General features: G+C 38.8%; 5 protein-coding genes and 1 long non-coding RNA gene across 11 annotated transcripts in view; 3 read left to right on the top strand and 3 right to left on the bottom strand.

The window, feature by feature from the left end:
• LOC122083763 (2-methyl-6-phytyl-1,4-hydroquinone methyltransferase, chloroplastic-like) overlaps positions 1–1,300 on the top strand; it is a gene marked incomplete at its 5' end in the record, with an annotated part of 7,378 nt that extends 6,078 nt beyond the window's left edge. Inside the window, one exon of the mRNA XM_042651653.1 lies at positions 479–1,300. Coding sequence (XP_042507587.1) covers positions 479–1,300 — 822 coding nt within the window. The remainder of the gene's footprint in view (positions 1–478) is intronic.
• A 9,385-nt stretch (positions 1,301–10,685) lies between these two features.
• LOC122084583 (G-type lectin S-receptor-like serine/threonine-protein kinase At1g34300) lies at positions 10,686–17,570 on the top strand. 3 transcript variants are annotated; one of them, XR_006141946.1, is made up of 3 exons: positions 10,686–13,319; positions 16,903–17,135; positions 17,263–17,570. XR_006141946.1 is itself a non-coding variant. In XM_042652943.1 (1 exon), exon 1 carries the CDS (start codon positions 10,859–10,861, stop codon positions 13,352–13,354), a length of 2,496 nt encoding a protein of 831 aa, XP_042508877.1. In that variant the 5' UTR covers positions 10,688–10,858; the 3' UTR covers positions 13,355–13,699. The 3 variants fall into 3 exon arrangements, 1 of the variants encoding a protein (XP_042508877.1); XR_006141947.1 differs by having other exon boundaries at positions 16,872–17,135; XM_042652943.1 differs by lacking the exons at positions 16,903–17,135; positions 17,263–17,570 and having other exon boundaries at positions 10,688–13,699.
• Positions 17,571–22,109: 4,539 nt separating this feature from the next.
• On the top strand, positions 22,110–45,320 carry LOC122084341 (probable ion channel SYM8). 4 transcript variants are annotated; one of them, XR_006141876.1, is made up of 12 exons: positions 22,110–22,746; positions 22,862–22,930; positions 23,051–23,668; positions 24,433–24,615; positions 24,733–24,792; positions 24,907–25,110; positions 25,351–25,599; positions 32,400–32,498; positions 33,499–33,693; positions 33,915–33,959; positions 34,097–34,193; positions 34,624–34,695. XR_006141876.1 is itself a non-coding variant. In XM_042652511.1 (12 exons), the coding sequence occupies exons 1-12, from the start codon at positions 22,366–22,368 to the stop codon at positions 44,851–44,853; spliced, it is 2,637 nt and encodes an 878-aa protein (XP_042508445.1). In that variant the 5' UTR covers positions 22,110–22,365; the 3' UTR covers positions 44,854–45,320. The 4 variants fall into 4 exon arrangements, 3 of the variants coding, with proteins under 3 accessions (XP_042508445.1, XP_042508446.1, XP_042508447.1); XM_042652511.1 differs by lacking the exon at positions 33,915–33,959 and adding an exon at positions 44,635–45,320 and having other exon boundaries at positions 34,101–34,193; positions 34,624–34,890; XM_042652512.1 differs by lacking the exons at positions 32,400–32,498; positions 33,915–33,959 and adding an exon at positions 44,635–45,320 and having other exon boundaries at positions 34,101–34,193; positions 34,624–34,890.
• On the bottom strand, positions 27,945–30,598 carry LOC122084342. The gene is made up of 3 exons (XR_006141877.1): positions 30,079–30,598; positions 29,153–29,224; positions 27,945–28,216 (listed from the first exon to the last, which is right to left on the bottom strand). It is a non-coding gene; the product is annotated as an uncharacterized LOC122084342 (long non-coding RNA).
• A 2,852-nt stretch (positions 45,321–48,172) lies between the features above and the next one.
• Positions 48,173–50,791, bottom strand: LOC122085233. Its single transcript, XM_042653721.1, has 3 exons — positions 50,529–50,791; positions 48,538–48,887; positions 48,173–48,452 (listed from the first exon to the last, which is right to left on the bottom strand). Exons 1-3 carry the CDS (start codon positions 50,738–50,740, stop codon positions 48,361–48,363), a joined length of 654 nt encoding a protein of 217 aa, XP_042509655.1. The 5' UTR covers positions 50,741–50,791; the 3' UTR covers positions 48,173–48,360.
• A 7,760-nt stretch (positions 50,792–58,551) lies between these two features.
• Positions 58,552–62,274, bottom strand: LOC122083079 (probable magnesium transporter NIPA6). The gene is made up of 3 exons (XM_042650756.1): positions 61,063–62,274; positions 60,844–60,961; positions 58,552–59,266 (listed from the first exon to the last, which is right to left on the bottom strand). The coding sequence occupies exons 1-3, from the start codon at positions 61,105–61,107 to the stop codon at positions 59,142–59,144; spliced, it is 288 nt and encodes a 95-aa protein (XP_042506690.1). The 5' UTR covers positions 61,108–62,274; the 3' UTR covers positions 58,552–59,141.
• Between the last annotated feature and the right edge of the window lie 8,502 nt (positions 62,275–70,776).

The following is a 70,776-nucleotide window of genomic DNA, read 5'->3' as shown; positions in this document are numbered from 1 at the left end:
GACATATGAAACCATACCCTAAAATCAAAGTTGGAAAGCTAACCGATAATATTATAGTTAACTACATAGATACAGACAAGGCTCATGAATGGAGACCACCTTGGGGCTTGGGCTTGGGCTTGGGCTGGTAGATCCTGACCAACTTAGGGTATCAATTTTCTACTATTGATTATCCATAGTCCACAGCAAAGACTGGCGTGATCAACAGTGATAAGGTTTTAGTATTCAGCTGCCGCTTGTGCAACAACCTCCATTTGTCCTACGGATCCTCACTGTTGTTGTTTTCTTCTCATGCCAAGGTTTTCCAATGTTTGACTAAATGGGAAAAAAATCTGAAAACTGATCTGATCTTCACTTCAAGAGCTACATCTCTACTGTTCTTATATAAATGCAAGTGGGTTTCAACTTTCAAGTATACTCAGCCTCAATATAGTTTTTGTGTTTCCTTCCATCCATCACCCCCCTCATGGCTTTCAAGAGGTTTATTCAACACAAGAAAGAGGCACTCTGGTTCTATAGGATAGTCTCCATATTCTATGACACCCTTGCAAACCCTCAACAATATACAGAAGAGATGAGAGAGGAAGCCCTAGAGACCTTAGACCTATATGACCAAAACCTAACAGTGGTAGACATTGGTGGTGGAACTGGGTTCACTACTTGTGGTGTTGCTAAGCATGTAGATGCCAAGAATGTTACCATTCTAGACCAATCCCCTCACCAACTTGCCAAGGCAAAGGAGAAGGAACCCTTGAAGCACTGCACCATCATTGAAGGTGATGCTGAAGATCTTCCCTTCCCTACAGATTATGCTGATAGATATGTGTCTGCAGGAAGTATTGAATACTGGCCTGACCCACAAAGAGGCATCACTGAAGCATATAGGGTCTTGAAACCTAGTGGAAAGGCTTGTATGATTGGGCCTGTGTACCCAACCTATTGGTTGTCTTGTTTCTTTGCAGATATGTGGATGCTCTTTCCAAAGGAAGAAGAGTATATTGAATGGTTTGAAAGGGCTGGATTCAAAGAGATTCAATTGAAAAGGATTGGTCCAAATTGGTTTAGAGGGGTACGTCGACATGGGTTAATTATTGGATGTGCTGTAACAGGAGTGAAGCCAGTGCCAGGAGATTCTCCTCTACAGATGGGTCCGAAGGTAGAGGATTTGAAGAAGAGTGTGAGTCCTTTTCTTTTCTTTCTACGTTTTCTTGTGGGTACTATGGCAGGGATATGCTATGTTCACATATCTACCTACATGTGGATCAAAGATCTTATTGTTCCCAAAGGGATGCCTATTTGATTGAGAGAGAGAGAGAGTCTATGTTGTCATTACTAGTAGAGAGAGTCTATGTTGCAATTACCAATAAAAAGAGAGGGCAAGAGAGAGAGATGTGTTTTTCTCTTCTTCTTCTTTTTTTTTTTTTTCCGCTTTTTCTTTTGTTAAAATCCCTTTGATGTAAATTGTAATAAGAAGGCCAATAACCTAGCCCTGGATGGTAGTACTAATAAGCTTTGTAGAGGAATATATAGTCATCTACTAGGACGAGTTGTCCCAACTTGCTCATGAAGTGGTGATGGAATTGAGTCCTTTGTACTTATGTATACCATGTATGTGTCTGAAATCAACAACTATCTCTTTTAGTTCAATAAAAACTCCTTTTTATCATGTCCATGATTGAAAATATGACAAGTGTTGACTTCTAATACATACGTGTAGAAAAATGTAGATGCAGATAATCCATTCTTGATGCAATTAGTTCTCTCTCTCTCTCTCTCTCTCTCTCTCTCTCTCTCTCTCTCTCTCTCTCTCTCTCTCTTTTTAATTTTTTAAAGAAGTTGTTCTCCTACTTAATTATGAAGATGGAAAAAAAGAAAAAAAACATATATGCCCACCAACTTGCTTATTAAATGGGCTTGTAATTGGGTTAGGGAGCCAAACCCAATGGGCTCCAGCACTTGAAGCCAAATCATAACCTAAACTCCACCCGTATAGGTTGTCAAACAATAAGGCAAGGTTTTGGGGTTTCCTTGATTTAAGTGCTGCCTGACGTATGATGGGCACTGAAGAGGATGGATTATTTGTGTCAATTGCTACAAAGATTTTTATTGGAAGGAACAAGTTTAATTCGACCTTAAGGATAGAGGATTTGACCCTTTTATCCCCTATCGCCACCCTCTTCAAAAGCTTATCAAGTTTTCTATAGGATTTTCAAGAATAGTTGAGGAGACCAAACAGGGCCTTAAGGTAACATGCTTGTTGGACTAAGGTGGGGCATCTTTTCAACTATCCTGTCTCAGGACAAAACTCTATATAATACTCTCCACAGGTGAGTGTGGATGCCAAAATCGCTTGCTTCCCAAATTATTCACATATTTATCCACAAGTAACTTAAAAGGTTTGATTCATCCCCTTTGACATCTCATAGGAGAAAGCAATAGGCATGGCTCATTTAGATATGGGGAGTTTATGATGGAAACCTCTAGAAAGTGAAGTCTGGAAAAGGGTTATTACCTGGTAACGCTAGGTCTAGAGGGAAGTTAATTGTGAGCGTTATGTTCTTGTATAACTTTCATACCAAGGTTAGCACGGTTGATGATATAAGCCCAAGTGTTAATTACACGATTTTGCCTGTCAACTACGGATTGGTTGAAATTTAAACCATTTAGGTTGAAAGCCATGGTGGTCCATAGGTTTAATGTGGCTGGCTCAAGTTGCTCAACCAAGAAGGTCAATTTTGGTAGAGACATTTTTCATCCATTATTTTTATGATCAAGAAAGGCATGCAACCAACCAAGAGCTAGCCATGTATGGTTAGCCAATACTCAATATAAACGATCACAATTAAGCAACTCAGAATCAAGTTATTTGATGATTAATTGACTAGGTCAATAGTGTGAACTCAGATTCATTGTACCTCCACAAACAATAAACCTGTTAAATTCCATCCAAAAAAAATGTTGACTTACCAATGAAATTTGGGAGAAAGAACAATACTCAGTTATTGTTGTGTATGCTCATACACATGGGGAAGTAGAGTCATGGGTGTCTTTTCCCAGTCTAGTTTCACTTCCCCATTCGTCTGGGTGCACAACATTCTTTCTCAGTTAAAATTTTAGCTAAACTAAGAATACGCTAAATCCCATTTAGTTTCGTATACAATAATTCAGTCATGATCCGTTATTTAAAGCATTAGTTACTAGATCAGTGATAAGACGTTTCTCTATATTTGACAAAAAAAAAAAAAAAAAAAAAAAAAAAAAGACAAATGTTTTTTGTCAACGAGAAACCCTTGTGTCCACACAAGGATTCACACCCCTAGATAGGGGCATGATGGTCATTATATACCCTTGTGTCTGTTGCACAGGGGCTTCTCACATACATAAAACTTTGTCCTAAAATCATAATTATTTAAAATGCGAATTAAATTCTTTTTTTTTTATCAGTTTTCATTCTTATCGCATTTCTCATATTGATTCGAAAGATATGATTAAAAAAAAAAAAAAAAAAAACAACAACAACAACAAAAAAACAAGTCAGAACTTAATTTAAAACTATATAGGCGCATGGTTCATTCATCAAACATTAATTTTTCAACTAAAATAGGGCATGAATTGGTTCCACATTTTATGTGGGACTTTTTAATTTGTGCCGTATTTATAAAATTAATTAGGTATTGCTTTAGATTTTAGCAAAAGCTATTTTCTACCTGTCAGAATTTAGACATGTTTTTTTTTTTTTAGGAAAATTTTGACATGTCAAAAGCTATGTTGGGCTATTAATCCATCGGTGCTGATTGGGTGCTCATCGTAGTTGCACCTTTGCATCGGAAACAACTATTTATAATCAAGTCGGTTCAAACTGTGCAGATTTCGAGCTTGACTGATTGGGCTCAGTTAGACCCGTCGATGGTGGCTTGAAATTGACACCCCTAGTTCAATCAACCAAGTCATTTGCCCGTCTTATTGGTATATCCGTGTAAATTGGTTTAAGAGGTCTCCCAAAGCGGATGTATATTTTTCTTAGGTCCCCCTATTACTTTGGTTGTGTTCAGTTTCAATCTTAGATCCTTTAATAAGGAAATACATTTTCTTGTGGATGAGACTGCCAATAATTTGTAAACTTGTTTTTCCTTAGCAGGAATTATTCCGTAGCCGGGTTTGCTTAATAAATTTAGTATTTTATCCCAGAAAAAAAAAAAAAAAAAAAAAACTGTTAAGATCTAAGGGTATGGGAATCTTTGTATCCAAAAAAAGAATAGATGGGTAACTTATTCCTTGGATTGATTAGCAAAATCTCAAGTTGGATACGACATCTAAATCATATGATCCATCTTGTGTTGGATTTTTCGTTTTAATAGGTCTCATTTATTGAATTTTACTTCTGTATTTTTTCCACTAATAATTAGAAAAAGATTTCAAAATTGACTTTTCAACTATTGTCTTAAAGTCCATTGGCCTCAACATAGAAAAATGTTTTTTCTTTTATTAAAAGAAAAGAAAATATTAATTATTAATATTTTAACTGCCAGTGGCTAGAAAAATACTTTTAAGTTGATAGTTAGAAGTAGATGGCAATCTTTTAAGTTAATAATAATAATAATAATAATAATAATAAAATAAATAGCAATCCAGAGGAACCTTTATAGATTTAAACTAGAGAGACAAATTCTCTTTTGGCCATCCAATCGATGTTATCATATCTTTTTTTTTTTTTTTTTTTTTTTTTAACCGAGGTGTCTGGGTAACCCACCACCATGATCGTCACTTAAATCGCATATGAACAGATCCCCAGTTCACCCTAACCATCTGAGCAACCCATAAGTGGATATAGAATAAATAAGAAAACACACACACACATACACTCACACAATGCATACGACAGGGCTCAATCCCACGACTTCCTCCCCTGGGTACTAACTCCACAAGCCGAAGCTATCACCATTAGGCTATCCTAGTGTTCTTGTTCGATGTTATCATATCAAACACTTAGCATTCACACATATCTTTGTTCTTATTTCTAGGGATTGTAATGCCTTGACGAATATTATAGTTCGGGAAGTTCTATCTATTCAATGAACGACTATCTAATCTAATTCCACTATGTGGTTGACGGAATCTTGAACTTTTCCAAGCCTGTGTTCTTCACATGATTTTGAATGGATAATCCTTTACCACAAAGAAAAATAAATAAATAAATAAAACTAGAGAGACCAATTAAAAGTCATGTGGTCATGCATAATGGTGTCAATCGATTTGATTCTGATTGTTCGGTTCTGGTTATTCGGTTCGATTTTGGTTCAATTCCAAATGATGGAAAGGTAGACCATAACCGAATCGAGAACCGACTTGATTCCATATTTAAATACTCAAGCCGATTCAATTCAGCTTGTTTTGGTTTCGGTTCTAATATGCAATTTTAATTCGGTTTTGTATTTCGGTTTTAATTTGGTTATGAAAACGATTCCACTTTTGAACCATGATTGTAATGGGCCAAAGACCATAATGGGCTCAAGTTATGGGCCTTATAACCATTGCTAACTCCAAAATTGTCTTAACATGTAAATTTATGACGACAAATTGCAATAAACACTTACCACTTTTAAATAAAAATAAAAAAAGAACTTGCAAAAAACACTCTTGAATTTTCAAAATTGAATATTGAAAAAATCTTACATGAGTCTTAACGATACTACCATACTAGGGTTTTTTCCTTTTTTTGGTTTTAAGAAAATTTGGTTCGATTTTGGTCTAAACCGACGGTTCTTATACATGAAACCGAAACTAAATCGAATCAAAGAGCATACTCACATACTCAAACCGAATTTGAACTGAATTAATTTGATTTGATTTGGCTCAATATCAATTTTGGTATTCGGTTTCGATTCCCAATTGACACCCTTAGTCATGCGTGTATATTGGCATCACTTTTATTGAAGAGTTATTATGAATCACTTCTCCTATTCCCCCAAAAAAAAAAATTATGCTTCACTTCCATACATAGGGAAGTTGCAATTAGTGAAGTCATTTTCGGTTTGGGTTAGGTCATTACCAGATTCCAATTAAGGATTTAAAAATGGAAGATCACGAGACCGATCGTAAGTTGACTCGGACTATTCGACATTTCATGAGTTAAGCCAAGTCTGAAAAGGAAATAAATAAATAAAGAAATTGGGTGGCTTTGGACTTTTAACTGATTTGGCCAATCTGATCACAATACACAACCATGACACAGTCCTCCATTATTTATTTGTTGTTGTTCAATTCTAGTCTGATCAGATTTTTCTAAAGGTTGATTATGTTGATTGTATCTACTGTGGTGTGCTTCATATAGGTTAATTCAATTTTACCTCACTTCATAAAAATATATGGAATTAAAAAAGAGAACCCAAATCAGGCTTTAAAATATGAGGAACTGTGGACTAAATCAAAGCTGGAAAGCTTATTCACAAATAGATGTCTGATTTGTGATATGTGCGTACATGGCATTTAAGGGGGATTGCAGAAGACGTGTGTATGAATCATTTGATAGAGTGTAGCGGATATCGTGTGTGTTGTAATTAATTCTATGTAGTAGTTGTTTTACTTTTTTTTTTTTTGCTAACGACAGGTATCCCGGCCTTTGGCCTAACTAGTCATGCAGGTCTATGTTGACCCCACAACCGCATTGATCAGGTCATACCGAGGTTGAATGAGAATCATTCAATTTTCACTGAAAGCAGTGAAGAACATTAAACACCCCATGTAAATGGCTCAAGATATGTCTAGTGGGAGTCAAATTTACGACTTGTACCAAATTCGTTACTCACCAGCTGTGCTACCCCCTTGGATTTAGCTATTTACTTTTAATTAGAAGGATTAATGCAATAGAATATAGGTTGTTATCAGGAGTAATATATAGTCAACATGATTTCAGGAGTAGTAACCATAAAAGGCATATAAGTCTATTGATAGTTGATCACTTAGATTAATGAAAAGATAGACTTGAAGCGATCAAATTAAAGCCAACCCCCACTTTTCCCATTCTATTTCTTGTATCACCTTATTTTATCTCTTTATCTCTTATGTTTTATCTCTCTTTCGCCTATTTTATCTCATATCTCCTTCCCTTTTTCCACCCTATTTTAGCTTTCTTCCTCTCTCTACAATTTTCTCTCCCTTCTCTTGCATGCACGTATTAATTTGGAATTGTAATGTTGACTAAAGCTGTGTTTGGTAGCCAAAAGAAGGAAAGAAAAGAAAAAAAATACACTTTTTGTACTTTTTTCCTTGGGTTAAGAATTTTTCTTTGCACTCGGTATGTCTTCACCCAAGAGAAGATTCCCTTTTGCAAATTCAAAATTCTCTTTGGGAATTGTGAAATTTTCTTTTGCTTCCCCCAAAAATTTTCTTGCAAAAAACACAAGAAAACATGAGAAAAATATGAAAACATAATAAGACAAAAAATGAATGATTATACAATGATTTCCTATGTGTCTATCTCACTCTTAAAATTCAAATTTTTTTGAATTTTTTTCTTTTCTTCTCTTGGTAACCAAACATACATACTCTTTTAATTTTCTCACCATTTCTTCTCTCTTCTTTTCTTTTCTAGATTATTTTTTCTTTTCTTTTCTTTTCTTCTCTTGGCTTAGCCTAAAGGCATAAATCCAACACTCTCATGGGGTACATCATTGGTCGATGCTCTCCTTTCGCTCTTGTCAAATCAACTCTTTTGGATCAGTGGAAGCCCTTGTGTCATGTTGAGGTCAATGCCAAGAGGACAAACTCCGGGTCCTTGAAAATGGCCCCTAGTATGTGCAGAAGGAACCATTCTTCCTAGAGTCTAAGAGCCCAAAGTCTTGTTTAAAGGGTAGAAGAATGCTACCCACTTTGAGGCTAGTTTAAATAAAGCCTGAGGCTTACTAGTGACCTAGGGAACTAGCTCTTCTTCTCAACCTCATCATTTGGAGCTAGATATTAAGTGCACTTTTCCTATGCTTTATTGACTTAAATTGAAGGGTGGGCTTCCCCCTCAACAACTTTACCCTACCTACCAATAGACTTACTCATAATCAGGTCCTTCTTCGGCCACTTTCAAACAATTATGAGAGAGTTGGAAGGCCTTCTCATAGCCTTTGAATCGAAAGCCCTCGACCATACCAACTTGCTTCAGACTCACTTTCTAGCTCACAATTGAGAACGTGTTCAACTTTAAAGCTCTAGGTACATGGTCATTGTGCTAGCACCTAGACCAATGGAGGTGGTGCAGAGGTCACATGGAGGCATCTTCAGTGATGAGGCAACAGTCTTTTCACATCAACCTGTGTCTAGGTATGATGAATATACGCAAGTGGGTAGTGTTCTTTCAAATTGACTTCTTGTTGGTGGTTTCTAGACGTCCTCTCAGTTGATGACATGAAAGTAAAGAGCTAAGGATAGGCAAAGGAGAGCGCCAGAGACTGGTTGTAGGAGGGACTCTTCGATGCTGAAGTTAGTTTATAGAACAACAGAAGTGTGAGTTCTAGGGGCAGGTCATAGAGAAGAAGAAGAAGAACCTAAAATTGGATCCCTTTACTTGGATATTGTCCTGTTACAAAGGATCATGAATGTTCTTACCACATTGGAGTTCGCCTGTAAGGCTATAACTGAATGCCTCACTTTACTCTTAAATATGTGTACATGCATGGAGATTCTCTAGTTTGTGTCTAAGTAAGAAATAATATCCTAACCAACTGATAATGACTTATCTTGGCGCATTCCTAGAGTTTCCCCTGCCAGATGTCTTTCTCCCATAGGTGGGATGATGTTGGGTATATCATGACTTATCTTGGAAATAAAAAGAAATTTGATTAACCTGAGCTAATGTTAATCTGATTTAGGTACTTCAAACTCAATATGTGAAACCCCGGGAACCTAAACTACAATTTCCCAAACACATGAGTACCCTAGCTCTCATTTACCCAAACATTTATGAATAAAAAATTCTGAATTTGTCCTTAATATTTATTTTATTTTTTAAATGAGAAAGAAAATAAAGATGAATCATATCAAAAAAGAGTCCATATCTAAGTTACAATTATTCTAAGCTTTTCATTCCAAGCTTTATTGGCCAAGTTATGAGTTAGCATATGTAGTATCTATCTTGTTTCAAAACATTACATTCGGGGGAATAGCTTTTCCATAAATTTGATATCTAAAAGAAGCTGAAATAGCTCCTATGACCATTTGGATATAGAATCATCTTGCATCCAATCTCGTAGCTCTAGACATTCTACGCAAACGTCTATGATTGTAGCTTCTAAAGATCTTGCTTGTTATAGCCCCTGAAGCATCCCTCTTGCCTTTGCTTCTTAAGCATTCCCTACTTATATCCATAATCTATAGAGACAGATAAAACTTGATTTTGAGAGTTAATGTCAGATGCCCATCCAACTTGGCCAGAGTAATTTTTTAAAGTCCCATCACAGATTAATAAGAAAACCTCTTTTTCTATTGTAGCTAAGTAAATCCTTTTCCGACAGAGACCGACTGGATTTGGAAACCTCTATTAAAAATTTTTGAACAGGAAAAAACTTGAGTTAAGCTACCTATCTAGTAATATATATATTTTTTTAAATGAAGTTACCAATTGACACCACTACAGCTAAGTGTGGATTATTTTATATGCCAAGACATACAAGTAGAGATCCCACAGACACACATTCTCTCCTTCATTCTTCAAAACCCCCTATTTATGGATTCGTGACCAAAGGCTCCTACAAAATACTTCCAAGTCACGGGAAAGGGAAACCCCACCCTAGTTTCTTTTTCACATAGCTTCACTTCTCAACCATGGATTTAGTTCACAGTATATGTTGATATTCGTCACCGTTGCTACTGATATCAATACCGACAGGGGATCAATTGTTACAAACCAGATCAAACAATTTGTCCCTATTTCAAATCTACGATCAATATCAATATCAATATCGATCACTATCAATGTCAATACTCATTGAATCGTTGGGCTGTCGAGAGAAGCATCCCTGACGATTGGGAGGACCAGCCATGTATTGGAGTATCTATCCAGGTCCTCCCAGCCACTGGATGCCTCTCTAGACAACACAACCGTTGGAGAGGATCTAGATCCCATACGAGTCTGGCTTCTTTTTCTTTTTCTTATTTTTTGGTTCAAATAAGAATCGGTCAATATGACCACCCACACCGCTGACTCAAATCATGGTCTCAATGGTCCAAGCGTGTTTTCTCTTATCTTCCCTTCTATTTTCAAAGAGAGCAACCAGACTTCTCCCTTATCTATCCCACACCGCTGACTCAAACCATGGTCTCAATGGTCCAAGCGTGTTTTCTCTTTCTTCTCTTCTATTTTCAAAGAGAGCAACCAGACTTCTCCCTTATCTTCCACCACTAAAGCATCTCTCTCTCTCTCTCTCTCTCTCTCTCTCTATAGTACTACATCAAATGATTTATGGTTGGCTATGTATGACACGGTTCAACTCAATATGCTGATCTTACAGTTCGGATCAATCTGATCAAGAAATAATTATTTTTGAATTATGGCACAATGGGGTCATGAACAAATTATAAAACTCATAATAGGAAGAAATGATTGTCCCAAGACCTTTTCACTTTTTAAATTTAAGGGACTGTTTGTTTAAATATATTAAATGCGAAAAATACATTCTTGCACGAATCGCACCTAACATAGTTGTCTGTCAATCTTTCCTTCTCTCTCTCTCTCTCTAAAATTCCCTTTCTTGACCTCTCAGCCCTCACAGCAGAACTGCAGATTTTAACACAGAAACTTTTCTTTCCCATCTCTGTCTGAGCCTCTCTCTGAGCAGGAAGGAGGAGAGAGGCACAGCACAGGAATAGAGAGATGCTGGAACCAACTATTTTACTTCTAGTTTTGATTTCTTTTGTGTTTCCTCTTCTCTACACTCTTGTCTGTGCAAACATTTCACCAGGAGCAACCCTTACGCCCTCAAACTCCAACAACAAGTGGGTATCTCCAAACGGTACTTTCTCTCTGGGATTCATCTCCATCACCTCAGCCAATTCACCTTCCTTCGCCGCTGCAATCTCCTACTACGGTATTCCAGTCTGGAAAGCCGGAGGCGATTCTGGCACCGTTGACTCTAATGGAGTCTTTCAGTTCCGCCAAAACGGCGATCTTCGTCTGCTCAACGGTAACGGTAGCGTCGTCTGGGAATCCGGCACCGCTAATCGTGGGATTACAACTGCAACACTGGACGATTCAGGTAATCTCTCTCTGATGAACGTCTCTGCTACTGTTTGGTCTACTTTCGATAACCCAACAGATACGATTCTACCGACCCAGAATTTTAGTACTGCGATGGTTCTTCAATCTGGGTTGTACTCTTTTAATCTTCTTAGCTCGGGTAACCTTACTCTCAAATGGAACAACAGCATAGTGTACTGGAACCAAGGTTTAAATTCTAGTTATTCGAACTTGACTTCACCTAGTTTGACCATCCAATCTATTGGAACTGTTACGCTTTATGATCCCACGCTTTCTGCCCCTGCGATTATGGTTTATAGCAGTGATTATGGAGAGGGTACCGATGTTCTTAGGTTTCTGAAGTTGGATTCTGATGGGAATTTAAGGATTTATAGCTCTACTAGGAGTTCTGGTGTGGATGTTGAGAGATGGGCTGCTTTCGCAGATCAGTGTCGGATTTTTGGGTACTGTGGTAACATGGGCATCTGTACCTATAATGATACAACCCCTATTTGTGGTTGCCCATCTGAGAATTTTGCTCTTGTGGATCCGAATGATAGCAGAAAGGGGTGTCAGAGGAAGGTGGGGCTTGAAACTTGCCCTGATAGCGCTACCATGTTGCAATTGGACCATGCCCAGTTCCTGACTTACCCTCCTGAGATCTCTAGCCAGGTCTTCTATGTTGGGATTTTTGCTTGTTCGTTGAATTGCCTTCAGGGACCATGCACGGCATCCACCTCCCTAGCTGATGGAACGGGCGAGTGTTACATTAAAGTTTCAAACTTCATTAGTGGGTATGTTTCACCGGCGCTTCCCAGTACTTCTTTTGTAAAGGTCTGTGGTCCAGCAATCCCAAACCCGCCTCCATCCGACGGTGCAGGTGGTAGTATGGCATGGAAGTTGCCCCCATGGGTAGTCCTTCTTGTGGTTGCAGGTACTCTGCTGGGCTTGGTCCTTTTGGAGGGAGGACTGTGGTGGTGGTGCTGTAGGAACAGCCCCAAGTTTGGCAGATTGTCGACTCAGTATGCACTTCTTGAATATGCTTCTGGTGCACCAGTCCAGTTTTCATATAAGGAGCTCCAGCGCTCCACTAAGGGGTTCAAGGAGAAGCTTGGAGCAGGAGGGTTTGGGGCTGTATACAAAGGGATTCTTGCCAATAAAACCATGGTTGCAGTGAAGCAACTTGAAGGGATTGAGCAAGGAGAAAAGCAGTTCAGGATGGAGGTTGCAACCATAAGTAGTACTCACCATTTGAATTTGGTGAGGTTGATTGGGTTCTGCTCTGAAGGTCGTCACAGGCTGTTGGTTTATGAGTTCATGAAAAATGGATCCCTTGATAACTTTCTCTTCACTTCAGAAGAGCCATCGGGGAGATTGTTGGATTGGGAGGCTCGGTTCAACATCGCGCTTGGGACTGCAAGGGGAATCACCTACCTTCATGAAGAGTGTCGGGACTGCATTGTCCATTGTGACATAAAGCCAGAGAATATTCTTTTGGATGATAACTATAATGCCAAGGTCTCAGATTTTGGCCTTGCAAAGCTTATAAATCCAAAAGACCATAGGTATCGGACCATAACAAGTGTCAGAGGAACGAGAGGATATTTGGCACCAGAGTGGCTTGCCAACCTTCCAATAACTTCCAAATCTGATGTCTACAGCTACGGTATGGTGTTGTTGGAGATAGTGAGTGGGCGAAGGAATTTCGAAGTCTCTGAAGATACAGGTCGGAAGAAATTTTCTTTGTGGGCATATGAAGAGTTTGATAGGGGAAATGTAGAGAACATTGTTGATAAAAGACTGGCTGAACACGGGATGGATATGGAGCAAGCGATCAGAGCAATTCAGGTTAGCTTCTGGTGCATCCAGGAGCAGCCATCTCAGAGGCCGGTGATGGGGAAAGTGGTGCAGATGCTGGAAGGTGTTACAGCAACTGAGAAACCACCAGCGCCAAAGGCCACAACGGAAGGGTCTGTGAGTGGCAACAGCATGAATGTCAGCAGTACTGTCAGTGGCCTCTCCACTTTTGCAACTTCAGTCCCAGTTGCCTCCTCATCTTCATCATTTCAAGCCATGGGAGTTTCATCATCTCTGTCAGGTAGGAACATTGAAAGAAGTTCGTCATCCCTCTAGCAATCAAATTGAATTGAGCCTCCTTCTTCACTTCTGTAATTTGTACACTCCGACCGCCTTCTGGCCGCTAATTTTCTGAAGCTTATCTTCCTGAAGAAAATGAGGAAATGAATTTAGCTATGCTTTTGTTGTTCCATTATGATGAAATTGTAACAATTACTTGTAATTCCTGTAATTTGTATAGTGTTATGCTCTTAAATGTTTGACAGATTGCCATCATCTGTACTGTTTTACAAGTTAAGGTAAAAAAGTTTGTTTAATTATCTACTACTCAGTCTGTTCAGTGTAAAATCATTCTCTACAATTGAATTTTGGATTATGGATTGCTATTCCTGCTGCCTCTAATTGCTAATTCAATCTTTAGTCCTTATCACTGCACAACCAATCCCCAAGAAAAGAATAGTGGATAGATCAATTAGCTGCTGTAATTTTCAAAATGTTTAATACAATACACCTTGTCAATCTGCCAGGTGGCCACATGATTCTAAGCAGGGCTTGTATGTGGCTTTGATGTGCTGTACAAACCATTGTCTGGCTTATTTGTGTGTGCTATATCTCAATTTGTTGACAATGCTGGAGTGCATTCGAAGCACTTTCGTGGTTTAGTATATGTTGACAATACATGGCATAACTTCTTAAATTTTGTTGACATACAATTTCGTGGATTAGTATGTTGCCAGCCCTTATGGGCATACCATTTTCAGTGAAAAGTAGGTAAATATTGAGCAAAAAATTTCAGACATATTACAAGTTATGATTCATGTGTAAGGATTGGAAGCACAATTTTTCATTCCTACTACCTTGCTTTTTGCATTCCATTCTTTTAAATTATTTCTAAGAGATTATTTATGGTCTAATTAGTGAAGTCTTGTCTTCTTCCATTCATATTACTATAAATAAAATATATTTTATGAGTCAAATGTGTTTAAGTTTCCTATACTCACCTTCCTGTGTTCGTCCTTTGCAGGAATGGGTTTCCTCATATCTTATCTATTATCGTAGAATAAGATCTCGATTGGTTGTGTTGTCAGGGTCCAGTTCTTGAAAATATAAATTAAGTAGATTAATAGTTGTCACAATATACAATATATTGAAAGTAGAGGGTGGACCTTGGTGCAACAATAAGTTTGCTCCGTAGTGACCAAGTGGTAATAGGTTCGAGTTAGGAAACAGCCTCTCCGTGAAGCGGGGGTAAGGCTGCGTACATTATGACCCTCCCCATACCCTGCAATGGCAGGAGCCTCATGCACTAGGTAGTGGATACGCCCTTTTTCTACAATACATTGAAACTAATTAAGGTGATAATATTATTGAATATGAATTGATAATTCATTTTAAATTTTGAATTTGAAATACTTTTATCAATTATTAATTCTTACTTCATATGACACTGTGGCATAGTAATTCGAATCCGTTGCTTTAATTAGGAGAGATAGCATAGTGGACAAAAGTGGCAGATTGCTAATCCATTGTCCAGACTTGCATGTGTTAAGCTTATTGCTCCAAGCAGTGATCCTAAATGTTTTTGGAACCCTCTCCGCAAGGCTACCATCTGCTGAGCTACCCATCTTTTTGATAGAGGGGGCCATTCTCTATCTCATCGTAGTCAAAACATTAGAAGGTCCCCTGTCCTTGAGCCCTGTATGGATCCAGTAATCAAGATGGACTGTCTTTTGGTTTATAGAAATATAATCTAGCTTTTATACTATAAATTGCTTGCCACTCTGTAGCCTCTCTGGTATGTTAATCATTCTCTCAGCCTTGAGTTCTAAGGTTTAAGGCTTGGCAGGAACTAAAAATGTTAGTTGAGGTAGTCGATGTTTTAATAGGTAACACCACAAGTGTTCAGTTAGCACTGCACTTCAAATGTCATAGAATAGATGCAAGGCTTTAAATTGTACTCAAGGTTTAGAAATAATATTGGAATCATTTGAATCAGCTCAGAATTGACCAAACCTGATTCTGATTATGCCTGATTCTCAAATCCCCCTTTTTGAATTGGCCACTAGTGCACTTAGATATTTATTTTCTACTATTTTCATTCTTTTAATCAATAAATAACAGAAAATCAATAGCACCGACCTCCTGTAGCTAGATCTATAAGACTTTTGAATCAAAGACCCCAAAAAATTAAGAGGAAATATCACTTCCTCCTGTACTTGGTCGTAATGTCACTTTCCCCCAAGCTAGTTTGAAAAATATCACTCCCCTCCCCTAATCTGAAAGATTCTATCTATCGTCCCTGTCCATGAGGAATGGCTATTAAGTGATGATATCATCAATACTACATGCTTCATAATACCCAAACTATTACACTTCCTAAAGAAAGGGTAACAGCGTGCTTGAGTTTACTTTGAATTATATTTACTCTTTTTTTTTTTTTTGAAGATATTCTTATATTATATCCTATGCTTTGTTTATTATATGTTGGGTTTCTCATATTAGGCTGTTACTAGCATAATTATATCATATTGCATTGATATGGCTTCTATGTTGCATTCAAATTTAATTATATATAAAATTATCATTACTATATTACATATGTCATTAATGCACGCCTAAGTGGTGCCTTGTCGCCTAAGCTCCCTTCCAACACCTTCGGTTGTCTAGTTTCCTTGACAACTATGATTTGCTTCTTCCCATTCCATTTTCTAGGCTGATTTGCAGCCGATTACGACTGATTCCAATCCGATTAGAATTAGTGAAGGTAGATCCCATGTCTGATTCCAGTTTTTAAACCATGATTTTACTACTACTACGTTTTCTTTATCTTCCTGTTTGTGAAATTCAAACTCCGAACTTCTATACATAGCTCATAGTTTAATCCAATATGATATTTTTGGGAATCCATTCACTTTTTGTTAGAATAGCATAGGTCATAACTGCTATTGCCGGTCTCCGGTCAGACTTAAGGGAATGGTGTCCTAGTCTTTGAATATGTGTGTCTGGAAGGCTTGTTAAATAATTCTAGCCATGAATAAAATAAGTCAGAGCCATAGCTTTTATTTGTAGCCTTTATTGGTCCATCAATTTCTTTGAAAGTGATGATTTAATCCAAGAAGAATACCATTCACGTTTCCTTAGAATGTTATGGATAATCATCACCATTGCTTGTCCACTAAATGGATCAGACCTAAGTGGATGCTGTCCTAATCAAACTGGATGGCTTGTTTAATAAATGTAGCCAAGAATATAATGAATCAGAGCCATAATTCTTTGTTTCTGGTCCTTTTTCAAACTACATTTCAGAGTTCTTCTCTAAAAGATCTGCACAATCCAACAGTGATTGGTTGGTGGCTAAAGCAGTTTCTCAAAAGACGAGTAGTCAGTGTGATTAATGTAATAATTAGTGCTTTGGCTGATTATTGGATGCATTTTTCTGTATGATTTATTTGGTTTTATTATTATTATTATTATTAATTGAAAGCAGAATGAACAGCATGGATAATGGTTGTATTGGAGCAGAATGAGCAGCATGGATCATATTGATTTCTTCTTTTTTGTTAATTGTAAGCAGAATGAGCAGCTTTTTTGTTAATTGTAATCAGAATGAGCAACGGCTTGGCATGGTGGTTGTGGGTTCAAGTTTGGAAACAGCATCTCTGTGAAGTGGGGGTAAGGCTGCATACATTATGACCCTCCCTAGACCCCGCAATGGCTGAAACCTTGTGCACTGGGTACGTCCTGTAATCAGAATGAGCAGCATGGATCATGGTTGTATCGGGAGTAGAAATTAGTTCTAGCCCAAGTAGGACTATTTTTTGACCAAGTCTATGTTAAGGTATGTACTTTACACATTTTTGAGTGAATGAATTACTTCAATTTCTATTATAGCATAGAAAGATTTGAAATGTTCATATCTATTCACCTTCTCTCTCTTCTGAATGATTTCCTCTTTCGGTCTGCAGTGTAAGTAACATTGATTTCTCATGGGAGTTTGGTTTTATCCTCTCACAAGTCAGTAAGACCCCTTTGACATTTCCTCAACAAGACTAGAGCACTAAGATTTTTTTCTTCTTCATCTATCTCAGACCAGCATCAAAGAGCGATGGATCTCTGTAATTTAAACTCCCCCCACCCTAGAAACCTTTTGCTACTCTGTACATCTGGAGTTTTTTCCTTTTTGATAAAACATCTGGAGTTGCTATTGAGAATCTGGATGAGATGAAGCATATGTAACTACTAAGAAGTGAAGCCTTGGACACTTGAATGAATTTGAATAGGTCTCCCCAAGGGAAGTCTTACCTTGGCTTACCGTCATCCTTACCCATTAGAAAACTTAAAAAAGCCAGTGGTATTGCCTTTTTCTGCAGGAGTCCATGTTTCAATTTGAGTCTCTTTTGCATTAGGCACGCAGAAATAGTCTCTTTAGGAACACAGAAAAATGACCAATACTAAATCCTAGCTTTAACTACTCACAAATGGGTCATAGGATCATGGCTACTTCTGTCTTTCAGAGTATGGAAATCACTTTTTCTTGTAAGAGATAATATGTTATAACTTAATCATTAGCAAATATTTGAAACCCAAATTCTTACTTCCTATCCTTTCATCAGTCTCAGAGTTTCTCTTCAAAACTATGAAAACACTCATTGATTCTTTAGGAACCTTTTCCCAAGTAACTATCAAAGAGCTAGCTTCATACCTGAATATCTGCTGTGTAGATGTCTCTGTCTTTAAAAAATTCTCATGTCACACCTTCTGTCTACTATCCCCAAACCACAGCAAAAGGCACCCTTGACCACATAAGCTTGCCTTTATCTTGCAGAGGCAGGCACCACAGACCATGATAAAAGAATCCATCTGTTCTCTCTCACCTTGCTCCATGATCTATTTAACACTTAAGATTGGCCAAATGAGCAATTCACATGGGAGAAACAGCTGCCCACCATGAGGGAACCTTTCACTTTCTCTCTTTTTAATGGTTCACATCAATTTTATTCAAAAGAAGTGAAAGAAAACAAACAAAGGGGGAGAGCCCCAAATCTGAAACTAGAAAAGGGAGTGGGGACCCCAAAAATCAATACCAGAGGCCCTAGATTATGAGGCAAGAAGCAACAAGGACCAAAGGAAGAAGTCCAAATGAGAGACACTATGAGCAGAATTCAAAGGTAACATAGATACCCCCTCCCCCCAATGTTCCATAAGCCTACTGTTACGGATTGAAGACTTCCCTTAGAAGATGATGGATCAGAACCTAACCAAAATCTAATTTTATTTTATTTTTTAATCTCCCCGGACTCTGTGGTGGCGGAAACCTCATGCGCTGGGTATGCTCTTTTTTTACAATGACTAACCATTTTCTAGTGTTGTTGCAAAGCAATCTGTCATTAGATGAAGACCTCTAGTGTCTGATGTATATATAATATATTTTTTTAGGGGATCATTTGGCACATTGATTCTCCTATCATGGAATATAAGGAAAAAGAATTGCCATGATGCCAGTGAATAGATTCTTGTACACATCCTCTCACGTCCCACCTGTGGACTCCACACTTTCTCTCTCACATTACCTCCCTATTGGACGATTTGATTCCCCACACCCTCTTTGGTGGGAAACTGCACGGCATCGGCACTGGCGCCGTAGAGACCCTTTTCCCCATAATAAAATGTAAAGCTCAGGTCCAGAAGTTTATCCACAATACCAGGCTGGTTTGGCCAAGATTTGACCTGTCCAGCAAGAGCAAACTGGGATACAACCGACCCAAGCTAAAAACTGAACCAGATCAGTTGGATTCCAAACTGTTTCTAATATGAGATGAGTTCAGCAAAAATATTCAATAATAAAAGGAAAAATTACATGATTACCCATTTATGGGGTTGTGTTTACAAAATTACCCATATCATCTTTCCTTTAACAAATTTACACAAAAGGAGAATTGGTATTACAATTCTACCCAAAATAGTAACCGTCGTACCCATGCCTTCATATCCCTACAAGTTAGGCAAATACCTTCCTTCAATCGGTTCTAAGAAGTTCAATTTTTATTTTCACCGGTGTGTGACACGACAGTTGAAACAACTGGGAGGATAATTATGACCAATATTCTACCAAAGTCCTCGCTAGAAGAACAGTAGGAGAAAACCTGCAAGTCGCTGAAACTGTTTACACTTTACCTCCTTCGTTCACACCTCATCTGCATTATAGGCGACAAAGAAACACCATTTGAGTAACTTCTCTCCTGTATATGCTAAGCTCTAATCACTTGGGAAGAAAAGAGGAAAACTTCTTGTGAAATTAAGACAACAAATGCATTTCTAATTTATTTTCGGGCCCCACAAAATAGAAACATATGAACAACGAACAAGACCATGGTGAGAAGCGAAATAGAGCAGAAATGGGATCACAAAGATCAAAATGAATCTCCATAGTCCTAGTCGTGGATTCAACTCTGATGGTCAATTTAGATTCCAAACATAACTCATTACGACTAAACCTAGAAAGAAGGTTCAATTTTCTAACACCAGAATCTCCTATCAAGACAATCTAAAACAGACAATCGTACTTGTGATCAACCTTATGAGCCATAGCTAGGCCTCAGATGTATTCTCCAACCCACTAGATACATTCCAAATTCAGAACGAAGAAAAAAAAAAGGCCAAACTCAAAATGGTAATTCAAAATTCTAACAAAACTAAAGAGAACTCTACTTTCTACAGCCAAATCCGATCAACAAATAAACTAGAAAACCCCTAAGGGAAGTTGGAGGGAAAGGGAAAGAATCAATACCCTGAAAACATAGTCCAAAACAATGGGGGAAAATCGGAAGAGATTGTGATGATATTGTCTGCAAAGATTTCCTTTGAGTACTTCGTCTATGGAAGGCAGAGTTCGATTTCCAAACTCCCTTATCAATTATGATTTTAATCCGATTACAATGAGAGGGAAGAAAATTGGAAGACTAAAATTGAGGGAAGGGATGGTTGAGAAAACGAGTCAGGGAGGACCATGGGTTCTTTCGAGACGGACTAAGCGGCGACAAAGTGAAAGAAGAATGATCAAGAAAGGATTGAATTGCAGCCATGGAACGTCTGAAATACTTTGTATCGGGAACCATGGCTATGTGAACATGGTTTGGATAGAACTATGGTGATTCGATAAAATTAGGTACCAATACGGGACATTCGGCAACGTTTCTGTATTCAGGTGCTCCTACGAAGGTGAGCATTATCCAACCTATCTGCTATGCTCACACCTGTGAGAACGAAAATCGGACATCTTAGAACCGATTGAAGGAAGGTATTTGCCTAACCTATAGGGATACAAGGGGCATGGGTACGGATGTTACTATTTTGGGTAGAATTGTAATACCTATTCTCCTTTTGTGTAAATTTGTTAAAGTAAAAATGGTGTGGATAATTTTGTAAACACAAACCCATAAATGGGTAATCATGTAATTTCCCCATAATAAAACTAGTCTGTACATATTGTGGGATGGGTGAAGAATAAAATTGAGAGATTCCTTTGCTCGAAGATTTGTCAAGTATAAGGGGTGCATTTGTCATTTTGATGGGCTTTTGTCTCCATCCGAGATTTTGTGCGTCAAACATACACCATGCACGGTAGTACTTTTACCTTAAAAAAAAAAAAAAAATATATATATATATATATATATATATTGATTCGCCCAAAACTTGGGCGAGAGGAGGTTAAGGTTAGCATATTTCCATATTCTAGTATTTGTTTACTGGTCCCAATATTGGATATAGGTGGTAGTTGGGGTCAATTTTTGTTATGACCATATGTGATAAATAAATAAAACGGCATCAGGTTTATTCAATAATTCAATATCAATAAAGATATAATAAGCAAAATCGATTTGTTTGTTGCTTTGTTGGTAGTGTTTCAGTGAAAACCACCTGATTGAGGATAATTAATCTTTTTTTTTTTTTAATCGATTCAGCTATTTCATCTATTCAATAGATCTTTTTTCAATCCTGAATTCCTAGTATATCGTATCATATGTCTCATATCTTAGGTGTATTTCTTGGATACCTAACATGATGTAATGAGTTTTCTGTAGTAATAAGTTGCAAAGAGTTTTCTTATGGTAAGGGTTAGTTTGTGCTATGGCAAATCCATAAAAAAAGATGGAAATGAAAGTGGATACCTAGTCCTAAGTATGTATCCTAATAAATTATGTCATGTGCATGGTTGGGCCAAATTTGGGTTATAGGCGTTAGGTTTAGGTCACCTTAGTCTGAAAACACACCCTTATACCAAATAGAAGGTGGTTTTTTTAATAAAGTTAGGATAAGAGATCGTTACATAGTGGAGGGGCAGCAACATAGAAGATTAAAAGGGATTTTTTATTCCATAGGGGGTAAGGCAGTAATTTCATGCACTCCTCTTTATGAGCACATGGGGCAATGTGACAAGGTATAATTAACAATCTCTTATAGGTGAGATTAGCCAATTGGAATTTAGATAATATACCAATCCTAGAGTTCCAAATGAATTAACACAAGCCTAATTCCGGTTCTAGAGACTCCACAGACATGGCCAGTTGACCGGATTATTCACAGTGGTCTGAATATTGGACCGGGTCTAACTTTACTCCCGATAAAACAGTAACTTACCTATTATCCTATCCAAAAAGTCAAAAAAGAGACGTTGGCTGCACAGAACACACCACTGATCACGACTCACGAGAGTCCACGTCATTAACCCACGTGGGTTTTTTTAATCCTTTGAAACAGAGACTCGCTGGATCCCACGCATCCCCCACTTAAAAACACATCAATTAGTCTCTCATTCTCTCCCCGCTTTTGTCTGAGAATCTCTCTCGCTTAAAGTTTTCAGTTTTTTCACTTCACTGAAACGATTAACGATAGATAACTACAAAAACCAGTTTCAGCTTCTCCTTCTTCTCTAAAGATGAGCTTCCAACCCTAATTTTTTATCCTTTTCTTTTAATCACTCTCTCTAATGGAGTTTTCTTCTTCTTAGTTTTCAAATCAGACGCTTCTTCCAAGGTTCATCAAGCTTTGTTTTCTTACTCTTCCGCACAATGCCTAGGAGTGATGGAGATTCAAGCTCCGATGTCTCTCCTTCTGTCGGTCTCTTCTCAGACAATTCTTCTTCGGCAGATCGAATCTTTTTCTCAGGAAATTCGATTTTCGGTGATTCGTTGGATAGACGAAGGGGCAGAATTTCAGGTCGAAATGGACTGAACCTTGAATCACATACTTTGCCTGCTCATCGCGGCTGGTTTCCATGGAGCTCAGATGCGGGAAGCATCGAAGTAGCTGATCGGGTTTCAGATGAGATGAAGCCGAAGCTGGTTCAGACTCCAAAGTCGTCTTCTTCTTCTGCTTCTGCTTCTTCCCCATTTACTACATGTCTTGACAGAAGCACTCGTCATATTAACAGCTCCTTGGTCTTTCGTTTGGTAAGTTGAAAATTTGAGATAGGATGGACTTCCGCAATACTTGAACTTTGTGCATTTGATGCTCTTGTATAAGCTTAAGCTTGTTTATTGATTCGTCTATGGTTTTATGTTGCAGGTCATAGTCATTTGTATTGTGACTGTTTTATATACAGTTTCTCTGCGAATCCAAATCGCAGACCTCCAGGTATTCTCTGTACATCTACAACCAATCCGAATTTTTGCATTTCGATGGCTTTTAAGGATTTGAAGAGCTAAGGGTTCGAACCGTGTGTGACTTTGATTTTTGCCTTCAATTTTCTTGCAGGGAGAGATTAGTAGACTTTGTACTGGGAACAGTGTTGTTGGTCCTGACAACACAAGAATTTTGCAGCCTCAAGTTTGTAGCTCATTTTCATATTCTGGTAGTGGTGGCGGTAGAACTGTTGCTTTGTATACCGTTGTCTTAATGCTCATGACACCATTCATTTTTTTGAAATATATTGACCATCTTCCCCGACTAATGACTACCACAAGGAGGTCAAAGAATTGCGAGGAGGTTCCCTTGAAGAAGAGAATTGCATACAGGGTGGACGTGTTTTTCTCTGTCTATCCATATGCAAAGTTGTTAGCGCTTCTTTTTGCGATTGTACTTCTTATTGGGGTTGGGGGATTGGCATTGTATGCTGTAGGTGAATGCAGCCTTTCTGAGGCTCTTTGGCTTTCATGGACTTTTGTTGCGGACTCGGGAAGTCATGTCAATAGGGTTGGCATTGGTCCAAGGATTGTCTCTGTTTCTATTAGTTCTGGAGGCATGCTGATCTTTGCAATGATGCTCGGCCTTGTCTCTGATGCAATCTCAGCGAAGGTCGATTCACTGCGAAAGGGGAAAAGTGAAGTCATTGAGATGAACCATATATTGATCCTCGGATGGAGTGACAAGTTGGTAAATTAAGCATTATTACTTTGGACTTGCCGAACCATTTTAATTTTGTAGATGACAATAAGAGATTTGCTGTTTTTTGTTGCAAGATAATAAGGAAACCAGAGAAAATGAAAACAAATAAAGGAACATCATACTAGTATTATATGTTACTATCATTATCTCCATCATTACGACTTCTTGAATCATGACAATTGTTTCTGACTGATACCACCTTTGTTGCTATTTCCATAAATTAATCTGTTAAGTGCTGATATCCACTAATCCACCAATCGACTCCAAATCGTACTGTGCGGAAATTCTCATTGGCCATGTCTGTTTGGTTGTGCAAGAGTTAATCCTTGCACACTTTCACCCTCTTTTTATAATTTGTTCATCCACCAAAAGCACGAAATCAAAGAAAACACATTGTGAGTATTCCACTGTGCAGATTGCAGAGATTTTTTCCCCCCTTGATAGATCTGCACATTTCTTTCAATTTATGGGCAACCCAACATAAACATAAAGGACTTACATAAATATAATTAATAAAAAAATATATATACAATGGAGAGGTGGGGGAAACTAGCAGGAGCTTTGGGGCAGTTAGGTTTCCACCCACATGTTAGATTTAAGAAACATTGCACTAGTTGTTATTGTCCTTAATTTAATTCCTTTGTTGCTTCTTGTTTAAACCCAATGATTTCAATATGTCATAGTTCCTGTGAAAATTAATTGTTTATTATTTATTTTTTTTTCTCCTTTTGCTGACTTACATTATCTTTCAGGGTTCACTTCTAAAGCAACTTGCTATAGCAAACAAGAGCATAGGTGGTGGCGTAGTTGTAGTGCTTGCAGAAAGAGACAAGGAAGAAATGGAAGCGGATATAACAAAGCTAGAATTTGATTTCATGGGGACCTCTGTTATTTGCAGAAGTGGCAGTCCTCTTATCTTAGCTGACTTAAAAAAGGTATGCTGGAGCTAGGAATAGTTGTTAATTTTCTTCTATCTTATACTGCCAATTTTCATCTTGACTTGGTCAGTACAAAATTTTGACTTTCATGGACTATTCTTTGCTTATTCATAGGTATCAGTTTCTAAGGCACGTGCCATCATTGTGTTGGCAACTGATGAAAACGCAGATCAGGTTGCATTTCCATTTTCAGTATACTGACACTTCTGTGACTTATCAGAATGAATTTCTTCCAAGTTATAATTCTTATATATATATATATATATATATTTATAATTTTCTTGTTAGAGTGATGCACGTGCTTTAAGAGTTGTATTGAGCCTGACTGGAGTGAAGGAAGGTTTGAAGGGTCATATTGTTGTAGAGATGAGTGATCTTGATAATGAACCTTTAGTACAGCTTGTTGGAGGGGAGCTCATTGAAACAGTTGTTGCACATGATGTGATTGGACGTCTGATGATCCAATGTGCTCTCCAGCCAGGCCTTGCACAGGTTAGTTAAACAATTTGCTTCAACGGTAGATATCAGAAAATGGTGGTATACCCTTTTTTATTTTAAGATTTTCATACCTATTTGTAATAAAACGTAATTCTGGTGTTTCTTAGAAGTAGCCCAACACAAGACCAATTGAGGATGGTGGATGAATTTTGATTGAATCACAGTGTTATGGAGGCTTTTTTGTTATTGTACACTAATTTCTGGTTGATTGATAACTTTATTCCTTCTGCACAGATATGGGAAGATATCTTAGGATTTGAGAATGCCGAGTTCTATATCAAAAGGTGGCCTCAGTTAGATGGTCTGCGATTTGAAGAAGTACTGATTTCATTCGCTGATGCTGTACCTTGTGGTGTGAAGGTTGCTGCAAAGGGTGGCATGATCATGTTAAATCCAGATGATGATTATGTTTTAGAAGAAGGAGATGAAGTCCTTGTTATAGCGGAAGATGATGATACTTATGCACCAGGCCCTTTACCAGAGGTCAGTTTTCCCTATCTTCATATATCACATGATGTTAGTAGTATTATTTTAATTTCTTAAATGATAAAGTTGTTTCATGCAATCATGCAATTTGAATTCAAGAATCGCTACTTATCAAAAAATAAATAAGTTCAAGAAGCCGACAATAATTGCATGCACACAGACGTGCTTATGCATTCATTTCCCTGTGCCTGCTCAAGCTTTTTTTTTTTTTTCTTTCAAGATATCTATGTTCTATTATTCATAATATGGGGAAATGTTTTCTGTCCAGAAGTGTTCCCATGTGTCTAATGAAATGGCGCATGTCTCTCTCTCTCTCTCTCTCTCTCTATACCCCTTATTGGGGAAGGAGAGGGATAGACACAGGGAGCACTGGCATAGGCCACGCTCCCTGACAGAGAACAACTTGGTATCTCTGATGGGACTGGAAATAGATCAAGTATGACTTATATCGTGCTGAATATGTGCTCCATAATCCATGATGCAAGGATTAGATGAAATCCACTTCAGATCAAGTGGTGCCCTGAAAGAGACAAATCCTCAAAATATGAGTCCAATCCAATGGAAGGATTGGTTGGAACTGCAGATCAAATCTAGAACCAGAAATGAAGAGAATTCAGGAATCGTAGGACGCTGTTGTCTGTGCAGAAAAATGGAACAGAACTTGGGTATTTGACAAAAGAATTTCAGAATCAATAACAGAAGAACCCAAATCAGAAATCAAACACAAATTGAGGTTTCAAACCATGACAGGAATCATCCATGCAGGCTTGTAGGTTGCTGGAACTTGAAGGAAGTTATGCAGAAAGAAAAGAGGGATATAACCTAGAATCACCAGTAGGTAATGCAGATCAATCGTTGGATTTGCAAGTGATGGGCTTAAGAATTTAAGGAAGAAGATTCTAATTTAAAGGTTAGATTTGGATCAGATCTGCTTTCAGATCTAGTCGGCGGTTCCTTACGGCACCCTCGGCAGGGCCACCCGAGATCGCATCTTCCATCGGGAAGTAATCTTCTTCTTCCTCTTGGCCAACACTGCTTGCACCGACAGATCCGAAGGTTGGTGTGGCTGGACTCATCTACAAAACTAAATATAGAAGTATAGATCTAATGGCTAGAAAAATGGAAGGAATAATCAGATCTAATGTTAATATTTCAATAAGAATATGGACCATAGTAATATATGCTAAAATGTCAGATTTATGTTATGGATAAAACAAGGAGAATGAAGATTATATCCTAAAAAAATGGATCTTGGAGAGCATGAAAGAAAAAATAGGCAAGGAAGGTAAGGAGAGAGAAAGACGGAAGTGGTCAATGGGGGACTAATGAGAGGGAAGAGAATTTATTTCCTAGAATATATATAGGATTTGGGACTAAAAGGGGGATGCTATCAACTAAAAGGGAAAAAGAGAAATGGAAGGAGAAAAATAAGTTGATTTTAGTTGTCGCAAGACACAAGATCTGATGAAGAAGCTCGAGAGGAAGATGCAATGACAGTGTTGCCAGAAGACACTATCTCAGGATGACCATTAGACACAGTAGTATGAGCTAATGGTGCAGCTCACCCTAGTCTACCATGTTTAACCCAACATGTCTCAACTGTTAGGTTGAGCTTGCCACAAAATGAACATTGTTTGGAGGGGCAGTCAATATGCTGTCCACTTGTACTGTGACCACGTAGACCACTACCACAATCACTCCATAAGCAATGCCCTCTCCTAGAGAAGGTAGAATTGCGTCCACAGCCAGCAACAAAAGCAAAACCTTCCTTAGGCCCTAGTATTGGATAGATGCAGATTGAAGATGAGCGGGGTGTGGAATGTTTCAAGGAGGAAGCTTTCTCACTTGCCATGATTGCTTGCACAGAAAGGATGAAATTGAGGGTGTGGTTGTCACCTATAGGAGTAACACTACACTGAATATGAGCAAAGATCTAATTGAGTGAAGGCACCTTCTTCTCATCAAGTAACTGGCTCTTAACAGACTGATAATAGGTATTTTAATCTTGCCATAACTTTGCAACTTGAAATTCCTCCCTCTGAATTTTTTATTGTTCTAGATTAGTAGTAAGTGGCTGATGCATATTGAGCTCCTCCTTCATACCCTTAAAAGCACCGAAGTACTCATTCAAAGACCTGTCCCCCTGGTTGAAGTTAAAAAATTTATCATATAAATCATAAATATGGAAGATATTGTCACACCCCGCCTCCACTCACCTAAAGGCTGGTGACATGGACACCCACACGTGTCCACAATCCATCCAGGATCCACGATGCAGTACTTTAAGTTCATAAAATTATGGAATGATTCTATGATCACATAGATAATAATAAATCAAAATATACACAACTGGTGACATCTAATGATATTTAACATATTTACTCAAAGAAGGTTTTCACAACGGAAACAAAATTACAGTCATGCCCCTAGGGCTACATCTGATATGTAAATAATCAAAAGGGAAGATGATACTCTCATCCTCAGCTTGCTCCAAAAGCACAATCATCGCATACACAACCGTCCTCGTGCATGGCTAGCTCCTCTTCCCAGAGGTCACCTCCATAGAGGGTCGGCTCCTCAACCATAGTCTCTGAAGGGTTCCCTGAATCAACATCTAAAAAAAGGGACAACAACGGGGGTGAGCTTCCACGAAGCCCAGTGAGGGGTACACGCAAACAATCACAACATTTCATAAAAAGAGAGACATATAAATGCTCAACCACAACAATATTAATGAAATTAGATGAATGCAGTGACATGATCTGGTTATTAACAAACAATCCTAAGCAACAGATTCTAAGTCCAAAATGGGTATTAGTGCTACTGCAACATAAGGGATATCCCTGGTTCACCGGTCTAGAGAACCCCTTTGGCCTTCCAGCGATATACGCCAGTTGTGAGTCCAGGAGCCCGCAGGTTCTGGTCAGGAGAACCCCTTCGGCTACCCGCAAACCCCAAATGAATAATCCCACCCTACAGCCCCGGTCCGGTCCGGAGAACCCCTTCGGTTGCCCGAGCTGTAGGATAGCCAATACCTAAACCCCTATTGGCAAGGGTCGTAGCACCAGGGTGGTTATCCTAGCCCATTGTATTCTAATATGCCACAACACATTTCAATCACACTCACTCACACTCCCTAAGCATGCAGTGCCGCCAGAACCAACTTTGGCCACCCTGCACCCCAGTCACACTCACACTCACACTCATTCTAAGCATACAGTGTTGCCGGCACCAACCGTTGGTCACCTTGCACCCCAGTCACATACACACACACATACACACACTCTGAGCATGCAGTGCCATCGGCACCAACCGTTAGCCACCCTACACCCCACTGACACACACACACACCCTGAGCATGCAGTGACACCGGCACCAACCGTTGGCCACCTTGCACCCGTCACACACACATGCACAACCATAATTCACATTCTCATGTCACATCAACACTTTCCACAAGAAGTAAGATAATAATATGCAAAATGATATAATTCATCCACATATGCATTATGATACAATCAATCCATGAAAACACACAAAATCCCTTCACCTCGAGTCCTAGGTGATGATGGACAGCTGATGGCCTCGTGCCGCGTTGTCCCGTCACTTCTTGGTTCTACTCCTAGGATACATAAGATTTTTAAGAGAATAAATCATTCATAGAGAAATGAGACTCTAGGCACATGTTCTAGTTTCATTCCCTATTTCCCTTTTTCTTTGAAATGGTTCTCAAATTGGGGTTTTATGAATAAATGGCTAATTTATATGTGGGGGACGTTCACCTACCTCAATGAGCTTAGTTTAAGTTTAATTAATGGTTTAATTAAGATAGGTTTACACAATTTACTCAAATCCCCCAAAGTTCAAGTCTCAATTAAGCTAAATTAGGGAATTTCGGTTGAGGGTGTAGGTGGTGACCACTAATGGCTTATGTGGTCACCCCAATCCACTATACCTATTTTCAATTTCATTTTTCCCAACTCAATTTTGGGTTTGGATGGTGGGATATGGAGGGTTTGGGCAAAACCCATCATTTCTAGGGTTTAGTTACCCAAATTGGGGATTTCACTAGGGAGGGTTCATGGACTCGAATTGATCCATCAATCTTGCTAGGATGGGTCTCTTACACTAAACCCTTCTCCCAATTTGTAGTTTTGAAAAGTTGGTTTTAGGAAATTTCCGATTTCTAGGTTTTGTATTGCCCAAATTGGGGTTTGAAATGGGGATTTCACTAGAGAGGGTTCATGGGTTCAAATTGAACCATGGAACCATGGATCTTGCTAAGACAAGTCCCCAACATCAAATCCTCCAATCAATTTATACATTAGGTAAGTGGGTGGGTAGATTCGGTTTGGGCGATCTCCATTAGCTTTGATGGAGAGTGAAAATGGAAGGGAAAGAGAGATGACTACTTAGAAGGTAGAGAGAGAGAGAGAGAGAGAGAGAGAGAGAGAGAGAGAGAGAGAGACGGCTTACCTTAGATGGGTGCTCCCCTTGCTCCTCTCTTCTTCCTCCGCCCTTGCTCTTCTCCTCCTTCTTCTCCTTCCTCTCTTCTCTTGCTTTTAGTTTGGTAGGAATGAATAGAATGAATGGCTAAGGCTTCTATTCATAGCCACTTAAGTTTCTTGAGGACTGTTTGGAAAAATAATGAGTTTTTACTCCTTTCCGGGTTAAACCGTCATTTGACACCAACGGGCCCACCTCGAGGTGTCCGGATACATTAATCTATACCCCAATATGTTGTCCCAACTATTGGGAGTGGTTTGAGGTGCACGAGTGCAAGGGCCTAGGTCCCACGACCAAATAACCCAATTTTGGCCAGTATATCTCACTTGAGGTGTTTACCGGTGAAGGCCGAATTGGTTCCCATTATATGGGAATGGATCCTTATGTTGATTGGGGCCTTCCCAAGGTGTTTCCAATGTGTGGGCCCCACCTTCTAGTATATTTTTATTATTAAATATCGGCAAAGCCACAATTTACTAGTGGTTGTCACCCGGGGTGTATTACATTTGTCCAAAAGTTGAAATTAGCCCAGTTTTTTGGGCACGGTTATAACTGATATTCTTCTCTTTGGAGAAGCTTTGCTTCAAGTAATCCCAAATTCCTTTGGCTGTGGTGTGGAACATGATATTAGCTGCAATAGCAGGATCCATACTATTGCACAACCATATGAGTAGGGTGTCATTCTCATGCATCCACTCCTCTTTGGCTTTGGCTTTGGCTTTGGCTTTGGCTTTGGCTTTGGCTTTGGCTTTGGCTTCGGTTTCTGCTTCGGCTTCGGCTTCAGAAGGGTCTTTGGAATCAGTAGAAGGCAGTTCGGTTGGAGGTACTTCAGTTTCCCTTTAGCATTAATGTAAATCTTAGCATCCTGGGCCTATAACAGATAATAAGAAACTCTATTGAGTTCAATAATAGTAATCTGGACATCAACATTGTCAGAGGTAGATTTGGGATCAGGCATCATGCACAACACAATAAAATCTCAGAGAGGTATCGATACCACCTCTGGCCAGCAAACGTTTTTCTTCGAAAAAGAAAAAATGTATGCACCTTTGGAATACAGTCGAAGACTGGAGCTATGTAGTATAGAAATAAGCGACACAAACCACAAGATAATACAGATCTGAGAAGAACTAATTAAACAGCACCACAAAGTACCAATTCTGAAATCACAAAACCCAGAATATGGGTGATTTGTAGTCGGAGAAAATTTGGTGTCTGACGGACACCAAAATAGGTTCGAAGGACCTATTCTTTGGTGGGTGGGTGGGTGGGTGGGTGGGTGGGTAGGGGGGGAGGGGGAATGCCCTAAAACAGGATTTGGATCTCCTGGTCAGATCCAAACTAGTCACCCAAGTCGCAATTAAAAAAAGAAAAGCCAAGAAAACATAGTACCACAGGCTGGGAGGAGATTTATAACTGCAGAAAATCAGATGCACAGAGCAGCTTCAAACTTTCATCGTGTTGACATATCAATAGGTTGAATCATCTCCAGAAATATGAGAGAGAACTGTCGGCCTAATGCAAAGTAATCAAACTATAAAAAAAAATCCAGATTTGAATACCACCAGCCTTGATATCTATCGACTTGATTCCTATGGATTTATAACTCGTGGGAAAACCAGATAAAGAGATGCGGAAGGACCCTAATTCTTCTTCGTATCACAGCAACTAGGGCCTTACATAGTATAGAAGGCAGCATAGGTTGCTGCAACCACACAAGTAATCCTTGCAGAGACTCTTAAACCATATTTTTCTGTGAGGAATTGATTATAGAATGCTCTGATACCATGTAGCAGAAGAGAATTCAATAACCAGTACTTAGAACAAGAGAAGAAGACAAAGAAAAAGAGAAGAGAGAAAGATGATTGATGAGGAGCCATAGACCACAATTGGATTCTGTGAATTCCTATCATTGTCAATGACTGATATTTATAACAATAAAATCAGATCCTTAGTAGGAATCCTACTAAGAATACAACTAATTTCAGGGAAAGAGAGAAATAAATAAACTAAATAGCTAATAACTCACGACATATAACTCTAATTACCTAACTTATACCACAATAGAGACACTCCCCTATCCTCATTAGCACTAACCAACACATGACCACAGTGTTAGACCCCTGCGGTGGTACATATCTCAACAAGTTTGTTGGCTTTTGTCCCTGCATGTCTACTAGAAAAGGGAACCAAAGTGTGTTCTTTATGTTTCATGGTCTAATGAAATACGTTTCAGATTCACTCATCTATAAGTCGATCTGTGATCATCTCACGCTATGTTCTTGCTGCAGATTCACAGGGGCTTTTTCCCTAACATTTTCATCCCTCCAAAATTTCCGGAGAAGATACTATTTTGTGGCTGGCGCCGTGACATTCATGATATGATTATGGTAATTTGATTCCAAAAATGTTAGATCTTTATATGTAGTTGGGCAATAAATTTTTTGTGCACCAAGAATAATTATCTTTCAAACTATAGGTTCCTTCTGGTAATGATCTTTTCCTGCTTCCTAATATGATGGTAGTTATTTGCTACTTATCTATACTGTGCCCTTTTTAAAGCATTTTAGTTCAACATCTTAAATTGTTCCCTCATTTTAAATAGTCGGAGCTGTTCTTGCTTTAATTGTCATCAGCATGATTCTCATCGTAATGTATTAGTTTCAGAAAGTTGTGGATGTTACAGCTGGCTTTGTTGGTTTTGACATAAAATGAGTGGAAATTTTAAGAAAGAAAGTAAAATATCTAATTATATAGCTTTTTATCTCAGAAAGTACAAAAGAAGGAACAGAGTTTTACAGCAGAGCCCACTATCTTATGTCAAATTTCTATGAGATAATATAGGGGTAATAAATTCCTCTTTAATTTTACTTCCAGGCATTTGAAATAAAAAAGAAAGGAGCCCAAGGGAAATGACATTTGGTTGAATTGGTAAAATTATGATTTCCTATGATCTCACAGAAATTTTACCCTAGCTAGTGATTAAATGTGGGATAGGATCTGGTAGCCAACCCAAGTAATTAGGAAAGCTTAGTTGAGTTGCTGAAGTAATTAGTTGTGGAAACTGCCTAATTATGGAGGCTTAGTTGCATTTTCTAGTAAGCTTCCAAGCAATTAAGAATATGCCAGCTTCCCAAATTTTTAAACTTGGTTTATATATATGCTATGACCTGGGCCGGGAACTTTAACCTTCTTACCTGCTTCAGAAGAAAGTGAAAGAAAAAAGGCAGCTTCTTTATTTGCAGGTTCCCTTGGTTTACTACATAAGTTGTCATACTTTTTTTTTTTCTCTTGGGGTGGAGGGGGGTGGCGAGTTGTTTTTCGGTTAATCTGATTATGTTTTCTGGTAGAGTTTAATTTTCTGAATTTGTGATTTTTTTTGTTTTTAAGGTCCTAGAGTCATTCTTGGCTCCAGGTTCAGAACTATGGATGTTTAATGAGGTTCCAGAGGAGGAAAGAGAGAGAAAACTGACTGACGGTGGGCTTGATCTTAGAGGATTGGTGAACTTAAAGCTTGTACACAGGGAAGGAAATGCTGTCATCCGGAGGCATTTAGAGAATCTTCCAGTAGAGACATTTGATTCTGTAAGTATGCATTGCCTCTTGTAGAAGATGATGAAGTTTTGTTCCCTCTTATTATTTTAACTCCTTATTTCCATATTATGTTGTTCTTTGGTTTTAATGGCCTACTTTCCTAGGTTACTGTTTTTGTAAATTTGTATTATTCTATGTTTAGTGATTAACAATTTATATTTGCAGTAAATCATGATTTCTTTTTAATACTCATTGGTTTTATTATTTTCTAGTGGAAGCAGGTTTCTACATTAGTAATTCTAATTCTACAACATTTAGTAAGTTGCAGATTTCTGCTTTTTTTTTGGGGGGGGGGGGGTGGTCAAGGGGTTGGGGATAGCTAAGAAATTTTCACAAACTCTTGTTATTTTCGTATTAAGTGTCTCTCCACTAATTGAATACTAACCCTAAACAGACAGATTTTAATTCTTGCAGATGAATCTCTGGAGGACTCAATTGCGCATTCTGACTCACGATCTCTGTCTACTCTTCTCCTGATCCGTGATATTCAGGTAATTCTATTTTGTTCAATGTTGATCTAAATTCAGGAATTTGTTTTGTGCTTGTGTTCTTGTAAATTTCTGACTAGAAAATCATTCACGTTATAGTTTGAACTTTTTTTAATGGGCGTGGGTATTATTTCGGCTTCATAGCCTTGAGCATTTATTTTAGTAAAGATCTAAATATGCTTGGCATTAGCAGCTGGTTGTCTTGTTGACTTGCGAACATGAAGCCAACCATATATTAGAAACCCCCACATCCCCACCCCCCAAAAAAAAAATAATAATAATAAAGGAAAATTGGAAACTTGTGACTTTCAAATTCACCATCAGTTGCTTGCTCTATTAGCAAATCCTGGCAGATAAATCCTTCAGGTATTGATAATCTGTTTTAAATATTTCCTTAATCAGTGCTAATTGCCTATTACCTTTCATGATTCAGTCCAAGCGTCTTCCACATCGAGTTGCAAAATCGCCTCCTCTGCGTCATTGTGGATTCTCTCACAGCTCTTGGATCCGCGAAATGCAGCAAGCCTCAGACAAATCAATAATTATTAGTGAGATCCTGGATTCAAGGACTAGAAACCTGGTGTCTGTCTCGAGAATTAGTGATTATGTGCTGTCGAATGAGCTAGTGAGTATGGCACTAGCAATGGTAGCTGAAGACAAGCAAATCAATCGGGTACTCGAGGAACTCTTTTCTGCAAAGGTACTTCATATCCATGTGCAAACTTCTATCTATTTATTGATTTACTGAAATTGATAATGAATTTTGAGAGATTACATAATCCTGAGCTGGTTGGACCTACCCAAATTTGCTGGGCAATCACAACCACTGCAGACTTGAGCAAAAGAGAAGAACGAGAAATGAAAAGTAATTTGGGAACTAAAAGAAAAAAGAATACAAAGAAGAAGAAAAACCTGTTTACCTGCACCATGCTGGTGGAAGTTGGTACTTTACAGATGCCAATGGAATGATGATCGTGTCCAACCTAATCTGCAACTAGTTATTTTATGAGCATTCATGTTGGTGCTTTAGTGTATTTATTTTCAGGGATAATTGCAACATATTAAAAACCTGAATGGATCAGCTGGATCAAACAAGGTTTGACCGGAACTGGTTGGCCTCTGATATCCAGGTTTTTGTGGTTTCGCTGAAATAGTGGTGATGTAGAAGGGTGCCTAGACAACTAGGTTTTCTACAAGGGTTACTCCACTAGAATAAGACATACTCAATAGGTCTTGAATTGGATTGGGTTCAAAGTTGCTCAGCAAAAGTACAGATTTAGCATGCAAGATAATGGACTAATTAACAGGACAACAGTGATCAATAATAGTCTAAGCATGAAAAACACATAAGCTACTTAAGCATCAAATGGGGACATGGGGAACAACATGTATATGTTAGGTTTAGCACAAATGATCCAAGACACAAAGCAAGCTAAGCAAACCATACAGTTCTCTAAAATCAGACAGCTAGTAAAAGTAAATCAGTAGGGATTCTTTAAGGACAACAGAAAATAAAAGGCTTGAAAACAGAGAACAGTTTCAGATTTCAGTTGGGGGGGGGGGGAAGATAACAAGGAGTCAATGGAGATGGAATGGGGAGGGGATTTACCTACCTTATTGCTGTCCGGGTCTGAGGAGAAGAGAAGAGAAGTAGCCAAGGTCTTCCAAAATGCAGAGGTGCAATCCACTTTGGTTGATGAAGAAAGTCCAGCTTGCTGTGAAATGATCCTTGATGTTGCTGATGGAGCTTGTGTGGGTGATAGAGCTTTCAGCAGCTCACGAACAATGGATACAGCAGGAGCAGTAACCAAGAGACAGAGGATGAGAGAGAGAGAGAACAGAAAGAGAGAAAAGTCGAGAAAGAGGAGGCGAGAGAGAGGCGAGAGAGAGAGAGAGAGTCGTGAGAGAGAGGGACGATGGCTTTTCTTCATTCAAAATAATTTTTCATTAACTCTCATCGTGGCCAATGGCCTTACATAAATAGTGAGATAATTGTTAAAAAAGAAAAGGCAAATCCTAGGAACATAATCTTAGAATAAAAAGTTTCCTAAAAAAAAACAAGTAGGAAATAAAATAGGAGTGTTATTTAGTTTCCTACTTAATTCAAAGACGTAAATAAACAAGATACTAGGAAATAAAACTACTAAAATAAAAATTCAGCAGTGGGGTCCACAAAATCTGGTCGATAAGAGAGAGAGGAAGAGACCAGCAATAGTCTCTTTCCTCATTCTCACTATAGACCAAGGCTGGTCGACCAACAGCCTTCTTCCTCCTTTCTTCGTTCTTCTTTCTTCTAGTTTCCTTCTGTGAGACTATCTTCCAGCCAAATAGAATGCAAACGTGACTGGGTCTTGCGTCTACGTCGCTGGTACATGTGGATGTCCCCATCAATTCTCCCCAGCGTGGAAGAATTCACCTCCGGTGAATTATGGTTCATGTAGTACTCAAGCAGATCCTGGTTTAGTTGTTGGATTTCTTGCACTGTGATCCAAGTGTAGTCAATTTTCTGACGTCCATGCCATTTTGACCAAGAACTCTCTAGAACCTCCTGTATGTGTGGATACAATCCTCTCATCAAGGATTTCCTCAATCTCTTTAGTTCTCGTGACCTTAGGTACAGGTGGTGAGGAGGTTGGGGGAAGTGGTTGGGTTGTTTCAACAGTCTCATCAAGGGTGAAGGTCATCAGGGTAAAAGGGGATAATGGTAGAGGCACCATGGTATGGGACAAGATCTTCCACATTGAAAATGTTATTGATTTCCATACTAGCTGGCAGATCAAGGACATAAGCATTGGCACCTATCCTTTGAAGTATCTTGAAAGGACCTATGCTACAAGCATGCAGTTTGCTCGCTTTTCCCCTAACAAAACGTTGCGGCTTAATTCTAACCATCACCATATCTCCCTCTTGAAACTCTTGTAGCCTTCTGTGCACATGCCCTTGACTTGTATTGATCGTTGCTCATTGTTGTCTTCTTATACCTGCATGTAAATCATGTATATGCTGAGTAAAAGATTCAGCTAACAGGGAGGTCCTAAAATTGGACACAACTGGGACAAGGTCTATAGGTGCCCGGGGCTGGTATCCTAAACAAATCTCAAATAGTGACAAACCAATGGTACGGTTCTTAGAGCTATTATATGCAAACTCGGCCTGGCTAAGGACTCGATCCCAACTGGTAAGGTGTTCTCCTATGAGGCAACGCAATAAATTTCCCAGACTCCTATTGATAACCTCAGTTTAGCCATCGGTCTGAGAGTGGAAGACGGAAGAGAAACGGAGCTTGGTACCCATCATCCACCATAGGGTCCTCCAAAAATGACTGGTGAACTTAACATCCCTATCGGACACTATGGTGAGGGGCAACCCATGGTACTTGACAACCTCGTTAAAGAAAAGCTTGGCTACTATGGACGCATCAGAGGTCTTAGAGCATAGGATGCAATGGGCCATCTTTGAGAAGCGATCTACAATCACATAAACAGAATCATGGCCTCTCGAAGTTTTTGGCAGACCAAGCACAAAGTCCATGCTAAGGTCCTACCAAGGGGCATGGGGAACGGATAGGAGAGTGTACAATCCCGTGTTCTGCTTTTGTTGTTTAGCAGTTTGGCATGTTTTACACTGACTCACAACTCTAGCAACATCCCTCTTCGATCCTGTCCAAAAGAATATGTCCTCAACGATTGTGATGGTCTTATCTCGACCGAAATGGCCAATGACTCCCCCAGCATACAATTCCCAGATCAGAAAATCTCAGAGTGAGGTCCTGGGAATGCACAACTTGCTTCCTTTAAAAAGGAATCCCTCCCGGAGTAGGTAGTCTGAGCGACTGACAAGGTTACCTCCACTCAAGGAAATGAACAACTCACTAAAATCAAGACAGGTGAGGTACTGGTCCTTAACTCGCTCGAATCCTACAACCTTGACACTCATGGTCTGGAGCAACACACTAGCCCGACTCCTAGCATTTGTGCGACTGAGGAACATATTTACTCAACTTAGTGCATCTGTAGCTGTATTCTCGACACCAAGTCTATGTTTGAGTACAAAAGTGTACTCTTAGAGAAACTCAACCCACTTAGCATGTCTCTGGTTTAGTTTCTTTTGGGCGCTCAAGTATCTTAGAGCTTGGAGGTCAGAGTATAGCACGAATTCTTGCGGTAGAAGGTAATGTTACTAATAGCGCAGTGATTGGACAACCGCATAGAATTCTTTGTTGTATATGGAATATCGTTGCCTAGCTTCATTAAGCTTCTCACTAAAGTAAGCAACAGTGTGTCCTTATCCTATGACACCTCCTATTCCAATACCAGATGCATCACAGTTTACTTCGAAGGCCTTAGAAAGATTTGGGAGGCGCAGGATGGGGGCCTCAGTCATAAGCTTTTTAATCTCATTAAAGGCCTTTGTAGCACTCTTAGTCTATAGAAACTCCTTCATTTTTTTGTAATCCGTGATAGAACACATAATGGAACTAAACTGGTAAATGAACCTCCTGTAGAAAGTGGCTAAGCCATGAAAACTTCGCACTTCATGGACATTAGTTGGTTCAGGCCACTCTACAATCACTCTCACTTTCTCAGGGTCAGTAGATACTCCTTGGGTTGACACAACAAACCCTAGGAAGATGACTTGATCACTCATAAAGGTGTACTTCTTGAGGTTGACATAGAGTTTTCTTATAGAAGCATATGAAAAACCTTCTGTAAGTGATCCAAGTGGGAAGACGGAGTCATACTGTAGTAGAGGATGTCATTAAAGTAGACCACTAAGAACTTGCCAATGAATGGTTAAAGCACTTGATTCATTATTCTCATGAAGGTGCTAGGTGCATTTGACAAGCCAAAAGAAATGACTAACCATTCGAAAAGGCCATCCTTCGTCTTGAAGGTTGTCTTCCACTCATCTCCAGGCCTAACCCGAATTTGGTGGTATCCGCTCTTGAGATCAATCTTCGAAAAATTTTATGAGTAGGCCATCATATCCAACATGTCATCAAGTCTAGGGATAGGGAACCTATACTTAACAGTGATCTTATTGATGGCCCTATTATCAACACACATACGCCAAGTGCCATCTTTCTTTGGTGTGAGCAAGGCAGGTACTGCACATGGGCTAAGGCTTTCCTTAATGAATCCCTTCTGTAACAATTCATCCACTTACCGCTTGAGTTCGGCGTGCTTTTTGGGATTCATTCGGTAATGGGGTAAGTTCGGGAGAGAGGATCCAAGAACTAAGTCAATAGCGTGTTGGATATCACGTATAGGTGGTAACTCATTGAGTAGTTCCTCAAGGAATAACCTCTCAAATTTCCTCAATAAGGGTTGTACTTCTCTAGGAGCCTTAGTGAATAAGCGTGACCTATCGGTATTACTCTGTATGGAAACTAGAGCATAAATCACCCCTGACTCTTGACACTCCTTCAAATTATTGTTGATGTAAAATATTGAGTGTTTTGGTGGGGGAGTGTTTGGAGGTACTTCCCTTGTGTTCTGGAACCCTTACTTCTTTAGGGGCACTGGGGATCAGCCTAATTTTCTTCCTTTTGAACTCAAAGACATAGGTGTTAGACTTCCCATAATTGGTGACATCTCGGTCATATAACCAAGGTTTACCTAGGATGATGTGGGCAACATCCATCTCTAGGACGTCACACCACACTCGATCCTCATATCCTGCAAAGTTTAGGGGAACTAGACACCTCAGATTGACGGGAATGGTGGACTAATCTACCCAGGCAATCTTATAAGGCTTCGGGTGGGGCTCGGGCTTGAGGCCCATTCGAGCAACAACGCTCTTGGTGACCACATTCATACAACTCCCACTGTCTATGGCGACACGACAGTTCTTGCCCTGATGACGTGTAAGTGATGAAAATATTAGTTTGCTGCCAATCATCGTTACTCCTATGTTGTGAGACCATGCATCGCACGATACCGAGCTTGAGATCACCAGCCTCCTCGGCGTCCTCATCAAATATGGTCTCATCTGGCCTATGGTCCTTATACTCATGGTCTTGAAAGCCCTCTTGGTCACTTTCTTCAGGAGTCTGCTCCCCCACATAAAGATTTCTATTGGGGCATTCTCTTGGGAAGTGGCCATACCCTCAACACTTAAAGCATTGTTGTTGCCCACTACTCTTGGGTGCTTCTCTCAAGATTCCTTTACCCCTATTGTCAAATTGACGTTGTGGTGTAGCAGGGGGTTTTGGGAATCCGGTTGAACCTTGAGGTGGTTTCCTAAAGTGGGACTCTCCAACTTGAAAGCTCTTCCTCTAAGAATAAGTTCTCATGGAGGACTCCACCTCAAGGGCTACCCGGAAGGCCTGTGGAATGTCTCGCACCAGGTGGGGTGCCATACGTGACTGGATTTCAAAGTTGAGCCCAGTAAGGAATCTAGAAAGTGTCTGCTCAACATTCTCCTGAATACGGCTTCTAATTTTCAACTCATTGAACTTGCTTATGTATTCAGTCACAGTCAATTTTTCTTGCCTCAGGGTATTCATCTCATTCAACAACTGTAGCCTAAAGGTGATAGGCAGGAATTCCCTCTTGAGCCTCTCTTGCATTTCTACCCATGTTATGATTGGCTCAAGTCCTAGGTTGGCCTCTTGGTACTCTAGGTCTGCCCAGAAGTCCTGGGCAGCTCCGATAAGCTTGAACTTAGCAAATCTGAAACGGACTTCCTTGGACATATCATAAAACTCGAAGTACCTATCCATCTGCTTAATCCAATCTAAAAGGATCCTAGCATCAATCTGACCATCATAGGTAAGGGCATCTACCTTAGTCATCCGCCTGACATCAAAGCCCCTATCATAATGCTCATAACCCTCATCTTTATATTGGGTATGGTGCCTTGGAGTAGGTTGTCCTCGACCCCTACCCTGACCTCTACCATGTTCTGTGCCTAGAAAATTATCCTTTATCCGGTCATAACCATCAGTGTGGTTGTCATTGTTCTCTATCTCAGGGCTAGGGGCTGTTGTTCTAGGTCCAGTGCCTAAGGTATTGTGGCCTTGCCATCCATTTGAGTTTAGGGCATGTGTCTCAAGGGCGGCAAGCCTAGTGGTAACGGTCTGGAGATGAGTAGCCTGTGCTTCCCTATCAGCCAATAATGTTTCCCTATCAGCCAACAGTGTTTCCCTTTCAGCCCTACTGACAGTAAATTCAGCTTGGAGGTTTCTTAGGAACTCTTCGTTCCGTTGAAGGGCTCTTGGCCATTGCTCTTATAGTTTTTAAGGCACTAGTAAGGCATCACCTTGGCCCTGATGCGGTCTCGCCTTACCAGCGCCTTGGCCCTAATGCGATCTAGAGATAGTAAGGCAGTGCTCCGCCTTACGTGAAGTGGCGCTTTATGGGTTTTTTTTTTAACACATTTTAAAATTACTAGAAGAAGATTCCAAATATAGATTTTTTATTGGTAGGTGTATGGTTTTGTTAACACTTGAGATGTATGGGATCAGCTTTACTCCACCAAAAATAACCAAAACAAATAAAACAAAAACACGATTCACAAACAGGGTTTGGATTTTGTCAAGGGTTTTAAGAAAAGGCTTAGAGAAGAAATCAAGGAACAAGGAAGAACCACTGATCCAGGCAACCATTTTGCTCCGGCAGCGGTGAGCTTCATTCTTCTTTGACAGGAGTAGAAATATAGTGGATGACTTTAGGGCTTAGGCACTCATTTTGGCTTTATAGAGGTAAGTATAATAAATACTTGTATTTTTTATGTCTTCTTTTCTTTATGTTTATAATTTTGTTTCATAATTATGTATTTATATTATATGTTAATATGTTATGATGATTGATGATTGATGAAGATGAACTTAGTTTATTCACTTTATTGATTTGTTTTTTTGATGAATATCTTACATTGGTATGAATATGAACATATTTATTTAACATATGAGTAATAGGATTTAACTAAGATTTGAGCCAAATAAATTGGTTTTATAAAAAAATTACACAAGAACGCTTTAGTCAATAAGGTGACGCTTTATGCCCGTCTTATCGCTAAGGAGCTCCGAAAGACTCTCAAACGCCTCCGTCGCCTTATCGCCTTAAAAACTATGATTGCTCTAGCTGAATGGGGGTACTAGGCAGTCAGACATGTCCTAGTATGCTCTACCACTACGGATGGACATAAAGAAAGTTGGCAGCCAAGGTGTGGTTGCCAACAATGACTCAAGGCCTACTCAGAATCTCCAATTGAGATAGGTAGTTGGACCTCTCGATCCTAAAGTCAGAAATTTCCTCTCAAGAATGTGTTTCTGGTGGGAATAGCGTCCAATGCTATTTGGTCCCTCCAAACTAAGGAGAAAGAGGGTGTCTTCTAACCTAAGGTAACACTCCTTTAGCTCAGACTCAACTACGGACAGGTTGTGACGGAGATTAGACCTCAACAAATAAGATATGAAAGCAGTAACAGTGACACCCAATCATAACAAGACCAACCAAAAACCATGCTCTGATACCAAGATGATGTAGGAGGGTGCCTAGACAACTAGGTTTCCTACAAAGGTTACTCCACTAGAATAAGACATTCCCAATAGGTCTTGAATTGGATTGGGTTCAAAGTTGATCAGCAAAAGTACAGATTTAGCATGCAAGATAATGGACTAATTAACAGGGCAGCAGTGATCAGTAATAGTCTAAGCATGAAAAACACATAAGCTACTCAAGCATCAAATGGGGATATGGGGAAGGGAACATGACAGCATATATATGTTAGGTTTAGCACAAATCAGCCAAGACACAAAGCAAGATAAGCAAACCATATAGTTCTCTAAAACCAGCCAGCTAGTAAAAGTAAATCAGCAGGGATTCTTTAAGGACAACAAAAAAATAAAAGGCTTGAAAACAGAGAACAGTTTCAGATTTCAGGGGGGTGGGGGATGGGAACAAGGAGTCAATGGAGATGGAATGGTGAGGGGATTTACCTACCTTATTGCTGTCCAGATCTGAGGAGAAGAGAAGTGGCCAAGGTCTTCCAAAATGCAGAGGTGCAGTCCACTTTGGTTGATGAAGAAAATCCAGCTTGCTGTGTAGTGATCCTTCTTGTTGCCGATGGAGCTTGTGTGGGTGATGGAGCTTTCAACATCTGACGAATAGTGGATACAGCAGGAGTAGTAACCGAGAGAGAGAGAGAGAGAGAGAGAGAACAGCAAGAGAGAAAAGTCGAGAAAGAGAGGGGGCGAGAGTGAGTCGTGAGAGAGAGGGAACATGGCTTTTCTTCATTCAAAATAATTTTTCATTAACTCCCATTGTGGCCAATGGCCTTACATAATAGTGAGATAATTGCTAAAAAAGAAAAGGCTAATCCTAGGAACATAATCTCAGAATAAAAAGTTTCCTAAAAAAAAAAACAAATAGGAAATAAAATAGGAGTGTTATTTAGTTTCCTGCTTAATTCAAAGACCTAAATAAACAAGATACTAGGAAATAAAACTACTAAATAAAATATCAGCAATGGGGTCCACAAAATCTGGACGATAGGAGAGAGAGAGGAAGAGACCAGCGATAGTCTCTTTCCTCATTCTCACGGTAGACCAAGGCTGGTCAACCAGCAGCCTTCTTTCCTCTTTTCTTCCTTCTTCTAGTTTCTTTCTGTGAGACTATCTTCCAGCCAAATAGAATGCAAGCGTGGCTGGGTCTTGAGTCTACGTCGCTGGTACACATGGATGTCCCCATCAGGTGGTAAACCAGGAAAACCTGAGCTGAGTTCCGTTATGGTTTCCTGTTTGGTCCAGTTATAGATGCTGTGGCTGCAGCCATTCTGTGTCTCTGACATGGAAGCACTTGCTTCTTCACGATGAAATAGAATAATCACATATTAATGTTTATATGTCATGCATGTTTTTTATTTTTTTTGGGTTTGGGGTGGGGGGGAGATTGTAGATGACAGCACTTACCCTGCTATTGGAAAGAGTCTGCCAGTGTGACAGCAATTAGCAACAAATTTTACGCTTTCTGAACCAGTTCCAACGACTCATAAAAAATTTGGCTAAAAATCTGGTCAACTTCTACACTTGGTCTCGAGTATGTCTTTGCTACTGCAATGGATGGATCATCTGAAAGGATGCAAAAAGAACTGATCTTTCCAAGCTGTTTATAATATCAAAAAGTTGATGCAAGCAGGCCTTTAATTTCCTGGGTTTATTTATTTCTTCATTTTAGTGGCATGCTCTCTAGAAGCCAAACTTAAGATAATTGTGGGAACTGTTCACGATGCCTTGATTTGGGACAAAAAAAAATGGAAAAGGCCCACACCTCCCCACCGGAACTCCTTTACGTTCTTTCTCATGTGAGATGTCTTAGGATTCTCTAAGTTTCCAAGAAAGAAGAGGGGCTCCTATTGCTTTATAATTTAGGTTATTTTCCTAAAGCAGAACATATTTACAGAACTTGTATTTGATGTATGAAATGGTTGTTCTGCACAGGGGAATGAGATGTTTATCAGGCCAGCAGAAATCTATCTGTTTGAGCAGGAAGAGTTGTGCTTCTATGATATAATGAAGAGAGGTCGACAAAAGCAGGAGATTGTGATTGGTTATCGCCTAGCAACAGAGGAACGTGCCTTTATCAATCCTTCGCACAAAGAAAAACCACGAAAATGGTCCCTTGATGATGTTTTTGTTGTCATCTCTCAGGGTGAATGAAGAAGATTGCAATATATTTGCTGCAACATTCGATTTTTCCTTGAAACGGTAGCTTTGGAGCCATTTATTTTGCTAATCATTCTGCCACTTCTGTTTCTTGTGGCACTTGCATCTCTGCTACTGTTCAACCTTTTCTTGGTACCTATTCATTGGGTGTGGGGGAAAATAGGATTTAATTTATTACTTGGAATGGAGTAGTGCTAGGTGTTGAATAAAATTCTGTAACTTCAATGGGAGAAGAAACCTCCACAATTGATTGATATATAATTGTTAATCGGAAACAAATTGTTGCGGCTGTAGAAACAGGACTTTTAAATGGAAGTTGTAGCTAGGCCTTCTTTGGTAACTAGCCCACTACAATGATATTAACAGTTTATTTGGGCACAAGGGATAATGTGTCCTCTCCTTTTGTATGAACTGAAAAATATTTCTTGGAAATTCAATTTTTATGATGGAACTTGTTTTTATTTGGGAGTGGTTTTCAAGTTGTACATGGAGTTAGGCATTTAAGATTGAGAAAAATAATCCAACCACATGAAGATGGTGGTCTATTACATGGATGAAAATTATGTGATTTGCCAAGATACTAAACCACCATTTCTGGAAATTTAAAGGGAATTTTTTTCTGAAATTTGTATGCTTCTCTCACTGAAATACACAATTCTTTTTCCCCTTCTAAGACCAGTCCTGTGAATTAATTTCTGCTTAAATAAATACTGTGGATGTAGACCCTTTGTTCTATCATGATTTTGAGGATTTATCATTTTGTTGACTGCTCTTTTGCTGTAATAAAATGGTTACCAGGACATGTTAACATGGTATTATGTTGACACCAACAGTGTATATTGCATAGAGTGCTTCTAGATTAACTATAAAATAACTAATCCTGGTTTATTCTCTCATGTGGAGTACTAAGTGGTATGGTCCAACGAATCATACTGTTGTGGTATGTTACATGTCTGTAACATGTCAGAATAAAATGAAAGGTTTTACATGTATTTGATCTGTATTTATACATTTCTGGGTGATCTTAATTCATTAGATGTCTGGGTTTGATGTAGATGATCAAGGTCATTGAAACTGGTTAAAGTTATGGGTGTGGTTGATCTAGGGTAGCATCTTCAGACACACGAAATGGTTGTTGAAAACAGAAATGTTTATTGGTTATAGTCCTTCTTGATGAATGTCTTAGATTTGGTTATATTCCTTCTTGATGAATGTCTTAGATTTCTCATGACATATCTGCTGCTTGTTGAATGCATGCAAAGTAATTGCAAAAAGCAACTTATCTATCATAGAACTGAAGTAGTTTTGCTTGGTGTATTTTCAAACTTCTCTGTATTCTACATTCTGCACTCTTATGATAGTCAAGACCTGACTTGTTCTGTTTCAAGATCTTTTTGTATGGGAGAGTTGCCCAAAATGGGCACTAAATATTTTTCATGAGATCTCAATATCACTGGTATGACTATCAAAATTGTGAGCATCAGCATGTAGGTTCCAGATTCAAGTCGTAGTCTCAGGGCCCTTTGCTATTGTTTTTGAGAAATGACCCGGTCTAGCCCATTCCTTGAAAGAAGTTTTTACGGGATCCCTATCCACCAAAATTTTGACTTTTGGTTCTGGCGAACAAATAAGAGGGAGAACGCCCATGTTTCACAATGGACATGGAAGAGTTTCTACCCCACAAAGGGATGGTTCATTCACAAGATAGAGAGCCCTATGTTGAGTACTTGTAGTGTCACGGCCTTAATGGGTGTACCAACTATGAGTTCTTCAAGAAGCTCTTAATCATCGGTTGCTTACGAGGTTCTTGATATGGCCCAGAAGAACTCAATTCCATAAATCGACTTGCAAGGTGAGGAGACCTAATATCACCCACATCAGTTCCCTTTGAAAATCGAGGTGGAGTCAGACCTCATACGCTGATATGTATAGGTGTAGTGTGCATAAGGAGAATTGCGCAAGAATTCGAGAGGATCTAAATCGTTATCAAACCTAGTCGAAAGTTAAGTTGTAGAGAAAATGTGGTGATTCCCTTCATGGGGAAAGGTCATAGATCCCTTCCTGTCGGCCATGGCCTACCTCTGAAGCAAAGAACATCGCCCTCCGATACCCTCTTACCTCTGCCTCTTCCATGCGCATCTTTCTCCCTCAAACCTTCCTACACCCGCTCTCAGCTCACCTAGACCCATCTCTTATTGCCCCCAACCCACCCCCAACCGTGACCCCATGCCCACCACACCTCCACCCTTATTTGCAAACCCCTATCCTTTTCCTGCACTATTGAGAATTGTGATGGGATGGATGTTAGAGAGAGGGGAGAGAGAAGAAATTGGGAAGGGGTACAGGTATAGGTATAGGGGAAGGCAGAAGTGGGTGGAGAATCCAGAAAGTTCTAAAGACAGGTGGCAAAACGGGCTTTATTATGGTAGGGTAAAACAGGGGTTAGAGGGGTTGTGGTCCGTGTTTGTTGCAGAGGAGGGTTTTGGTATAGAGGTGGGTGAGGTTTGTGAGGCAGAATGGGTTGGGGTAGTTGCGCTAGGAAGAGTAAAGGGTGGGGGGCCATGGAGTTGCAACAGGAGGGAGGGTTTGAGGTGGGGATTTGCAAATACAGCTAGGTGAGCTGGAAGGGACAAGGGAACATGGTGGGGCGGGGTTATAGTGAAGGGATGAGTGAATGATTAGGGGAAAGGTAAAATTGGGATTTAAAAAAAAAAATCTCAACAGTAATATCAGTGAAACGTGAGATACTCAAAATACCCTAAATGATGAGATTCTGAACGTTACGTTAGGTACCCTATTTATAATTTCTCCAAATGTTGAATGTAAATCAGTCACCAGGTGTTATTTGTGTACCCTGACCCCATTAATTAAGTTGGAATAAGACTAAGTTTATTGTTGTTGTTGTTGTTGATTTTTATATTCGTGGAAAAGGTAGTGCTGATGGTGGTGGTTTGAGACTTGAAACTTAGGAAGTTCTTGTTTCTTATGGAGGAATTCATTTTCTCATGTAATTCTAACACTATATGCGAAAAGCTTTTGTCGTTGAAGGCCTTAAAAGAACGAGGGAGAGTAGTGTCCATAGAAATGCACTGCTTGAAACCCCTACATGGACACCACTTGCAGTGCTTTCATTCTTTAGGCGAGTGAAAATTTTATTGAAAACAAACGAAAAACAGAAACAACAGACAAAGCCTAAATCGGCTAAACAAGGGAAAAGGCCCTACCCATCAGAAGCGCTTAATTTACTCAGAGAACAAAGGGCCAAGGAAAGAAGGTTGGGGGAGGGAAGGGGAGAGAGTGACATGGGCAAAGCTGAAGCTTAACCACTGCTCTTGAATCTATTATCTATTGCTATTAGAGAACAAACATTTCAATACATGGAAACTTTCTTCACTTATTATTGATTTGAGTTCTTAAAAAAGGTAGAATTACCCAGCCAGGTTTCCCATTTGACAACTAAGAAATCTGCACAACCAATAACAAGTTTTCTCATAAAATCCTTCAGAAGGAGATGACCATCATGTCTGTAACCAAGTTCTTCATGATCAAGGCTTCAGCTTTCTTTGCACGCGTCATTTCTTCCCATTGTTCTCCTGCAGATACACATCTCAGTTTGTATATCAAACTAATACAATTAAGGTGTTCAAACACTACTAATCAACTGGATAGAAGACTGACCTGAGAGCAGCAGAGACATGTCATTCTCCCCATCGGAGTAGGGGTGCTTAAGCTTCTTCAGAGGGCATGAAGAAAGTGGAAGAATAGGAAGATTTTCGCAGTTGCAGATCTCGATCATATACCCATCTGGGTCATGGAAGAAGAGCTGATCAACCTTAATTCCACCTTCCTCAACCTCAGCTTTCACATACTCTATGTTCATTGCCTCTAATTTTCTTATCACCAACCAAAAGTCTGAACATTGGAATGAAATGTGGTTGTCCCTTGGATTGATTACTCCTTTCTTGGCTTGAATGTCATCAGGGGAGTTGCTTTCAAGCAAATGTATGCCAATTCCATGATTGAACAACCTTAACAACACTCAAGTCCCTTTATTAGCTCAGAATATTGAAATTCTTACTGAGATATAGTAGACTAAGAATGAATATACTAAATAAAATGATCAAATTGACCACAAAACATTAATTAATTCAGTATTAATACCTTAATTTGGCACCAGATTTATTTTTCTATGGCAGTTTGACAATTTTAACTTTTCTGGGGGAAAGTGCCAAAATCATCCATAGAACCAGTTTATGTGTGCATAGGAACCATAAAGTTCCAACTTCACAGATGTAGAAGTTGGATCCAATTTAGATCCATAATGGTTAATCATATCTTAAACCAATCTCTTGATGATGGATCCTAAAAAGTGGTGGGATTTGGATGTTTAAGCTTAATCTTAACTTATTCACTACCATATCCAACAACAACACTATCACCAATACCAGCATTAGAGGTAGTACAGTGTACGTTAGCACATTCTGAGTCTCTCTCCTTCCACAATAGAGAGACAAATATGTCATTTCATTACAAGAAGAGAGAGATAGACTCAAGGAAGTGCTAGTGTACACTATGCAGCTCATTTTTACTTTTTCTTTTAAGGGAAAAGGGTAGAGGGGGTTTGGGGGATTTCAAATTTGACACCCTCCCATCAGGATCTGGTTCCTTTCCTCGACTCGACGTTCATTGTTCAGGTTGACCCATAGCTATCTAGGCAAGCACCACGTGTCTAGACGGTGATCCAATGTTTTGAGAGAGCACAGAAAACGAGAAAAAAAAAACAAAAAATGATACTCCAAGAATCATTGGATCATCGCCTGAACACGTGACGCTCACCCAAATAACTATAGACAAAACCTGGACGATGGACACTCAAAGCCGAATCCCTCTTATTATAGGATCGCGTGCACAATTAGAGCCAGTAGTTTCCGACCCCAATCACTGATCTGAATAAAAAATTAAGGCAAGGAGCTTTTCCAAACCAGACTAGTTTAGAAATTAGTATCTGGCCTGGAGGTGCCAATAAAAAAGAAGTCACATGCCTATTGTGTACAATCATCTTGGGTCATCAATTTCTGTTCCCTATGGTACATAGTCGATAATATCCCCACCATTTCAGATACCCTCTCCACACCATCCGAATCACATGGGCCATGAAGGAAAACAGCTTCCACTGTAATAATATGACTTGTCATTAGTGTGGATCCATTTCCACCGACCAGTTCTTAAAAGTGTGTGTGTGTGTGTACCAGTCCACAAAACCAAACAGTGTCTTTGTCCTTATTCCCCTCTCCTTCAAAATAGAGAAGGGCTTTGCTATGTGAGGATGATCACAACCCAAACGAAGAGCTTGCGTGGGATTTCCTTTGGCATCAGGAACTGTAATAGAGAGAGAGAGAGAGAGAGAGAGAAAGAGAGAGAGAGAGAGAGAGGAAGAAATTATTTCTTACTTAGGGATCTTCCACCACTCCTCCAATCGTGTTGAGTTTTAGTCTAAATAGATGATATATATACATATATAGTAGCTAAGCTTAGATCATCTTCTTAGGGTAGAAAGAAGAAAATAAATTAAACAAAACAAGAAGAGAAGGGAATGGGTGTGTGAAGAAAAATAATTAATGAACATGTAGAGTAGAGAATAGAGATTATAAAATAATTTGTTTGCTTACCAAGCTCCTTCAAATTTGAAGGAAGAAGGGCGTTTAATGACGACAAACCCTAATACTTCCTCATAGAATCTCACTGTTTTGCTTACTGATTTGCAGACGAACGAAACATGGTTAAGTGACAGCTGAGGCTCCACAGATGATGACCATCCCATCACCTTCTCTTCCTCCTCTTCCACCTCTTCCACTATCTCTCTCTCTACATCTCTTCCCATATCTCTCTCTCTCTCTCTCTCTCTCGTTGGTGCATTGTACCATTTGCTATCCTATCATTTATAAGAGAAACGATGTGCAGAAAAAATAGAGTAAATAAATTTTTGAAAAGTGGTTGACAATGATCCGCTGGAAGGTAGCGCTGAGTGAAAAAGACCATTTAAACCTATGTGCCCCACCCATATATGCTATCAGATTTGTGCTTATCCATACGTACCAATGAATGTACATCACTACATTCTGTCTCTTTTTTTTATTATAGATAATAATTTGGATAAAAGAAACGTATACAGATATTTAAAACAAGGGTTGTAACCTTTTTTTTTTTCGGTAAATAAGGGTTGTAACTTATTGGAACTAATTATTTATCTTTAGTTAAATTTCCCCAATTTGATATAAAAATAAAAAAATAAATATAGATTTTCCCTATCCCACCCCCCTCAAATTTTTTTTTTTTTTTTTTTTTTTTTTTTTATAAAACCCATCTCCCCAATTTAGAATAGGATTGGTTAAATGTATAATTATGATTATAGCAAAAAAACACAAAATGTTAGTGAGTTAGATTGCGGATGGGTCTTAAATAATTAATATTTTTTGGAGGAAAAAGAAGGTTGTCTAGTGGTACAGCCTTGCACTCAAACTAGGGCTTCTAATAGAGGCAAGCTGGTCATTTAACCTTCCTTGTGTCTAGACTCTAGATGCAAGGGCCAACTAACCTAGCAGCGATCTCCATCCTAATCTTTTTGATATTTTTATTTCCCTTTAATAAACCTTTCTAATTATTAAGTCATAGGTTATATCAACATATTTTTATGGATTATGTCAATATGTTTTTTGGTGGTAATTAACAGTGTTTCTTGTAGGGAAAAAAATTAATCATACTTGTTTCTGTCTCTAACCAAGATTCAGATTTCTCCAGTGCAGTGGTGTGCTAGAGAGGGACCATAAGAGTTCTCTCACTCTCCCCTTGTCTGGAGAGGATCCAGCTCCCTCTAATTACTTTTGTAAGCATGTAGGTTGTTTGAGTAATGATCTCTTAGTTGGTCAAGTTACTTTCTGATCTTGGCCAATCTATGGCAGCAAGTGGCAATTTTTACTTCGTAAATCATTAGCCCTTTTTGTAAGCCCATCCATCCCTTCGGTAATAACACTTCAATAACTACATCTTCGGCATCAAGTGATATCATCGTTGGACTATCATCAGCCTTGTGTAAGTCCATCGTTTTCGGCTTGAAGTATTTTACACACTTCATAAGGGATTTAAATCCTCTGCAATTTTTCATCTTGTAATTCTTATACAATGCTATCTGCAGAGGCGATACCTGGCAGCACTGACATGGACAACCCAGATCTAGAGGGAAAAAATGGTGCTACCTAATAAGTCCATCCTTGCTTGTTGATGAAATTACAATTAGTTTATTTTGAAAACGCCTCATACAATTCACTAAAGATCTCATCAACACCGAATTCGATCAAGTCCGGCTGATTGCATCATTGGGTTAAGAGAGAGTCAAGAACATCAATGGTATCAAGCTTTGAGGACTCCATCAAATATTAGCTGATTTCATATATTTAGGAATTTGTATTGCATTTTGTATACTTGTAATTCATAGCACACATGTAAGGTGATACTCAACTTAGAGCAAACTAATACTTGGTTGCGATTGGTAGTCATTCAGTTTCAGAAACAATGTTTTGTGTCAAAAGCAGTATTTTCAGTTTCTATGTAAAATGTCGTTTAAAAAAAGAGAAAAAAGTGTTCAGTAAAGCTGTTTTAGGAACGATTACCCTAGTTCATTTTTTTTGTATTTGGAATGAAACCAAAATAACAGAATAAGGTTTCGTTGTTCCATCATTTTGTGTTTTTAAAGTTTTGTTTTTTTTTTTTCTATTTTTCGTTTAAAAAAATAAAAAACACTAAGTTGACATCAAACACTTTATTCCATTTTTTTTTATTCCCATAAAACAGAAAAACGTCAGAAATATTTTTTTGAATAACTACCAAATGCAGTCTTAGACTTTTTGAGAAGTCAAATGACCAAAATTGGGTATTTTTTTTAACTTAGAACATATTATAATGTATTTAGAAACAGAGCTTTCACAACCAAATTTCAAAAAACTAGCCTGATTAACAATCAGCTGATACCTTCCCAAGAGTCATGTGATCCATCCAGCCGATGGATACCCAAGTGTTCATTAGAGCATCCGGCGTATACAATCAGTCATTGGATAACAATCATTGGCCAACTGGTGATACCTTCAAATAAGTTTTTGAACTTTTAATAAGCATTATAAATACATCTTATTGAGACACTTCCATTATGCCTACAATTGAGCATTATTCATTCTGTCTAAGTGCATCCCCCCTTGGTTGATTATCATCAAGTGCATACATTTTGCATATCCCCTTCCTTAGAGGTATTTTTTGTTATCCTTTATTTTGTGTATTTTGACTATTTAAGCCTTTGTTCTTTTTCTCAACTCATTGTGAAGATTTAAAAGGTTATTATAAGAGAGTTTAGGAAAACATTGGGTTTGAGTATGAGCCTAAACACTAGGATTGTTGTTGGACGCATGAAAGCAATTGTGTTGGTTGATCAAGCAATTGTGTTGGTTGATCATGTTTGATCGTTGTTGATGCAGTTTTTCGTTTAACGAGGACCTGTAAAGCACAGATTAGAAACTGGCCCAGAGGGGACTCCAGGAAGGAGGCTTTGATGCCTAAGTCAGGCCATGGGTATTTGGAGAGAAGAGAGGAATGTAGGATTCCAGGTCTGTTAAGAGTCTTACCTCACCGACCTATTACGTACTCTTTATATAGGGGTCGATGGCTCATCTCATTGGCTAGCTAGTTCATTTCTCTACTGATGTGGATCCATATGAGGTGGCTGATCCTGTAACGGTTAACTTAACCCTGATCATCCTTTAGTAAGATAACTATCGAACCTGACCATAGTTGAGCTAACCAGGTGTCTATAGATCTAGAAACGGTTATGGGCTCCTCTATCCTACTATGAGGTGTAGGAGCTAGGTTCCACATAGGTGGTCCGTACCAATGGGTTGGGAATGTGTGATGCCTGTGGTTTATCAGAGTTGCGATCCCATTATCAAGGTCGATCCTGTAAACCAATGGGGTTGGTAGCCTAGTGGTAAAAATGCCCTCAACCCATCAACGCTCGAGTCAGATGGTTGTGGGTTTTAGTCTTGGTATGCCCACGATTACTCATTGGTCCTGTGGAAGCGTTGCTTGCGGTACGAGGGCTTGTCTTGGGGGCTATGATCATTGCCATGGAACACCCTTTTTTTGTACCCAAAAAAAAAAAAAAAAAATCCTGTAGAGGACGAACACAGGGGTCTGAGTATCCTTGATTGTGCATCGTGTCTGCAGAGGAGTTCGGCTTTTTTAGTACCGATCAGTTTTGGGGCGTGAGGTGGGTCATTCCTAGCCCAGCCAGGTATATCCCCTGTTGGTGGTATGGTGGTATATCAGGTGGTATATCAATCACAATTAGTAAAAAACACTTAAGACGATACTTCTTGGCAGTAGATGGAGGCAGTGCCGAACCACTATAAATTTCTTATATCATTCATTGTCTCTCACACCCCTCACCCTTCACCCCTCAATTCATTTTTGCACACATTTTACCTACAATTTCTTTCTTTTGGGTTATCAAATTTTTAGATAGTAAGATTTCTTTTTAATAGTCAATACCCTCATTTCAATAAATTAATGGGTTTGAATGTTTGTTGCAAAGCTGTTGAAACTACTTGATAGACTCCTTAAGTACTGCAGTCCAAGAAATTAATGGATTTATGTCCAACACAAAACAATTTGAACTAAAAAGAGGAAAGTAATTATATAATCAGCAATGGTGGTCCCTTTAGTTCAATATTGAGTTTGTTTTTTGGTTTCTGCTGATGATCATGTCATAGGTGGACCGATAAGATATTCTTTATATATTTCTTGTCCTGATATGTTAGGAAGTTGAAATTTTATGCAATTTTTCTATTTTAATTTAATCTTTGTTGATTTATAGCCAAAAATAATCAACAAAGGTAGACGTAGTGGATTATCCTGCCTCTCTTTCTATAGTCTTAAGTGACAAGTTCTAGCTAAGATAGGAAGGGTTAGTATATCATTACTACAATTGAAAATGTATGCATCTTATTGTCACAAAAATAGTGAAGTAAGAACGTGTAACCATGTTTTCATCGTCTTTGTTTATTTCCCAAAACTTAATAAATATAGGGATAAAAAATATTTCAATATAATTTGATAATTTATTATCATTATAAAAAAATTACACTCTTTTCGAGTAAGCAAGTAAAATGATAAGTTTTACCTTAAAAAAATATATTATAATAGAAGGATATAAAAGTAAAATAATGATTTTTTTCACCAACATTGATTACAATAGATTTTCCCTCTGGACAGAGAGGAGTGATTTGGGTAGTTTCCTAAAATCTTTAATTTATGGAGTAAGAAAAGTATGATTAAGACATGGGACCTTCCAACAAATCCTTACGATTGAAATCTCGTCATTTGGGATGGCCAGGTTGGCACCATGCGGAAATTTTTAGATTGGAATCTACTCCAAATCACTAAAACCCTCATGGCATTTTGAAAGGTTTTTTATTTTATTTTTGGAAGGATTTTTTTTTTCTTTAATCAACTATATTAAGAAAAATCTGAGAAGGAGAACCTCCTCCCTAGGAAAGCAAAGCTTACAAGACATAAAGGTGGGTATATCCACCAGACACGAAATTCCTAGAACATTTATTATAACTGAGACTATACTCTATACTAAATTTTTATTATAATAACTTACAATCTCTTCTATGAGTTTTTGTTACCATGACCAACAAATATTTTATTATGATTAAACTTGTTATGCAGAAATTTGATTGTTGACTTCAGGAGAGAGACCTACAAAAAAGGGGCTAGAGGGGTGCTTTGGTCAAGAGGGTCCGATGCCGAAGTTAGTTTTCAAATAACAAATATATTATTGAAATAATGAAGAAAGAGTGTGAGAGATTGACCTCTTTTTCCTTTTATAGGATAAATACCATGAAACTCTAATCTTTATATGGGGTAAAATATCTTATTTACCCTTGTAGTTATGTTCTATGAGTTGTGAAGAGCTCCTTAGTCTGTGATTAGATGTCACATGGCCTACACTTATTGGTGAAAGGATATTATGGTTTATCAAAACTATTAACTCCTTCTTAAATAATTGAGGCTCCTCTTGTTGCATATAATGGATTACCTCTTAACGTGTGACACATAATGCCTAGCCACTTTCATGGAGTGGTTTTATATTAATTCAAATATCATTGACTGAAAACAACTGAAGCATAAAATGGTTTACAGCTATAATTTATGTCTTTCTTTTACAACTTCTTCTCAATCATAAATCATAAAGATAAGATTGTAAGACCCATTTGAATGTTAGGTTGTTTTCTTTGGATTCGACGTTTGAAAGTTAGGTTTTTTCATTGGATTTAATGTTTGAAAGTTAGGTTGTAATAGAAGGTGAATCACATGTCCAAACCACTATGGATGGAAAGCAATTTCCTCCACAAATGATGCTTTCAAGTCTCTGATTTTTGTGGGCTTCTGATCAGAACATGGGTGTACTCTCTCTCTCTCTCTCTCTCATGGGAAATGAGTTCATTTCGTGTCCAAAGGATAGAGACAGTGCACCTTCCACTCTCAGACAGAATTGAACATGGTCCTTCAAAGATATAGATGTACAAAATGTACGATTAGAGAGGTCATACAGCTAATTAAAGCAACGTGTTATAGAAAAGATCGAGTTTTCTTTCACCCAGGGTAAAAAGGAATTCCTTCAACATGATGATCAGGAAAGGATTGCTGAAGAATATAATTTCAATATCATCAATAGGGAGTGAAAATATAATGATAATCCTAAGAGTCCAATCATATAATAGACTCATCCATGGAAAAGAAATTCCTCCTTCCATACGGGTGGTGGAGGAAAACTTTCACCTTATACCTTAAAAATAAACTAATACAAGGAATCCAGTTTTTCACAACAAGAATAATAGGGCCCACTCGATCATAATCCAGCCAGCAAAGCATAACTGCACGATGAAAAATATGTTTCACGTGGCATTTTGCGTGTTAATTCAAATCTTTAGGGTTTCGTGTTCCCATTAGAATTTTCAACATGAACCCCTGTTTTTCTTATATATAAAAGCTTTGAAATTCAACTCAATATTCAACTTTTGCAACTCTTGCTTGACTACTGAAAATGCAAAGTCAAACCTCTAACATGGCTAGTTATTGTAAGATCTCCACAATTTGCAGATGAGCAGGATTGCTCTGTTTCTTAATATATATATATATATATATATATATAACAAATGGGAGAAAACAACATTGTGTCCAACGTTTCTCACGTCTAGACACAATCCCTGTTTTCAGGTGGACTGAAAATAAGTCCCTACCCGCTGAAAACAGGGGCTGTGGGGAACACTAGATAGACAGTGTTCCTCCTCCCAATAAAATATAGAGGAAAGTTTTCCTTTGCTGAATGGTTAAGGAAGAATCCTTTCAGCCACTTTCTTAGCATTCATCAAATCAAAATCATTAAATCTAGGTCATTGAACTTCATCTAAACATACAATGTAGGCGATGTATAAATGCAACTTATATAGATATCATTTAATGTTGATATACCAAAACTAATACAGCTACTATAATATGAACAAATAGTACAACACGAGGAAAAATTCAAATCTAGCACATGCGTATTTGAACGGGATTGTCTTGAAATGCAATTGAATTTATTGTCGAAAAGCTAGAAAACAAAACTAAACTAAACTAAACTAAACTTTAACCACAGAAGGAGATCATTGACGAAAAGGGAGATTGTTGCCGAAGTTACTTTGTGAATCTGACCTGGTTACGATCCACATCAGGAAACTCATCTAGAAAAGTGTCTAATAAACAAACTATGGTTTCTTTGGCTGGCAATTTTCTGAACAACCCAAATACCTACCACATGGCATTTTAGATGGGACCTAAATTTTGATAGTCATGTAGACTCTATGGTTCCTTGTTATGTCAAATATCAACCAACGTGGCCAAATAAGGCTTTAAAAATTCTGAAATACTATTAAGGTCCACATGCACTAATGCATGGAATATCGAAAGAGTGCACGCCAAAACACAGCAAGATACATGATTGAATTAGGTGTTGAAATTAACAAACTGCCAATCCAAAACACACTCTATCTATCCCACACACGCAGAATTGTCACATCATCTTTCCATGTGACACAATTAGACGGGTTGCTTAGGAACCCCTTTCCTGTTTGGATTATGCAATGTTTCCTAAATGAAACCATTTATAGCTAAATCTGACCAGTGTAAGGAAAGAAGATTGCAGTCACCTGAAAATTAAAAAGAGACATCACAGAATGGCAATCCGAGTGGGTGACGTAACCAGTTCCCACCAGAATGATTACTAAAAGTCTATTTTGGGTCACAACTACTACCTAGCACAGTTGGTGAGGTTGTGGTGTGTTAAGCTCACAATGAAAAGCCAATGATGGATTGTCCAATGCCAATGTAATCTTTTCATCATAAAGTGTTCCATAATGGGTGGGAAGTATTTCCATTGTGCATCTTAGTGAACAAAAGGTTACCATCATTTCTATCAAGTTTGAGCTTGGACTAAAATCACTCCCTAAAAATACTGAAGATTGAAAAATGAACAAAAGAATAAAGGATAAATCAGGATGAATGACAGTAAATTATATGTCAAAGACATGAGACTTAACGATGTGATGAGCAAGAACGACGCAACAACATTGATTTTTAACATTGTGAAACGATTACAGTTTCAGATTTGTTGATCACTGAAAAACATTATCATTATCCTTTCCACTTATCATCCATGATTGAGACTAGATTTGGAAATACAGGATCATTTTTTTCCTCTTTCACTATAAAGGCCGGGATTAGATCATTCCCCATTCCGGTAATTGGACTAATACAACAAAAATGAAACAACAAAATGAATGAAATGGATCTAAGGTAAGATGTCAAAGAGAACTGAAGACCATCGCAGAAAATACAGCTAAGGCTGCTGCTACCTGTGCTGCAAAAGATAACCTGCTTTCAGTTGCACACCTGGCTGGATTCCAAAATGGAACAAAAAATGACTTCAAATAAACTTGGCCTGCACAAGCAGACAAAACTCCCCGAGCTGCAAGTGTAGAGTTGCTGGAGTAGGATGCAGGAATCAGACTTCAAACCACCAGTTTCATCTTCAAATATATACAATGATACCATAGGCTCAGCAACAACTTGTGTGCTTGCAAGAGCCACCAGCAAGCTGTATTCACAAAACTTGGAAGCTCACAGAAATACATCTAGGTGAAGTAGTCTTGCTGAATAATAGTAACAAAATCAGGGGGCAGCCCCTCATCATCCTTCTGCTTCCATAATTCCCCGTTGACATGCCACGATATTTTGGGTGAAAGTGGAGTATATGAATCTGCAGGTATCACAAATCGGAAATCATACTTTAGTGTCAGTGATTAAAAAAGGGGGGGAAAAAAAAAGGAATAGTATTTACATAGATCAGAACATTTGTAAAATAAGAAACTGAAGTCCTTTTGAGTGAGTCCTGAGTGATAAGCAAATTCTTTCCTTTTCTTTTGGAGATAATTAGGGATAACAAATTATATATATTCTATACCAAGCCAGACCCCTAAAACAAAGGGCTTGAAGGACATCCCTGTAATTCTTCCAATGGACAGGATTACAAATTTTGAGAAGATACAATCAACAGTACGGTATAGCTCCTATCATCATCTCAGTTTAAGTTCAACTCCCAGAAGTCAAGTTTATGTATTAGCTTACTCATCAGTAATTAAGAAAACTCCCCCTTAAGCTCAGAAGACATCCTTGTATGCGTTCAAGCAATGGAAACTCCAATTTCTTGTATATGGTTATCATGGTGCCAAGGTAACCCAAGGTGGTGGCCAGATGCCTTGGGTGCCTCGGCATATGTTACGTTCCAGGCCATATTTCCAGGTATTTTTAATCATATAAATGTGTAAGGGGGTATGAGTGAGATTATAGAAATTTACAAGGGTATAAATGAGAAATGATAAAAACTTTGTGGAGGGCAAGATCATAAAGTTTTGAGTCTAACCGCCTTGGCACATATGGTGATTGACTGTCTTGGACCTCAATTGGTGCCTAATTTCCTAGGAGATTGCCCTTGTCAACTATGATCATTTGAAAGAATATTTTCATCTTTCTTTCCCATGATTATCACTAACCGTATTAGTTGTCTCACATGCAACCAATCATATGGGGTTATAATTCTGGAGCTGTTCATAAAACCAGATCCAACTAGGACCACTAGATTCTGGTTTATTAAAGCTTGGCTGGACCGGGGATTTGCTGGCCATCTCTTCCCCCTGTGCATATATCACTGTTTGTACCTTGGATCTACATCATATTCTAAGGTATTGTTGCCTCCCACAAAATAGCCCATCGGCCAGAATTATATCCCCAGCTGATTGGTTCAGTCTGAGAGAACTAAGACCACGAAATTCTGGTTTATTAAAGCTTGTCTGGACTGGAGCTTTACTGGCCGTCTCTTCCCCCCTGTGGATATACCCCTGTTTGTCCTAGGATCTACATCATATTCTAAGGTATTGTTCCCACCCACTTAATAGCCCATCGGCCAGAATTACATCTCCATCTGATTGGTCGCATGTGAGACAACTAAGATCACTAAATTCTGGTTCATTAAACCTGGGCTGGACTGGGGCTTTGCTGGCCCCCTAATAACCCATCTGCCAGAATTATATCCCCATCAGATTGGTTGTGTGTGAGAACTAAAACCACTAAATTCTGGTTTATTAAATCTGGCTGGACTGGGGCTTTGCTGGCTGTCTCTTCCCCCTATGGATATACCATTGTTTGTACCTTGGATCTGTTACCATAATTGATGAGAACTCCAAGATGTAGACACACTTGAACTTGTGCATATTGCATAGATCCACATAAAACTTCCATGTTTTTGCAAGGTTTGCTTACTGACATGTACGCACATACCTGTAATAGGAGATGGATCTGGTTCTCTTGTGCTGTGCAATACAGTGGTCCCAGAGAGCACAGTGATGAATCCACAGAGTTCTGATGCAATACTACTTGCACTCTGACCAGACCAATCCTACAAAAACAATCTAAATTAAGGGTGGAGAGGCCATTGGGCATGTTTCAATGTGCACGTGGGTGTGGCACATGCGCATTTTCCAATACATAAATCCATACCTTAAACATTATGGCACTTGCAAGAATAGTGAGAGAAGTGAACATAGCATAATATACAGGGGAAACAACTGCAGTATTGAAAGTATCCAATGCCTGCAAACATGTCAGACTAGACCATTAGTTGCATAATATTTCATATCAACTCTACGCAATGGTTCAAACAAGTTGCAACTTCAATTGATGGGAAGGTATATGATCCCAGTCATACTATTCACTGTACATGGTAAGATTGAAATATATTTAGAATATCAATGGTAACCTATGAAAATCTTGCAGCCAGAAACAACATAAGAATAACTAACATGCCAAAGTGACTCAATCTTATACAATCAACTGCCAACCAAATCATTACGGACTATCACCAAGCCAAAAACAAATTATAGCAGCACAAACAAAGCAGATTTCAATTTCAAAAGGGAATATGGCCAAGACAGCAACAGTTACTGCTTTTACTATTAGACATGGTTTTATAGGGAGCAGCAAACCAGGAATTATATAGCCAGTCCCAACAGTGGCAATAAGGGTTTGTTTATCCAATACTTGGGTTTCTATAGGAACAAGACTTACACTGGTTATTGTCATCTCGATTGATATTATTTTCAGCAAAGTCTTACGGTTATGTTTTGGAGTTTTGAAAGCAAATAACTAAGATTAAGCTTTGGAGTCTGCGAAAAGAAACTAAAGATCTTTTAGGAATACTGAAAGACGAAGGACAGAAGAAGCTAGTTGTATAGGGTCAGGAATGGAAGACTTGGTTACAGAAGAGGGTACACATAGGATTAATACAGAGAGTTGAAAAGACTGGAGACAAGTGAAAAGTATGGAGGGAAGGAGGATGCAGAGACCAGTGAGGAGGTAGAACCGTAGGAGGGGTAAAGAGAACTAATTATGGTGTTTAAAAATCTTGGTTCAAACATAAACAGCAGGAAGGTGAACATAGAACAAATAGTTGTCAAGGCCTCATCTAGGCCACGGTTAGTCCAAGAGGGCAAGGCCCTTCAGAAAGGGCAAAGCCTTCACACACCTCGTTATTCTACAACTTGGCCCTCTCTTTGCTCCCAAAGCCTTGTCTAGGTGTCGCTTTAGTCACCAAGGCCTTGCCTAGGCATCATTGCGTTGGTCACCTTGGCCAGATATCAGTAAAAAACAACGGCTAACATAACCTGAAAGGTCCTAAGCTAAACCAGTTTAATGCATGGCTTGACCAATAAGGACTCATCCCCTAGGCCCCAATGCCCCAGGCCAGCAGCTTGGCTCGCCTTGGCCCCTCGAAAAATATGACAAAGGATTACGATAAAAGCGATGCTGAGGAAATGGAAGGTAGTAATGATTTTTTAGGAGACCAAGCTGGATGTAATTGGCAAAAATGTAATGCGTGATACATTGAGTTGTAGAAATTTATGTTGGGTGTATGTGCCGTCAGTAGAAGCAGCAAAGGGTGATATAGCAGCACATGCTTCTAGTACAAAATTGGATTCAGTTTCTGTTAACTCAGAAATGTTGGTGGTGAATATTTTAAGCACTGTTAAAGTCCATCAGTAGAGGGCGGACCTCAGCGTTATGGTAAGGTTGCTCCATTGCGACCTAGTGGCCACAGGTTTGAGCGGGGAAACAGCCTCTCTGCAAACAGGGATAAGGCTGCATATATTATGGCCCTCCTCAGACCCTACAGTGGCAGGAGCCTTGTGCACCAGGTACACCCTGTTGAGTCCATCAGCAAAATAAATGCAGGGTACACAGAGAACTGTACAGTGTGAATTAGATGGAGTTCCCATAGAATATGGGGCTGCCTTCATTGACACTTCTATTTATTCATAGCAGGAAAAAAGAAAAAAAAAAAGGTCTGAAAGGAATGTGTAGTGGTATGAAATAATTTGCAGATTCTGTAAATCAAATGGCTGGACCCAAGGATTGAGATCTCGGTTTAGAACCTGGTTTCAGTCAGGCCCAAAACTGAGATGTGCCGGATCTCATTTTCAAGGTTTTGACCCTTGGCCTCTCTGGGTTTTGTTTTGGCCAGGCCCGAACCAAGACAACTCGGTGGTTTTGGTCACTTTCAACCAACATTTAGTTCCATGGATGGACCTTTTTCTTGTGCATGCTAAAACAAAATTGTCAAGAACCAAGTGAAAATCCAGCACTAAGTAAAGTTGATAGATTTTTTAAACTCCATTCTCAGAGGAATTCTACCTTAATGCTACTCAAGAGGCTTTCAATATTCTGTCCAGTCACTTACTTTTGTAAATTAACTTTACATGCATCAATAAAGTGGAACTCTTCATTCAAATTTGAAAATAAATGGTTAGAAGTTCGGGATTTTGGATCTAAAATTGAGGTAGGCAATGGACAAGTTAATTTGTATGAGAAGCCCAAAAAGTTGAAAAGTAGCCAGACTTAAGAGGTGAAATAAGCAAATAGGGAAATTACAATGAAGGGGGAAAAAAATAAAGAAGGAAACGATTGCTTTATCATCAAAGAGAAAAATGGCAAGGATGAAGTCAGTACGGCTCAAGTAAGGAGATTCAGATTATTAGGCTTGAAGGATGAAGAGATCTATTGGCATCAACAGTTTCAAGCATTGTGGTTAAAGGAGGTTGACAGAAAAACAAGGTGTCTTAATTTTTCTTAAGATTGTAAGTGCTAGAAAAATCAATCACATCAGCAAGCTCATAGTTAAACCTTAAGAGTGAAAAATATATCAGAGAGGTGAAGGAAAGCTACTATAAGAGTCGCATTGGCTGGGCAACATCTTCAACTGAATATTGGACCAGAGTAGAGATCCCTGAATAAGCCATTTGAGGACAGTGGAGAGCACAATGGTAGCAAGTCATAGGGGGGATAATCCCTTGAGTCTAGAAGGCTAAAAATGGAAATCTATGGAAGGATTGGCATGCTAGTGTAAGTGATGAATACTCTGAACCTTTTCACGAGTAGGCATTTTTGGAGCTGATTGCTAATACAACTGTTTCACAGTACCAAACAAAGATAGAGCTGCAAAATTATGGAGTTTTCACCCTATTTTACTTGTGCCCTTATACAAACTATATAGTTCTATCTCAAATTACATGACATCATCTAACAAGGTGCATCTATTTGAGGTAGACAATGAGTGGATATGGTCCAAAATCTAAGTTGGAAGGGTAAAAAACTAAGGAGTTGGATGACTTTAAACCTTGGAATACAGGTGTATAACAGTAATAGAAGTGGAGTGGACATAGGAATTAATAAAGATTTAAACAATGGTATGGTGGATATTAAAAGATGGTATGGGCATGTTCAATGGAGACCATTGGATGCACCAGCAAGGAGTGATCTGATCCATATAGAAGAATGTAAAAGAGTTAGGGGCAGGCCAAAAATGACCATAGGAGATGTGGTGAGGAAAGACATGCACAGAGTAAGCCTTGCTCCAAGTATGGCATCGAACAGAGAAGATTGGAGGTCTGGGATCCGGTTAGCAGAACCCATCTAGTTGTGTTCTACTTTGTTACTATTTTTGAGATTTGTTTCCTTTCACTTTTACTTTTCTTTTTCCTAGTCCATGATTGGATCCATGTAGCCAACCCTATTAAGTTGGAATAAGGCTTTGTTGATTTTGTTGTTTTTGAATGGTGGATGTTAATGGTGCAACTTAAAAAGGAAATATCTTGAAATCATTTACTAATAAAATGGCCAAACAAGAAAGGCGAGACTTTGACGGAGACACTAATACGAAGTGGAATGAGATGATTGCTTGTATTAAGAAAGTAGCTAAAGATGTCCTACATGAATCAAAAGGAAAAAGCCATCATTCCTCTATAAAGACTTGGTAGTGGAATGATGAGGTTCAGGCAGCCCAAAAGTTAATTTTAAGACGTGGCAAAGGACTAAGGATGTATAGGATTTAAAAAGGTATAAATTTTCCATAAATGAAGGTACGAAGATTATGGAAAAAGCAATAGCGAGAAAATATGAAGATCTTATAACAATCTGAGCACAAAGGAAGGGGAAAAATCTATCTATAAGATAGCTAAAATGAAGGAAAGGAAGAGTATATATTTCGACCATATTAGATTTATTAAAAGTGAGATCGTAAACAGGTAAAGTACTAATAAAGGATGAGGACAATAAGGAGAGATGGAAAGTTTATTTTTGCACCCTACTAAATGAAGACATTTCGAGTAATAGAATCCTGAAAGACTGCATTACCCATGAGAACATATATATATATATATATATATACACGAAAAATTAAGGTGTCTAAAGTAAAAAAAGATTTAAAGAGGATGAAAGTAGGCAAGACACCAAGTCTAGATGTGTGTTCCCAATAAAATTGTGGAAGAGCTTAGGAATTTGTAGTTTATCTTGGTTAACCAAGTTGTTTAATAACATCTTGAGCAGAAGGAAAATTCCAAATGAATGGAAGAGAATCATTGTGGTTTTGATTTCTAAGAATAAAGGTGATATCCAGAGCTGCAATCACAAAAGCATAAGACGAATGAGTCATACTGTGAAATTATATAAGAGTTATTGAAACTTTGCCTGAGACAAGAAATTATTATTACGAATAACCAATTTGGTTTTTAGCCAAGAAGATGCATAACAAAAGCTATCTTCTTACTGAGGAGACTTATATAAAGATTTAGGGACTGCAAGCAGGATCTCCATATCGTCTTTATTGACCTAAAAAAAGCAAAGACCTTAGAGAGTTAATCTGGCAAGTACTAGAGAAGAGAAGTGTTTCAATATGTGGACATAGTTAAAGATATGTATAATGGTGTGGCTACTAGTGTAAGAACTATGGGTGGTGCTCAAGATAGTGAATTCCCGAACAATTGGGTTACATCAAGGATCAATTTTAAGCCATTATTTGTTTATGCTTATCATAGATTATTTAACCAGAGACATTCAAGTTCAGGTTACTTGGTGTATGCTTTTGGTTGATGATATTGTTTTAGTGATTGAGACAAAAAGTAGGGATTAACACCAAGTTGAACTATGGAGATCAACCTTGGAATCAAAAGGTTTTAAGATAAGTAGAATGCAAATGCAGTATACGGTTTGTAACTTTAATTACCCTATGACGTATAATGAGTTGGTAGATATTGATGAGAGGGAGATTCCGCAGAGTGATTAATTTAGTTATTTGGGTTCAACCATAAGCAAAGAAATCACATAAAGGATGATGTGTTACAGAGAATTAAAATAGTATGGACAATGAGTTTGTCTGACATTTTTTTACTCATCTTATTAAATAACCAAGGTTCACGGTATCGGGTTTCGACCCCTGGAGAAACCGAAATTTCGGTCAAACCTGGGAAATTTCGAGGATACTGGGGAATTTTTCCCGGTATGGTGGAAACTTAGGTTTCGACCCCCAAACAGTGTTTTTTTTGTTTGATTTTTTGTGTACATCCTATTTTAAACATTTCTAACACATTCACATCATTAATTTCATTAAAAACAAAAAAAACAAAAAACAAAAGTCTTACTTATGTGGTGAACCAAAGGTTCGATAATCATTACACTGACTTGTTGACTTAAATTCTGAAAACTATACTACATAATGACTATATATAGTCTACAATCTACATCAAAACATAAGACATAATCCAAATGATCCAAAATAAATAAAAATAATACATCATCAACAATTATCTATCAACACTCAACAGTAGTGACTCAATTCCAAGTAGAGTGTCTAGACGGTTCCATCCCATGAATAGCGTACCACTATAGATGTTATGGCCACTCCTCTGAATGAGAAACATATGCATCCCATAACATGTTCTGGGCCCAATTGTCTTTCTTGTGTAGAGGAAGCACTAATCACCCTTAGATCCAATTTTGGTAGTCAAAAAATGAAAATCTCCACTGTTTCCCCAAGCTTCCCAAACTTCGGAGAAAAAATGCACAAGAGAATGTCGAAATCTACAAAAACCAGTGAATGGTTTCAGTTTCAAATAATTTAAATAGGACTTGGTTCAACCCAAATGGTCGAACCAGTCGAAACTTGTCGATACCTGGTCAAAACATGTGATTTTTTAAAATCACCAGAGGTTTCGTTTTGACCCTTGGCGATACCTGCGAAACATGCAAAATTTTTCATGTTTCGCTCGAGTTCTCAAACCATGTAAATAACTTAGTTATCCAAGATATTGCACTAATACTTATAAATAAGAAGCACATCTATAGGAATGCCATATGGATCTATTGCTTTACTTCTTTTTTGTATGGCTTCCTTTATTTCAAATGCCCTAATTTTCCATATATGTGTCAGATTGTGGTTTCTTGCTAGTTATTAAAGCCTTGTAAAACACTATTACTTGTATGTTTTCATTTAGTAAATTGAAAATATAGTTTTTCATCTCTTTTTTATATTCTCATCACTGATTAGTACATTATCATCATCATTTCTTAACACGTCTAACATGGTTGAAATTTCAACCCTTCCTTTCCCTCTTTTTTCTAGTTTATAGATATCTTTCCCCTCCTCTTTGTGCCTAAATTGTTTTAGAAATCATCTTTATTAATCCTTTTGCATGACCGATCTATATGGTATGTCAAATAGACAGTCGGTACCTTATTATAGATTGTCGTTATAAGCCTATGGCTGATTTGTATTGGTGCATCAAGTTGACAGCCGGCACTTATTATAATTAAGCATAATCCGTCAATCTTTTTGCATGGATCTTCGCGCTCATCCTTGCTTGGAATCTCCGTGTAGCCGACCCCATTAAGTTGGGATACGGTTTAGGATGTTGTTTGTTGTTTTTGTCGGATAAAGTGGACAGGAGCGTCCGAAGTGTTGTGTGAGTGACATATTCCTTTAAAACTTAAAGAAAAATTATAGGACAGTCATACAACTGGCTATGACGTATGGTGCGGAATATTAGGCAATTAAGAAGCATCATATAAATAAACTCAGTGTAGCTGAGGTGAGAATGTTGAGATGAATGTGTGGCAAAACTAGGAAGGATAAAGTAAGGAATGATCAAATTAGAGCTGCGTTGAGAGTAACTCCGATACATGATAAGCTACGAGAAATTCTTTTGAGGTGGTGGCCCTATTCAATGGAGGCTATTATATGCTCTAGTACGGAGGAGTGATAAAATGACTCTAAGAAAAGTGGTGAGAAAAGACATGCGTAGATTAGGCCTTGTATCAAGTATGACCTTAAATAGAACTAATTTGAGGGTAAAGATCCATGTAGCCGACCCCATTAGTTGGGATAAGGCTAATTGTTGTTGTTGTAATGAGTGGATAGGGTTGTACCAAACAAGTTCATCGATGACAAACTCTATAGGAAGAAGGAAGGACTGTAAAAAAATAAGTGGTAGAAAGCATCGAGACACCTGAACCTTGATAGCCTATAACCAAATTTGGCAGATAGATTAAGAATAAATCTCAAAAATTAAGCCATACATGTGTCAGTATGAAGTAATTCAGACTTGATCAATATAATATGGTACATCAGGTAGACAATCGGTACCTTGTGATGCAGATACGGCTGCCCTTTCTTGGTTGGACCAGCATGACTGGCTTTGGAAGCCAAGAGCCAAGAAGAACCGGTCCAGCCCAGGGTTTTGGTCCAACAAGGGTTGGAAATAAAATTAGTAGTTTACTTAGTATTTTATTTCATGCTTTTAGTTTCCAGACTTGAACGTAGGAGTGGGATTTATTTCCTTGCTTTGGTTTCCTTTTATAGTTGTTTCCTAGTTTAGGCTAGTTTCCATTCCAGTTAAGTTTCTTATTTCATGTTCCTATTTTCCTATATATTGGTTGTAATCGACTGAAGATTTAGAGAGCAATTTGATTATTGAATGAACGTGTGAGTGTGATCCTCCTTTTCCCCCTCTCTACTCTGATTTCCCTTCCCTTCCCGAAGGTTCTTCCATCAACTTGGTATCAGAGCGAAAGATCCCATTCCTTCCCACATCTTTCTTCTCCCCTTCCCCATCTCTGTTTCAGCTCTACCGAGACTGAGAACAAAAAAAAAAAAAACCCAAACCCTCCCTGCCCTCGGCCTTCTCTGTTCCTTCCGGCGGCACCACTTGTCCTCCGCCTTCTCTGTCCCTTCCGACAGCAGCCGCCGCCTCCTCTCAGTGTCCGACGGCAAAGAAAAAAGAAAAAAAAATCGATTTTGTCTTCTCTGTACAAAATCGATCCCCCCTAGTTTCACCGCCCTTCTCTCTCCCAAGTTCTTGCAGTTGAGCCCTTTTAGGGTTTTGACAAAAAAAAAAAAAGAAGAAGACGACGAAAGTCGTCGTCCCTGGTTCTGCCAGTTGGAACGAAGAGAAAAAAAAAAGACAGTCGAGGTCGAAGTCGGAGAAGCAAAGAGAGACGCGATAGCAGAAAAAAAAAAAAAAAAAAACCCCAAACCCTCCCTGCCCTCGGCCTTCTCTGTTCCTTCCGGCAGCACCACCTACCCTCCGCCTTCTCTGTCCCTTCCAACAGCAACCGCCGCCGCCGCCTCCTCTCTGTCTCCGACGGCAAAGAAAAAAAAGAAAAAGAATCGAGAAGAAAGAAGAAGAAAAGAAGACGAGATGAGAAGAGAGAGGCAGCGACATACCTGAGTTGAAGCCGTCGCGAGTCACCCATCCCTTCATCGGAGTCGCGCCGTCTCCCTCCTCCTTCTCCGAACTCCCACTGCTGGTTCCATCTCCTAGAAGGAGACACCTCCTTGGTCGGTAAAACCCACCCCCATGATTCCCCTTTTGTTCCTTTTTCTTTTATTTATCTTTCGTTTCCTAAAATACCCCTCCCTTTCTCCTTTATTCCCCTTTTGTCCCATATATTTTTATTTCCAAATCAAACCCCTATCCCACACGTGATTGATATACCTTTTTGTGGTTTAGTTTGAACTTCAAAAAAAAAAAAATACCATTCTGCCCCTGCCCTTTAAGCATCCAGTTATTTACTATTCTACCATTATTCTTTGAGTGCTATTTTGTTACTCATCACCATGGTAGCCAATAGTGAAGTTGTTCAACAGCTGAATTCCTACAAAGGAGAAACTGATACAAAATATGATGCCCTCACTAACATGGTCACGTCCCTAAAGACAATGGTGGAATCTATGCAAGTTTCTATTGATCGTTTGGTGACAGCAGATAAAGGAAAGAGTCCCATTCAGTTTGGGGATTCTTCCAACACCACTCCACAGGATCTGCCAGTAACACCACCACCACCACCTCCACCACCATATGGGACTGGGAGACATGATGATGGAGCAGAAAGAGCAGCAAAACTGGATGTCCTTGATTTTTATGGAGACAATAATCCAGAATTGTACCTTGACTAGATTCACAGTTTAGATACATTCTTCAGATGGTACGGGTTGACTGAGGCTCGAAAGATCCTATTTGCAGAGGCCAAACTGAAAGGCACGGCTCGAGTCTGGTGGATCAAGCAACAACAACAGAACCGAATCCGAGGCATTGGGTTGGTCACTACTTGGGCTGAAATGTATGAAGTCATGAATCGGCGATTCTTGCCTTCTGATTACAAGCAACGCATGCATCTCAGGTTTGCACAGTTGAAACAAGAGAATTTGACCGTTGAAGAGTATGTTGCTAGATTTTATTATTTGGCCACTCGTTCTGACTTTGAGTGGGATGAAGAAGTATTAGTGGCACAATTTCGCAATGGTTTGCACCCTCAACTTAGTGCTGCTCTTGCATCTAGTCGATTGCCTACCATGGAAGACGCCGTACAAGTAGCATATCAGGTTGA

This window comes from Macadamia integrifolia, chromosome 7 (assembly GCF_013358625.1).
Source record: "Macadamia integrifolia cultivar HAES 741 chromosome 7, SCU_Mint_v3, whole genome shotgun sequence".
NCBI classification, from domain to species: domain Eukaryota; kingdom Viridiplantae; phylum Streptophyta; class Magnoliopsida; order Proteales; family Proteaceae; genus Macadamia; species Macadamia integrifolia.
The sequence above is the reverse complement of the archived record's forward strand: the minus strand, read 5'-3'. Positions and strand labels throughout refer to the sequence as shown.

What these genes read in the sequence shown, in the direction of transcription:
- LOC122084583 (XM_042652943.1), top strand. Translation starts at nt 10,859, where the DNA reads ATGCTGGAACCAACTATTTTACTTCTAGTTTTGATTTCTTTTGTGTTT.
- LOC122084341 (XM_042652511.1), top strand. Translation starts at nt 22,366, where the DNA reads ATGCCTAGGAGTGATGGAGATTCAAGCTCCGATGTCTCTCCTTCTGTC. An exon ending in ACATTCATGATATGATTATG is followed by an intron (nt 32,499 to 33,498) that starts GTAATTTGATTC and finishes TTTGTTTTTAAG; the next exon opens with GTCCTAGAGTCATTCTTGGC. An exon ending in TCCTGATCCGTGATATTCAG is followed by an intron (nt 34,194 to 34,623) that starts GTAATTCTATTT and finishes TTCATGATTCAG; the next exon opens with TCCAAGCGTCTTCCACATCG.
- LOC122085233 (XM_042653721.1), bottom strand. Translation starts at nt 50,740, where the DNA reads ATGGGAAGAGATGTAGAGAGAGAGATAGTGGAAGAGGTGGAAGAGGAG. An exon ending in TTCAAATTTGAAGGAGCTTG is followed by an intron (nt 48,888 to 50,528) that starts GTAAGCAAACAA and finishes AGTGTTGTTAAG; the next exon opens with GTTGTTCAATCATGGAATTG. An exon ending in CATGTCTCTGCTGCTCTCAG is followed by an intron (nt 48,453 to 48,537) that starts GTCAGTCTTCTA and finishes GTGTATCTGCAG; the next exon opens with GAGAACAATGGGAAGAAATG.
- LOC122083079 (XM_042650756.1), bottom strand. Translation starts at nt 61,107, where the DNA reads ATGTTCACTTCTCTCACTATTCTTGCAAGTGCCATAATGTTTAAG. An exon ending in CAAGTGCCATAATGTTTAAG is followed by an intron (nt 60,962 to 61,062) that starts GTATGGATTTAT and finishes TTGTTTTTGTAG; the next exon opens with GATTGGTCTGGTCAGAGTGC. An exon ending in AGATCCATCTCCTATTACAG is followed by an intron (nt 59,267 to 60,843) that starts GTATGTGCGTAC and finishes TGATACCTGCAG; the next exon opens with ATTCATATACTCCACTTTCA.